Source organism: Crocodylus siamensis, chromosome 5 (genome assembly GCF_052110815.1).
Source record: "Crocodylus siamensis isolate JL-2025a chromosome 5, ASM5211081v1, whole genome shotgun sequence".
In the NCBI taxonomy this organism is placed as follows: Eukaryota; Metazoa; Chordata; order Crocodylia; family Crocodylidae; genus Crocodylus; species Crocodylus siamensis.
The window spans coordinates 158,288,241-158,360,329 of record NC_143399.1 but is presented as its reverse complement, the minus strand read 5'-3'; the positions used below and the strand labels follow the sequence as shown (position 1 = coordinate 158,360,329).

At 44.3% G+C, this 72,089-nt stretch overlaps 1 protein-coding gene across 1 annotated transcript; it reads right to left on the bottom strand.

Moving 5' to 3' along the window:
* Positions 1–37,034: 37,034 nt before the first annotated feature.
* On the bottom strand, positions 37,035–54,808 carry AGR3 (anterior gradient 3, protein disulphide isomerase family member). Its single transcript, XM_090046840.1, has 8 exons — positions 54,688–54,808; positions 52,526–52,671; positions 48,266–48,329; positions 45,836–45,888; positions 44,482–44,558; positions 44,260–44,323; positions 41,237–41,320; positions 37,035–40,078 (listed from the first exon to the last, which is right to left on the bottom strand). The coding sequence occupies exons 2-8, from the start codon at positions 52,629–52,631 to the stop codon at positions 40,029–40,031; spliced, it is 498 nt and encodes a 165-aa protein (XP_089902966.1). The 5' UTR covers positions 52,632–52,671; positions 54,688–54,808; the 3' UTR covers positions 37,035–40,028.
* Between the last annotated feature and the right edge of the window lie 17,281 nt (positions 54,809–72,089).

Below are 72,089 nucleotides of genomic sequence, written 5' to 3'. Positions count from 1 at the left end.
GGCAATTTGTTCCATCTTAGTTAAGGGTGGCATTTGCTCTCCAGCAACCACTCTGTGATCGGGGGGGGTGGGTCCCCTGTGCCTGATCCCACTGATCAGGGTGGATTGCAAAGCAGCCAATTGCTCCGGCTGATCGCTGCAGCCGCTTCTGGAAGTGGCTGCAGCTGCTTCTGGGAGTGGCTGCAGCCAATAGCTTCAGCTGCAGCTCCTTCTGGGAGTGCAACTGCACTCCACTCCCTGGCTAGGACTTTCAGGGGTGGTACCAGTGCTCCTGCCTGTCCCTGCCCTGCCCGTCAGCTAAGTGGTGAGCACAGCTAGTCTGGGGTTGCACTGGCACTCAACGGGGTGCATGTGCACCCCTCTGTGCCCCATATGCATCGCCACTGGTGAGGGGTAAGTGAGTTAGGTTAGCAGCAGGATATATTTACAGTCTTTGAAGTGGATATTTTAGTTCTTTTGTTTTCTTTAGTGAGACTTAACTCAATTGATATGTAGATGTAGTTTGTAGGTTTCTCCTACAGAAAGCCACTTCAGCTTTCTGGCTTGCTCTGACCCTTGGCACACCCATGCAATGAGTGTGCTAGGTCTCTGCCAATACTCAGAAGGAAAAAGAAATCCACAAAATGTGGGGTGCAGGCAAGAAGGGGCTTCTTGTTACACCAGGCCCTAGGCAGGTGTCTGATGCATTGCTGCTTGCATTTTGGGTAAAGCTTATTGAAATACACATTTCTGCCAAATATTTAGGTTTTTGTAATTGGCATTTTCTGATGAAACTCTATTGTGTAGGAAAATTCCTGACTGGCTCTTTTTTCCAGCAAGGTCAGAGACATTAAGGTGACTAGTGATTTTGCATGTCTAACTTGAGTCATCTGTGAGAGGGCTACCCACCCAAGGTTTGGTGCCCAATGCTGTCTAAAGATCAGACCTCTGTTAGAAGCATCCAGTTAGGTGCCCCAATCATGAACCATGTAAATAATGTGCCCCTGCTCAGTAGCTGATCCTGGAACTGGGGTAAGAATGTTTTGTATGGGGCTGCAATCCTGCTCCCAACTTTGGCTGTGCCACACATGCACAGTGAGCTCTGAGCTTTCTGCCTGCTCAGCATAGGCTCCTGCTGGAGCTCCGCATAAGCAGTGAGTTCTGAGCTCACCATCTGATTGGGGCATCTTGCTGTGCATCCTTCTTTTTCTCTCCCTTCCTGCTGAATTCAGCATCTGTGGAAAGGAGGGGATGAATGGCACAGCATGGACACTCGACCCCTGGGCTCTGGAGCTGGGTGCAAGCATGGTCTCTGGACAGACCCCTCACTAAGAGCTCATAAGTGGCAAAGCCAAACAGGGCTGCAACTGTACCCCTGTGGATCACCCCTAGCCTTGCTGTGATCTGTGAAATATTTTCAAAACAGGTTGTGTGTTAAAACCATTTTCACCAAAACTATGGGTCAGTATAAACATCTGTATACTACAAAACCTTCTACAACACAATTGATTTCTGGTGGGTGAGGGTTAGGATGGAGCCACTCTGATTCTCTGAACATGGGAAATGGGTGGGAGAAACTCATGGTATGTTTGACCTTTTCAGCTCTTCTTGCTGAGACACCTACATTCTTGGCATATTCTGAATTTTACGTTGTCAGATGAAGAAATTTTAGCTGCTACCTCAAGTTATGAACACTGTCAAAAAAGATAATGTAATATAATATAATGTAATAGAAGTTTTTTGAATTTTCAACTAAACCACCAGAAGAGATCATCCTCACTTTGAGGGCTAGAATCTGACCCTGGAATCAGATCTGTTTTGTACTCATTTCTTTTAAAGAATTGACTAAGAACAAGGAGCCGAATAATCTATACAGATTCAAAATTTTTTCTATACACAAAAAATGCTTGGCACACTGTATGACATGTATTTTACCTTATTGGAATACTGACTGGGATTTTAGTTCAGGACCTCTCACAACACGTTTGCTTGCTAGGCGTCACCATATGAATTTTATCCATCTCTGTTTTAAAGACGATAAAACAAACCCTGAGATTGTAAAGCATGTTCTATTTCTGAAAAGGGTACAATAAAAGTAAATAAAAATGGCCCATCTTGGATTTGAGCTGGGTCCATTGCCACAAAAAAGTTCCTGACCACTGGGCTATGTGATATCATTTTGCAATCATTAATTTGGCTACCAAATTACTGTGTGGTACTTCATACAGAGATTACAGCCTCCTGGAGTGATCAAGTGGACTCTAGTTCCCAGTTTTACCCCAGGGGTCAGTTTTGATGTACTAGACAGTTTAAGGCTGACCTAGTGAAAGCTATAATATTTGTAATGAGAGGATTCAACTAAGCTTATAGTCACTGCTTTCAAAGGATGGAGGCAGGTGGTATTTTTGCTTTAGAGTGTCCTAGACTTTGGCATTTACTTCTTCCCATTTTGAGGGAGCCTGGTGAACACTTACAATGTTGGGTGGACTTTATTTTGAAATCTGAATAAATCAGTCATCAAAGCAGTGAAGTCTCTGTGTAGCTAGGCACACTAAAAAAGTGTATAGGGCATACTGGCTGAATTGTCCAGGAACTACCTTTCTCTTAACTCCTGTTTATAGTTAACTTGTAAATCTGATTGGTTATGATTTCTTTCCATCTGAACTGTACTCGAGTTTGTGCTTCAGCTCTGTTTAATGATTAACCTCCCTCCAATCCATACATACATTATTATGAAGTGAATGTTTGCTGAGAATATTTATTGCTTCTACTTCATTAAGTGACAGCAAATCAATTCAGAATTCCTGTACTCACAAATCCATTTCAAAACACTTTTTGAAGTTGTTTCCAAGCACTTTTTGAAGAAATATGTTTCCCTATTTCTTGAAGAACAAGGCAACAAATGAAGTTCTAGAGCAGTGATGGTTCGACCTATCTAGGCCATGGTCTGTATGGGTAGTGTGAACCTGGTCCACAGGCTGGATTCTGCACACGCAGCCAGTCCACAGGCTGGCTTCAGCATGGGGTTCATTTGCAAATGCGATCCAGTATGCCGGCCTGGCTCCATACACCCAGTTCCAGTCACAGAGCTATCCCATGTACCAGCTGGACTGACTCAGGGCTACATCATCTGGCCCACAGGCCTCCCCATGGCTCTAGAAATTTGGCAGCAAGGGAGCAGCGATTAATACTGCTACTGTTTCCCCACCACCTAATTTCTGGACCTGTAGGAGACTCATAGGTCACATGACATGGCTCCGTGAGCCAGAGGTTAAGCATAGGCCTGTGTGAATAGGGAAGTATTCAATTTGGATTTGGCTGATTTGGAGGACAGTGATTTGATTCAGAGATTCGGATCACTGTCCCAAATTGATTCTGCTGAATCTGCTTTTGAAGGTGTAGTGCCGATTCAGATAGATTTGGTGATTCGGAGCAGCTGGGGAGAGGCAGGCACAGCTGGGTGGCTGCAGGTTCTCCCGTGGCTTCTCCAGCTGTGCCTGCCTCTCCCTAGGCAGGGGGCGCTTTGGGAGAAGCCCTCATGGCTGCTCTGCCCAGCCCCATCCCCAGCCTAGCCCCAGCCTAGTCCTGGCACTTAAAAAGACAAAACAAAAAAAAAAATCCCCACACTCACTGGCTGCAGAAGCGGTGACTGAGGCCTCTGGGTGCTTGTGGCAGAGCTTCGCTGTGCACAGTGCAGGGCAGTGGGGAATAGTGGGGATCCCCTCCCCACCACTGGCTTGGCAGCTGTGTGGTAGCTGTCACATTGCATGGGTACAGTGTGGCTTTGCAGGGTGCTGCACAGTGTCTGGAAGGTAGGGCTACTGGAGCTGCGTGGTGCTGGACTCTGGGTGACAGATGGAGCCGCCCCAGATCCCAGGCAGCACGTGGTGCCCTGCCAAGTGCCATGGCGCAGCTGCCATGTGGGTGCCAAGTGGGAGGGGTGCCATCCCTGCTGCATACCACTGCACAGGGGGGCTCTGCCACGAGCCCTCAGAGGCCCCAATTCCCACTGACAGAGTTGGTGAGTAAAGGGCTCTTTTTTTTTTTTTAAGTTCCGGGAGGCTGGGCTGGGCAGGGGATGGAGCTGGGCAGGGCAGCCATGGGGGCTTCTCTTATGGCTCCTCTGGCTGTGCCTGCCTCTGCCCTGGAGGGGGGAGTCATGGGAGCTATGCCCTGCTGTCACTTGCCCTGCTGTTGCTTGCTGTTGCAGGGGTGGGGGAGGGGTGCAATGCAGGAACGGCTTGCTCCAGGCAGCAGCAGGGCATAGCCCCTGCTCCCAGCACTGCCATGCCTGCACCAGGGCTGAGAGTGGGGGCTCTGCTGTGCCGTTGCTTGCCAGCCAGTGCAAGGGGGTGTGGAATCTGGGCAGGGCAGTACTGGGAGCAGGGGCTCTGCCCTGCTGTCGCTTGCCCTCTTCTATCTGGAGCAAGCTGCCCAGGCATCCTGCACTGCCCACCCCAGCTGGGCAAGCAGCAGCAGGGCAGAGCCCGCACTCCCAGTGCTGCCTCACCTGTATCCCATGCCCTCCTGCCTTGCTCCCCGAATAACGTGCTCCCCTGCCCCCAACTGGGCAGCTTGCCCCAGCCCCAGCCCCAATCCCTCTCTCCTCCATGCCCTGCCCCTTCCCCCTCTCCTAACCCCAGCAGACTTACCAGATGGAGGCAGCTGTGTCAGCTGCCTGTTTAGTCTATGGCCAAATCTCCAAAGCAGCCAGATCTTTTTCAAAGCTTGTCAGAATTGATGTGGATGCTTCAAATCAATTGTAGCAGGCTTACCTTTTCAGAGCTTGTGTTCAGTCCCAGAATCAAGGGTCTGTTGTTTGATTGGTAGAGCCCACCCACCAATCTGGAGGCAGCACAAGGGAAGCAAGGCCCCGCCCTTTTCCGAAGGTGTGCGGTTTGGTGCAAGGAGCCCAGGCTTTGGGAGCCACAAGCAGCAGCTCATGCCTTCAACCCCAGCAGGGCCAGTGGGCCACACGGTGCACAGGGCAAGGGTCTTGGGGGCCACAGTGAGGTGGCTCAGGCCCCATCTCTTGGCAAGCAGCCAGGTCCCATGGTGCATAGGGCAGCACCCGGACCTGAGCCTTGGGGGCCAGGGAGCAGTGGAAGCTGCTTGGGTTAGCCACCCAGCATGAGGATGGCTGGCTGGAGCCTGAAGGGTCTGGCCTGTGCTAAAAGAGACCTTGGTGCTGAAGCTAGGGTACAGGGAAATGGTAGTGCTGCAGCGTGAGGTCCAGCACCCAGAAACCAGCAGCGGTGTTGCAGCAGCTGAGAGGAGCTGAGCCCTCAGTGCCCAGAGCAGGGCACAGGGTGGGGAGAAGCCCAGCAGCATAGGAGAGGCCTGAGAGGTGCTCCAGCAGAGGAGACCCCATCGAGCTGTGCCCTGACCACTGCCACCTAAGTTATTGGGACCTTGGGTCCCACAGGGAAAAGACATTTGGGTAGGCAACCTCAGAGAAGGGGCTGGGTGAACAGCCCCCTGCCTAGTCAAGGCCCTAAGGGGAAGTGCCCCTGATGCTTCCTGGACACCCTCCCCCAAGGGACCCCATTGGAAGAAGGACTATCTTTTGCCATGGGTCAGGGACTATATTAAGGAATAGATGATATTAACATTGTTCATGTTTGCGGCTTATATTTTGTAATTGAAATGTTGTATTGTGATGTTGTATTGTGTTGATGCTGCTGAAATTGTTTTATTGTGATGGGCAAATAGTGTTATTTAGGGTTTGACCTTGGTTATTGGTTTGTTTGTTTTTTTTTTAAGTGCCGGGAGGCTGGGCTGGGCAGGGGATGGAGCTGGGCAGGGCACTGCGTAAATATATGTATATTATATGATATTTAGTTTTATGTTTATGTATAACTCAATAAATTGTATATAGTTAAGATCTTTGGGCTTGGGTTAACTCTATAGAGGAAAGTGGCATTCCTCTCACAGCACCCGCTTCTGCCTACCCATCCCATCCGATTGAGAATAGGGCGCACTCTTGGGTGTACCCGGGTTACACAATTCAAAGTTTTTAACTGGTCTCCTGTTTCGATTTGGATTTGGAGATTCGGTCCCCGAATCGGGCCATTTCTCCTCCAAATTGAATCAAAACCTGAAGCTTCACACAGCCCTAGTTAAGCACTACTGTTTTAGAGGAGGGGTGGGCAGCATACAGCCCAGAGGCTGGATCCAGCCCATGGAGCTGGAAGGCTTTGCTTCTGTCTGCATCCATGCTGGGGCTGGGTAGCATTTAGCTGCACTGGGGCCAGGCAGTTGCAAGCTGTGTTTGCATCACTGCTGCTTCTCCATTCCCGTCCTCCTTCCAGCTTCAGGGTGGGTGTGGCTTTGAGCTACTGGGGAACAGAGGAGGGGCTGGGCATCTTCCAGCTGCACCCACACTGTAGCTGGTGGGTTGGGATGTGGTGGTGCTGATGCAGAGAGTGATGTAGCAGTACAGATGTAGCTTCTAACCACCTGAGCCTGGAGCAGCTCCCCACAGGCTGGAAGATGCATTTGTGCTGTAGCTGGGAAGCAGGGTGCAGTACAGAAGCAGTAGCAGTAGGGTGCAGTTCTCAGATGCCTGGCCCTGGTCAGCTGGAAGCTGTACTCATACTCCAGATAGGAAGTGGGGTGGGAAAAGCAGTGGTGGCACCAGAAGCCACTCCCTCCCCCCCTGCTGCCACCTGGCCCACCCCGACTGGAGCTGGATTGTTCTGGCCTGTGGCTTGAAACAGTTGCTAGTTCCTGTTCTAGGCTTTTAATATTGCTATGTCCAGCTATTTCCAGAAATACTTCGAGTGGGGCAGCAGTTGCTTCTGTAAATTTAATAGAATTTATTTTTGTCTTATGCAACTAGCTATTAGTTCATCAGAACTAAAATATTTTTTTCACTCACATTTCATAAGTTATGTTCATTTTGTTTTAAATTATTTTTATTCATGTTTTCTTTCCTTTTCCCTCATATGTAAACTGTCTAGCGTATTATCGGATGCTTGTTCTCAAGCCTTTTGAGTAAGTATACCAGTTCATTCTCTTTCTTACTTTTGCTTGCACATGTGTAAGTTAAGTCCCGCCTATTTTACTGAAACTCTGATTTAATTGGCATCTATTCACATCTGCAAGCACAAAACAGGATTTTTCCTGTGTCATTTAAAACACTCAATATTGCTTACTGTTCCAACATTGGCAAGCTGGATAATTGTTTATTTGTTGTCAGCTCTATGTACATAGCTTCTCCAAGAGTGTATTGTTTTATTGTGATCAATATATATAATACATCTCACAAGTAATATTTCTCTGCTTCTAAAGAAGTATATTCTTAGCTTTGGAATAATTCAAAATGATGCTCTTTCACCTCTCTTATGAGTGACTCCTGTGTCCAGTCAAATTTCTTCAGTCTCAGTCTACCAAGTTTATTTGTTTTATATCTTTATATCTTTATATTTCAAAGTATTGTTTAGTGCTGTTGAATAGTATCAAGCTCTCTGTTCTGCAGTAGGCTCTGGCAATATAAGATGGTGCCAACAAGAATGAATTGTTCCACTTAGAGAACACATATTTTCTCCCGCAACTTGTGGCTGAGAATACAGTTACAATGCCTGGACTTGAGGCATTGTAACAATTGGAGCTCAAAATGTGATCACTCTCTTTCAGGTAGAGAAAGGGCACAGGTTAGTTTGAGACACCACAATGTTGGGGAATGTCTCAGTGCCCAGTGGGGTTGCTCCCTCAGTCTGGTCACCCACTCACCATCCAGACACAAAAAAGCACACTATTTTACAAGGTGCTATAAACCACTTGGGGAAGCTGCTGAATTTTTCCACAAATGACATCCAAGAAAGATAAAAATATAATTGTGTGAACTGTCTATTATTCTTCCCCGTCAAATGAAAATCACATAAGCTTGTGGACTGTGAAGACCTAGGTATAATATACAATAATTGTATAATGAGCAGCTCTTCTTGAATAATTGATCATTTCTATCATATTTATATTTTCATAGCATATGGCAAAAACTCAGTGAAGACTGGTGGAATGATGAAGACTGATCTCCTAATGATCCTGTGAAGTTCATTGGTTTAGGTGAGGTCTTGCTGTATTCAGCTTAGTGTTTGTGTGGCTGTGAATTCAGAGACACTACACACTCTAACATATAATATGTGGTTAAAATAAAAACAAGTTTTTGAAAATTAAATTTCAACAGCTCTGCATTGGTTTTGTTTCTGCACAGTGAATGGCTGCACAGAGTAGGGGAGGTCTGTGTCTCAGCTTTGCCTAGCTGTATTTATGTAGCTGGATGAGGAAATGCAGGAGGAAATGCTCCTATGAGCCCTGCCTTTGATTTGCCGATGTCTTCTGTTTCTCTTTTGTGAACCTATCTGGGATCAGTAGCACAATTGTTGCCCACCAGATTGAGGAGGGAATACTGCACTTACCTTGCTCAGATCAAATCTCAGGGCCCTACTGTCCTTTGCTGCCACTTCTTGCAGTGACTTCATAGGCCTGTTTCACCTCTCCCTCATATAGGAAAAACAGGACTAGCAGGTACAGAATATTTACAACTGGAATTTTCTGTAGCGTCATTAATTTTTGTGAAATGTCTGACAAGTGCCTCAGAAGCAATTAGAATGATTCTTGACATTAGTAACCTTGGGCAAGTGGAGGAGGAATCCCTAGAGTGAACTGTGCTGAGCTTCTGCCTGCTCATTCTTTGGTTGTTTTGAAGGTGAGTCCCCTGAGCAAATAACTTGGAGAAGAAAAATCCAGTGGTAGATGAAGGTGAAGTGCAGAGAGCATGCACATACAATATGGGCAAAACCACTTTTTGAAAATGAGGCCTACCTGCTATAGTGTGTCGTGAAGTGATTAGGACAAATGTTGCCTTCATTTGTAGATGCATAACCCACTTTATTTTGATTACTTTGCTTTCTGTCTTCAAAATAAAAATATAGGCACCCAAGAAATACATCCTTTTGCATTGATGTGACCGCTAGATAGCTGATTTTTGTTGTTGTTGAAAAGTTTTTGTATTCCAGGTCAAATTAGCCAAATCAGTTCTGAATCCTTTTGATTGAGCAAAACTCAGTTGTTCAAATATCATATGTGGTGCTACAATTGGCAAGTGTTCTCCACTCCAGACTTTTTAGCCTGGTGCTTCAGATACTCCCAAATCCATTGGCGGGCATCCTACATGTAGGCCCAAGCCCAGAGACTTGGGGTTCAGATGCCCCTGAGTCTCACTTGCCCTTAGCCAAGAGCCACAGGAGCAAGCAAGGGGAGAGTCCCCCATTTCCATAATGTAGAAATGTAGTAGGGCTATTTGAAGATTCAGGTGCTGATTTGATTCGGAGGAGAGTCAGCCAAATTCGGTGGCCAAATCTTTGAAACTGAATCAGATCAGGAGACCAATTAAAAGACATGAATTGTTTCAAAGCTCTCTGAATAAATTTGGAAAAGATTTGGAGATCTTCAGCAATTCAGGCAGTGCTGGTAAGCAGGATCATGGGAAGGGAGGCTGGAGGAGGGTGGAGGGGACCATGGGGGGACCCCCACCCTTCTCCCCCAGTCCCCCCTGAGTGCCTCCTGACCCCTGCCTGTGCCAGCTCCTGGTTGTTTAAAAAAAAGCCCCCACTCAACAGCTGCTGCCAGGTGGGGGGTGATCCCGACTTCCCCCCACTGTCTCATGCTGTGTGGGAAGCTCTGCCATGAGTCCCCCAATCTCTGCCCACTCTCTCACCCCCCCGACCCTGATGGCTGCCCTGCCTGACCCAGCTCCCAGCCCTTTAAAAGAAAAAAACCCCAAACCCCGAACTCACTGGCTGGGGCAGGCAGGACAGCCATGGGGAGTGGGAGGGGGTCAGGGGGCTTGTGACAGAGCCCCCTCACATGGTATGGGGCAGTGGGGATCGCCTCCCCTGCTGGGCAGCAGCTGGTGAGCGCAGGCTTTCTTTTCAGGCGCAGGGAACTGGGGCTGGGCAGGGCTGGGAGAGTGGGCAGGGGATGGGGCCTGTGCAATTCAGAGATTTGGCTGATTCAGCAGTGGCCAAATCTCCAAATGTGATTTAGCCGAATTGATTCGGGACAGTGATTCGAAACACTGAATTGAATCATTGTCCCACAAATGGGCTGAATCTGAATCCAAAGGAAATACTAGCCAGTTTGCACAGGCCTAACGTGTACCTGAGATCCTCCCACAGGAAGCTGGCCACTGGTTAGCTAATTACAAGACTCACAGGGTGTTATGTCCTCAGTGCACTGGAGAGGGGTGCACCCTCCACTATACAATGCCATTGAAATCCATCCCAGTCTGGGCAACAGACCTTGATCTTAGCCCCCAAGAGGCTGAAATACTTGATCTAAGCCAGAAGGTCAAGAAGTGATAATCAAACTGTGCTTTATAGCAAACAATTATTGGGTGGGAAAATTCTCTGGATTTAAATAAGGTTTAAATGATCAGCCACAGTTGCAAAGCAAGCTGTGCTTTAGACCTCTTTTTGTCTCTCTTGACAGTATCTCTGTGGGGATAATTATTTCTACCTTCACTTCTGTTGGGTGGAACCTTACAGCCCTATCTTTCTTAGGGCTGCAGCATCCTTATTTATGAAGTATATATGAGGGCCCTTTCCCTATGGGAATGTGACAATGGTTAATTAAAGTAATTCTAAAAGAGCTCTATCAAAACTAAGCAATATTTAGTCACCTAAAAGTATGTAGCATGTAGAGAGCAGAGCTACAGTAAAAAGGGCTATACATATGGGTCATACTTATACCATAAATTTTCTTTATAAGTTTTTGTAAATTCCCTTCATCTCACTTTCACCCTTAACCAGTCTGGCTGGGTGGCAGACTGCGTGATGCAGTTTCTTTCTCTCCTCATGAATCTCTCTGTGTCTAACCTGGGCTACTGCAGACGACTGATTTAATGCCCCAGTAGACTAGCATCTTTTAAGGATTTAGTATCCTCTCTGATCATAAGCTCAAGTGGCCTGGCAGGGATTATGCCCCAATGTGATGCCTTCCATATTAGTATCCCAAGCAACCTTGATGATCTCTGGGCTATAACTTAGTCATTGTTTCATTTTCTGTTTGTTTCCCCTATAGCAACCTTTGATTTAATACTCTGCAGTCAGGTAAACTAGGGTGCACATGATATTTATTAAAAAATAAACACAACCACTCTGACTACACAATACCCAACACTTTAAAATCAAAAGTCTGATTTAGTGTTTGCATGTGAGATATTATATATTGAGTTGCTGTAATATATTGGTGGGCATATATTACAGGTTTCTCTTGATGCACAGTCCACAAGGAATATGAGTTGTTAGACTAGAGTCTTTAATAATAAAGCCTTTAGTGCAGAGCAGCTCAAGCTTCTGACTGTAGAGGTCCGTGGTTTGTTTCCCTAGGTGAGACCAACTTTATTCCTTTGGATTTTAATTTTCAGCCAAGAATGGAAAGAGAATTGACCATATTTCTATAGTTTTGCTAATGTAATATAGGATAACAGAAAATAAATAAGGAAGCATAGAAAGCAAAGTCCAACTGGCTATAGTGCCACATGCTGCATGGCAGCATATGCAAATGTTAATGGCTGGCTCATGTGTGAGAAGGGTTAGACACTGTATTGGGCTGCAGTAAAATGATGTGTTATTCCTTAGAAATATTTCAAGAACTTATATAACCTCCACTACTATATTAAAGTACTTAGCCTCACAACATCCCTGAGAAGTAGGGAAGTTCTGTTATTCCTGTCTTACACTAATTGGCTGACACAGGAGCAGATTTAAATAATTAGTTGTGTTCTTGATCAGACGGCTGAGCTTGCCTTACTGACAAAGATGGCATTAGGTTGACAACACAACCCCAGTGGTTACAAGTCATGCAGGGCTATCCTACTACTCATCTATAATCCGGCATAACTTTATTCAAATGTAAAGATCTCCAAATATTTTACAAATAACTCTTTGTATTTCTGCCACACAACACCTCTGAGAGGAAGGTAGGGATGAATACTGGTTTGGCAGCTGAACAGAGAACTGAGTAATTTAATTCTTTTCATAAAGTGCAGCCAAAGAATTATCAGGTGGCAATAACTTTTTGTTGTCCCTTACCTTCATCTACTTTTGTTACTGAAATAAGGAATAAAAAGCTAATGATATTACCCAGTGTCCATTGTTAGACCACAATCAATTTTTCTGTTACCTCGTCCCCAGTAAGCAAGTTAAAGGTTAAGGTTTTCTTTCCTAAGGTCCTTAATTCAGACTAGTAAACCTGACAAACTGGTCAGACTACTTTTAAAAATCCCAAAAAACCCCCAGCTAGTGTCCATCCAAGCTGTGATAAAGATGAATTCCAAGATCTGAGGTTCTACCCCAGGTGCATAAATCCAGTGTATTTATAAAGGAGACTAGTTTGAAAATTTGTTGTATTAAGAACACTGTAATTGCCAGGGAGCAGTGTCTGAGCTGCAGGCTTTAGCAACTTTTCAGATATGTGGGGAGCCAGAGGAAAAGCAAGGGCCACTTTGGACCTCTGAAGAACCAGCCCGGACAAAATCCTGATGAACCAGCCCAGATATAGTGGGGATCACAGAAACGTGGTGGGACTCAGTGCATGACTGGGTGGTGAATGTCAAGGGCTATAGGCTGTACAGGAGGGACAGGATAGGAAGGAGAGGTGGGGTCGTGGCACTCTATATAAAGGAGGAATACACATCCTCGTCAATTAGCAAGGAGTCAGGGGAGGGGCACTCTGAAGTGCTTTGGGTTAGAGTACAAGGCAGTCGAGGGGAAAGAGACTTAACGGTGGGGGTCTACTACAGACCTCCCAACCAGAGAGAAGAGCTTGACCAGGAATTCTTAGGTCAGCTCACAGAGGTAGTGAAATCTAAGGATGTGGTAGTCAGGGGGACCTGAACTTCCCAGACATCTGCTGGGAAGAGCAGTCAGCCAGGTCTGACTGCTCATGTAGGTTCTTAGACAGAATGCAGGACCTCCATTTAACCCAGGAGGTGCACAGCCCCACTGGGGCGACGCCTTGTTGGACCTAGTGCTGGCCACGGGTGATGACCTGGTGAGGGGGCTGCGGGTGCTCAACCACCTGGGCGACAGTGATCATCGCCTGCTGGAATTCACCATCCAGCGCAAGGTGGCAAAGGCCTGCAGTAAGGCAGCAGCCCTAGATTTCAGGAGGGCAAACTTCAATGAGCTAAGGAGGATAGTTGGGGAAATGCTGAGGTCCCAGAGGGGAGGGGAGCCAGGTGTCCAAGAAGAGTGGTCGCTCCTTAAGGATACAATCCTCCGAGCCCAAAGGAAGGTAATCCCAACAAGGGTCAAAGGGAGCAGGAGGGCACACAAACCTCCACGGCTCACAAAAAGCATCCGGGACTATCTCCTTGCTAAAAGGGAGGAAAGAAGGGGTCATCACCAGGGATGACTATACTGCAGTCGCTCAGGGATGTAGGGGGGTAGTTAGGAAGGCCAAGGCAGAGATGGAACTGGGGCTAGCTTCCCAGATTAAGGACAATAAGAAGTCCTTCTTTAAATACATAGGGGGTAGAAAGAAGATCCCAGGTAATGTGGGGCCCCTGCAGGACACGTTGGGAAATTTGGTCGTCACACCAGACGATAAAGCTAACATGTTTAATGATTTCTTTGCCTCCATCTTCCTAAGTAGGGACCAGAACAGCCACCTCCCCTTGGACCCCACCTCGGGCCCCAGGAGAGGCACACCTGGGCCAAGGGTTAGTGAGGAACTAGTTAGGAAGCTTCTAGAGGGACTGGACGTATTCAAGTCAGCCGGTCCGGATGATCTGCACCCTAGAGTTCTAAAGGAATTGGCTGAGGTCATTGCAGGACCCCTGTCATGGCTTTATGAGCACTCGTGGTGCTCTGGTGTGGTGCCAAAGGACTGGAAGAGGGCCAACGTGGTTCCCATTCTTCAAAAAAGGGAAGAAGGAGGACCAGGGAAACTATAGGCCAGTTAGTCTTACCTCGATCCTAGGCAAGCTGTTTGAGAAAATTATTCTGGCACACATCCATGATGGGCCAGCAGGGACTGCATGCTTAGGGGCAACCAACACAGGTTCATCAGTGGCAGGTCCTGTCAGACCAACCTGGTGGCCTTTTACGATCAGATCACCAGATCATTAGATGCGGGGGTAGCAGTGGACATAGTCCTCCTGGACTTCTGGAAGGCTTTCAACACTGTCTCTCACCCCGTTCTCATTAAGAAACTGGGGGACTGTGGTGTCGACACCCACACAGTCAAATGAGTCGCCAACTGGCTGGAGGGCTGCACCCAGAGAGTGGTGGTGGATGGGTCCTTCTCAACCTGGAAGGACGTGGGCAGTGGGGTTCCAGAGGGCTCGGTCCTTGGGCCTGCACTGTTCAACATCTTCATCAGTGACTTGGACGAGGGGGTAAAAAGCACCCTGTTCAAATTTGCTGATGACACTAAGATGTGGGGGGATGTTGGCACACTAGAAGGAAGCAACAGGCTTCAATCGGACCTAGACAGATTACAAGGGTGGGCGGATGAGAATAGGATGGGATTCAACACAGACAAGTGCAAAGTGATTGTCACGGAGTGGGTGCAGGGGCGGCTGTGATCCTGCTAGCGCCCCCTGCCGTGTCAGCTTAGGTGATCCAGCACCCTCTTATCCTTGCCTGCCACGTCTTTGATGGTAATTGGTTCAATTAGGGAGGCTGCCTTTATCTCCTAATACCCGGTGTAAGTTAAACTACCCCTGCTCCGTATGGGGTGCCTCGGTGCACCCCCACCTTAAGGGCTCATGTGTGCCTCCAAACCTCCCCTTTAGCATGCCCCAAGCCTCACAGCTGTACTGGACGTTCTCATGTAATACACTCGCCCCTCCTGGGCTTCTATTCCCCTCTCGCCCTCTCCTGGGCCTACTCGCCTCACTGGGCTTCTGTACGGCTCTGTTGAGCTCTTATCAATCTGGCCCCTATCTGGACGTCAGCCCCTCTCCGGGCTTATGCCGCGCGCCTGCCCCTCTCCGGGACGTATACCATACGCCCGCCCTTCTCTGGGGCTTCTTGCTGGTCGGGGATTAATTGCTCACTCCGGAGCCTCTTGTTCTGCTTGGCCCTCACTGGAGCCTGTGTTGGACTGCTCACACTTCCCTGCCCTCTCTAGGGCTCCCGCCCTCTCTGGGGCCTGTGCCACACTGCTCGCACTTCCCTCGCCCTCTCTGGGGCTCCCGCCCTCTCTGGGGCCTATGGTGCACTTCCTGCACTTCTCGCCCTTACTTGGGCTTCCCAAAGTTAGGCTCACCTTCTCGGGCCTAGCTCGCGCGCCTCTTGCGCTCGTTGCGCCCTCTGGGGCCTGTGCCGTGCCTCTCATGCCCGTTGCCCCCTCTGGGGCCTGTGCCGCGCCTCTCGCGCCTTGGGGCTCAGGTGGCGCATAGCCGTGCCTGGCCCCCTGACCCTCCTTTGGGGTCTTACGCCGTAGTCAGGCTTTACTCCTGATACTGCCCCACTGGGCTGGGGTTGGGATACCCCACTAGCTCCAGGGCTCTTCGCTGCCCCCTTTTAGCTCCTGGGCTGGGCCAACACGCCCCCAAACAAAGCTGAGCCCTCTCCGGCACCAATCACTGCGCCCTCCCAGGGCACACTCTAAAATACAGCGCCCTCTGCGCCGCCGGGAACCCCCAGATTATTGGGGAGCTCCCGTGAGGACTCCTCAGACCCCTACAGCCTCACCCAGTCCTCCGGTTTAACCATAACTCAACCATGAGCCAAACAGCTGCAACACAAACATTGCAGCTGGTCAGAGTGGTCAGGCTTCCAGAAGGGAACTGCTTCCCAGGCTCTGGCCTGGGGTGTTTATAAAGGCCCAGCCCTGCCCCCTCCTGGCCACATGACCTGCCTGGTTGCCTGGTTGCCCCAGCAACTGGCACCTGGGCTGCCCTGGAAATTGGCAGCTAAGCCTGCATCGCCCTCATTAGTAGCGAGCACCCTAGTGAGGCACCTGGGGAGGAACAACCGGCACCATACCTACAGGTTAGGGAACTCCCCTCTTGTCAGCATGGAGGCGGAAAGGGATCTTGGAGTCATCATTGACTCCAAGATGAACATGGGCCAGCAGTGTGGGGAGGCAGTCAGGAAGGCCAACCGCACCTTGTCATGCATCCACAGATGCATCTTGAGCAGGTCCAGAGAGGTGATCCTCCCCCTCTATGCGACACTGGTCAGGCCGTAGTTGGAGTACTGCATCCAGTTCTGGGCGCCACACTTCAAGAGGGATGTGGACAGCATGGAGAGGGTCCAGAGGAGGGCCACTCGCATGATCAGGGGACAGCAGGGCAGGCCCTATGAGGAGAGGCTACGGGACCTGATCCTGTTCAGCCTCCAAAAGAGAAGGCTGAGGGGGGATCTAGTGGCCGTTTACAAACTAGTCAGGGGGGATCAGCAGGCATTGGGGGAGTCACTGTTCCCCCGAGCACTGCCAGGAGTGACCAGGAATAATGGTCACAAGATGGCTGAGGGTAGGTTTAGGCTGGATATCAGGAGGCACTATGTCACGGTCAGGGCGGCTAGGGTCTGAACCAACTTCCAAGAGAAGTGGTGCAGGCTCCTACCCTGGGGGGTTTTAAGAGGAGGTTAGATGATCTTTGAAAACTCCTGGCGCTCTGGTGTAGTGCCCGAAGACTGGAAGAAGGCCAATGTGGTGCCGATCTTCAAGAAGGGGAGGAGAGTGGATCCGGCTAACTACAGGCCCATTAGCCTGACTTCTATCCTGGAGAAGATCTTAGAAAAGTTTATTAAGGAGGCCATCCTTGAGGGACTGGCCCAGGCTAACATTCTAAGGGACAGCCAGCACGGGTTTGTTGCGGGTAGGTCTTGTTTGACCAATCTCATTTCCTTCTATGACCAGGTGACCTATCACCTGGACAAGGGAGAAGAGATTGATGTCATATATCTTGACTTCAAAAAAGCTTTTGATCTCGTATCCCATGATCACCTCTTGGCCAAACTGAGCAGTTGTGGCCTTGGCTCCACCACGATCCGCTGGCTGGGAAATTGGCTTCGTGGTCGGACCCAGAGGGTTGTGATTGATGGCAGTCACTCATCGTGGTGCCCTGTAACCAGTGGGGTCCCTCAAGGCTCTGTCCTAGGACCCATACTGTTCAACATCTTCATTAACGATGTGCTTCTTAGAAGCATTTGGAACTTTTGTCTAATATAAAGCTTGTATTTTTGTAACCCACAAATGTAACTTGTGACTGTTTGTAGAACTGACTAGGCCTCAAAGATAAAGCTATAGCTGTGAAATTAGCTGACCTAATAGTTTTTCTTGCTCAGAATTTAGCTTTGATGATGATAAAAACTGGATTCAACTGCCTTGCTTATCCAGCACTTTCCAGGAAAAGACATCAGAAAAAAAGGATAGTCAGAGAGTTCTGAAAGGGCTGGATTTAGGTAGGGTAACGTTAATTTCAAACCTGAAGATGCTGTGTTGCAATCTGCTTATTGGATAAACCCAAGTCTGGGTAGTAACCTTTTATAATAATTTTAACACCTTTTAATCCCATGGGGTAGTAGTTATAAAACAAGATTGTGAATGGCCCTAAAGCCAGCAGATTAGCATAAGGCTAGGTATAAAAAGTGTGTGTGTCATGTGACCAACAGGGAAGAAAAGAGGGAACGGGATGGAAATTGCTGTTCCAAGCCCAGACTCTGGACTCCTCGTGTGAGTGAGGATTGGATCCTGATCAAGGGACATTCCCCAGTAATCCTTCGGACAGCGTTGGTCAGGGACACCTGACTTCGCTGGAATCACTTGGCATGCACCTGGCATTGAGGGACTGCCAGTAAGTTGCCAACCCATGTCTGTCTATTTGTTGTTTTAAACAGTACAGGGGCTGATATTCTCGCAGTGCCTAGCTGGCCTGCAACAGATTGATCTATTTATCTTTGTTATTATCTGTTATTATTTACTATTAGCCCTGGTTATTGCATGTATTTCTCTGTTAACTGTTGTGTGTGTGTAAGCTATAATAAATTTGCCATTGTTTTACTCCCAACTCTGCCTCCTCAATCCTGAACCAAACAGCCAAGTGGCTAAATTGATATACTCACAGTGCCCAGCTGGCCTGTGACAGGCTGGGCAGCCACTGCGGTGGCTAGGGATGATCTAGGGTAGCGATGCCACTATGGGTGTTTCCCATGCTTCTGGGCTTTGCTTGATTGCTCCTGCCTCTCCCATCTTTGTGGCACATGTGTCAGGGTATTTTTAAAGTCTCCCTCAAAGGCAGTCCAGACCTGCCATTGGGTATATATAATAGTTGCTTGTGTTGTGCTTAGTGCGTATCTGTAGGAAGACATGCAGGACTTACGTGTGGAGTTCTTCAGGAACTGGACCCTTGACTCTAAACAGAATCAAGTATCAATAATTCCTCTGAAGATATCTTTAAAGACTCAGGAGATTGATAACATAAAGAGTAAATTAAGGACCAGCATTCTGATATGACCATTATTCTCCAGTACATTTGTGAACAGAAATTGGCCCTTTAAAAAAGTATACTTTTTATTTCCCTTATGATCCTTTTCTCAAATTCCACTCAAGATTTTGTTTTTAGTTGCTACACCCTTTACTCCTGTGTCTGCCTTCACAGCTTCCACCTAATTGTGCTCTGATTTACATCAGAGGCCTGAATTCACATGTCAGGGTAGAATTTAGTCACTCAAACTTCTGATAAGCTTTTTTCCTGTCCAGGGGATGATGATTATAACTAGGTACTACACAAAGTTAACAAACAGAGGTGTAACTTCCCTCTTTCTATAGAGTTGTAGTGGGGTCTGTTCCTGAAGAGTGCATAATATTTAGGAAGGCCTAATATAGGATTCTAGATGAGGTATAGTTCTAGCTGGAACAGAAAAATGGGCACTTGACATTGGGCCTAAATCCCAGCTCTTGAGTCGACTTCTGCCAATAAAATTTTTTTTTTGCTGGTGATGCATAAATCAGAAAGAGAACAAAAAAACTTTTTTACTTCCAAATTCGAGCTTGATTTTCTCCTTCGCACCCTCCCTCCCTCCCTCTGCTGGGCTTTTGCTTTCAAATTACAGGTTTGGGTATGCACTTAGGTTATATGCATGCATCTGTGGTGATTATACTTCAGGGTGCATTCACACATGCAATTAATTTGAAGCAATAAATTCTGGTGCATATTAGGCAGGAGTTTATTGCTCCTGGGTGCGCTATTTGAACATGCACACTGGGTTAAAGCAGTTGTGCCTGGCAGGGGTCCCAGGGGGTCAACTATTAGTTAGCTCACCCTCCAGCCATGGGAAAGGTGGGCAGACTCCACTGGAAAAAAGGACTGGGCCCGTCACTGGTTCTGCCTTCAGCAGACACCTGAGCAGTGAGGTGGCTGTACTTCAAGAAAGGATTTGGGGGTTACAGTAGACAACAAACTGAATGTGAACCAACAGTTCAATAAAGGTTGAACTAAGGTATTCTAACTGCATATTAGAATATAGTAGCAGGATTGATGATCAGTCATAGGCAGCAACCTAATTTTTCAGATGCCGGGCAGAAAGAAAAGATTTTATATATAAGGGAAAAGGACAAGAGGGGGACCCTGCTAAGAGAGGTAATAAGTGGATATCTTAGATCAATTAAGAGGAACAAGGCATCTAACACCTGGAGGGACACCAGAGTAATAGCTAGTCCAGGTAATGGGATAACCATCCATCTATGGATCCCATCATCGTTCAGTCCTTCTTTCCCAAAACATCAACCCAGTGTCAAAGGACCCAAAGTCTCTCATGGTGGAAGCAGATATTGTCTTTTGTCACATTTGTGCCTCCACAAAAGTTTTTATGATGGCATAAAGACCAAGTAAACAGATAACATGCCCCTTGTCATGTCACAAATGCCAAAACTTTGTGGTCATACCAAAGGAGTTGTTAATTTGTGCAACTGTTCAGTGGTGGATGTCTATTCACTTTATAGTGGGAGAGCCCAGGCAGCCCCAAGCTGCCCACACTGTTTGGCTGCCCTGGGCAGGTGCTTGGAGGCTTGAGGGGGCCCTATCCTGTACACCCTGGGAATTTCTGTGCAAGGTTAAACCCTTCAGCCCTGGGATCTGCCTGGCTTTCCACTATTAGAAACACACCCGGGAGAATCTCTCACTGCCAGCAGGAAACCTCTGGTTTCCCTGCATACAGAGGCAAGATTCCCTGGGTCATGTATCTGTAAAAGGAGAAATCTGGACAGGTTCTCCTGAGCTTTGAGAGGCCTGATCTGCAGAAATCATAGAATCATAGAAAATTAGGGTTGGAAGGGACCTCAGGAGATCATTTAGTCCAATCCGCTGCTCAAATCAGGAGTATCCCCAGCTGTATCATTCCAGCCAGGGCTTTTTCTAACCTGGTCTTAACAGCCTCCAAGGATGGAAATTCCACAGCTTGTCTGGGTAACCTGTTCCTGTGCTTCACTACCTTTCTTGTGAGAATTTTACATAATATCTAACCTAAACTTCCCTTGCTGCAACTTGAGACCATTGCCTCTTGTTCTATTATCTGCTAGTGCTAAGAAGTGTTTAACTCCATCCTTTTTGTAACCCCCCTTCAGGTAGCTGAAGGCTGTTATTAAATCCCCACTCAGTCTTTTCTTCTGACTAAATAAGCCCAGTTCCCTCAGCCTCTCCTCAGAAATCATGTGCCCCAGCCTCCTAACCATTTCTATTGCACTCTGTTGGACTTTCTCCAATTTGTCCACATCCTTTCTGTAGTGGGGTTCCCAAAACTACATGCAGTACTCCAGGTGTGGCCTCACCAGTGCTGAATAGAGGGGAATAATCACTTACCTCAATATGCTGGTAATGTTCTTATTCATACAGCCCAGTAAGCTTGTAGCCTTCTTGCCAACAAGGGCACACTATTGGCTCATTCTGTTTATTGTCTACTTATTATAACCTCTAGATCCTTTTCTGTAGAGCTGTTGCCTAGCCAGTCAGTCCTGAGTCTGTACTGGTGCATGGGATCATTCTGTTCTAAGGGCAGGACTTCACACTTGTCCTTATTGAACCTCATAAACTTTCTTTTTCTTCAATCCTCCAATATGTTGAGGTCTCTCTGAATCATAACCCTACCCCCCAGTGTATCTACTACTTTCTCCAGCTTAGTGTCATCTGCAAACTTGCTGAGGGGGCACACCTTCCTATCTTCCAGGTCACTGATGAAGATATTGAACGAAACTGGCTTCAGGACTGACTCCTGCAGCACTTCACTTGATACTGGCTGCCAGCTAAACTTTGACCCATTGATTACTATCCTCTGAGCCCAACAATCCAGTCAGTTTTCTCTCCTTCTTACAGTCCATTTATCCAGCCCATACTTCCTTAGCTTGCTTGCAAGAATGTTGTGGGCGACTATCAAAAACCTTGTTAAAATCAAGGTATATCCACTGCTTTCCTTTCATCCACAGAGCCACTCATCTCATCATAGAAGGCAATCCAGTTGGCCAGGCATGATTTGTCCTTGATGAATCCATGCTTACAGTCTCTAATTGCCTTTTCCTCCAAGTGCATAGAAATTGATTCCTTGAGGACCTGCTCCATTTTTGCAGGGGATGAGGCGAAGTTGACTGGTCTGTAGTTCCCTGGATCTGCCTTCTTCCCTTTCTTAAAGATGGGCACTATTTGAACTCCTGGGGCATGCAGGACCTGGGAGAACACATCTCCCATTGTTGTGCAAAATCAATGGTCAGGGCAATGGGTATTATTTCACCCAACAGAGTGGATCAGCTGTGCCAGGACACATTCCAGCACAGCTAATCCATTTCATTTGGTGACGTCTATTTCTAGCCTTATTGATACCACCTTTATTGCCATGGTAGCTTACCCCACAGTACAGCCTACTGGTATAGATAAGCCTTTCCCTTTAACAGGGAAGATTGATGAAAATAGCACTTGTGACCCAAACTACCTTATCCCCCTACTTAGGACTTGTGTAGACTCCTCTGACCTGTGTAAGGTCAAATGTGATAGTAATATTCGTGTCTGCATGAAGGAGTAATTAGGGGAAATAGTTGAGAGCCTAATGAGTATTAGCAATGTTTCTGTCATATTTTGCATCAGGATTTCAGGAATGTACCATACCTTTTGGGATTTATTTATTTATTGTGGTCATCTTTTACTAGAGACCGCACACCAACAAATATGTTTTCCTGGTCACAGTGTTTTGGGAGTTTTTAGATTCAGTGAGTGATGATCTCCCTATACCAGGGCTGTCTCTTTATATATTCACTGTTGTCGAGCCACTTGACCAAAAGCAAACCAGTATATGTTATTTCCTCCTTCAGGGATGAGACGTCCATAGACTTGCCACCTGTGATTTGCATTATTACCATGCCCCCTTTCTTAATAAGTGAAAAGTTTTGAATATTATTTAATTTTTTTAATAAAATAATAATTGCTTCATTCTTCTGATCTAATTTGCATAAATTTAATTATGTGGAGCAAAGAATTTAATTGTTTTTTCACTGTTGCTACTTATTACCTTTTGAATTAGGGTTATCAGCCTGATAACTGATAGAATAAATACAGTCTTCCTTGGTAATATGTCTGTTGCACAGTCCAAAAATTTGCTGTGTTTATTATAAGCCTGCCATGTGCTGAATCCAAGTGACTGAAATATATGTGGATTGCCAATAAATACTCTTTTCCTGCCAGCCATGGAAACCACAGACTTTTATCGGTCTGTTTTTCCTCTGAAAATGATACAACTTTTAGCATTGTAGGAAGGACTGTTGTAAGCTAGTGTATTAACTGTTTACCACAAATATTTTTGGAATCTGCTGCTGCTTAATTATATTGTTAATGTCCTTGGGTTTTTCATGGTTCAGTAGAGCATATTATGAGATTAAAAAACAGAGGGGGAATATTCTACTGTTCTCCTGGTGAGTCATCTCTTCTCTGTTGGAGAAACACATATCCATTGAGATTTTACAGTGCAAGAAGTGAACTTACGTCTCAATACATCTGCCTCAGCCCTCCTGCCCTAAGTGCCTCCACTTCATTGGTATGTTTTCATATTGATTTTCTTTTTTTACTTCAAACATTCAAAGCAGCCCTGCACATTTTATGTATGTCCAGAAATAAGAATCTCTGGCAATTTTCAGGCATTTGGCTATGTGTACATAGTATAATAGTGATTTAAGTGTCATAGACTATTGTTACCGTGTGTACACATCAGGCATGGGTCAATGGTGAGGGTGTTGACTTAGGAAACCCAGATTTATTTCCATGCTTTGTCTCAAACTTCCTGTGTGAGTATGGGCAAGTCACCTAATATGTATTAGTCTCTTTCTTTGAAGCATAAGATACCATATTTGGTTTTCATAGAGGCATTTGCCAAATGCAGTTGATAAACTGCAAATCCCTACAATTCTGTACCTCATGGTAACTTGTCTATGTCCCCATGCCTAGAGATTAACATATGTGACTTCTAGGCCTCTAGTGAACTAATTTTTGAAGTCTAATGTCAATGCTGGAAAAGTACAAAGTAAAAAAAAGGAAAGGATATTTAAATCAGTTAAAGATGCAAAGGAATTACTTTAAAAGCTAGAATGATATTCCTTTTAAATGAGTCACTTCTTGACTCAATGAGTGTGTTTGTAAGAGAATATTTGCTAAAGGTGAGAGTTGTCTGTATGGAATTATCTTTTGCACAAGGTGGTACAGGTCTCAGAGCTGGGTACCTTTTGCCAGCTGCCCTAACAATACTTACAAAGAAAATAATAGCATATAGTTCAGCTCATGACTTTTCCCTGTCCTCTTTCTCACTACATCTCAGTCTATGTTCTAGATTAGGGCCGTCCAACTTTTGAGCAGTTGGAGCCATACATCCCTGTGACTTCTCAAGGGTGGGCACCCCTCTGCAGTACTGCCTCCCCCCTGCCCCTGTAGGCATTTCTGCTGTGCCATGTCATACCACACTGCACAAACTCCCCCATGCAGGACCTCAGACCTCCAGAGCCAGGAAGTGGAACCTGGAGATGGGAGGGGAGTCCAGTAGTAGGAAAGTGGGGTAAGTAGTATCTGGACCAGGAGCTCAGGGCCACAAGTTAACCTTTGTGGTCACATGTAGCCCATAGCCTGCCAGTTCTAGGTTCTTCTCAAGTCTGTCATGCTTATCTCTCCTATAACTAGGTGAGATGGCATGTGAGCTAGTTCTCTGAAAAAGTCAACAGAGCCGGCTCCACTCTCTCTCAGTAAGATGAAAGCATATTAGCAGGGTGCATTTCGCAAGTCCCACTACTGGAGTATGGTGGAGTCAGCAGCACTAGATCCTTTAATATAACATCAGTCTTGACTTGAGGTGGATCTGTAAAAGAGGATCTAAGGGTGCAGACAGAAGTGCAGCTCCCCACTGTAACTCAGAGCGCTTTGCAGGAAGTGTTCTAAGTTGCAACAACCCCCTGGACCAAACTGAACTTCACTGTTGGTTCCAGGAGAGAGGGGAATCCAGCTGCTGGTTGCAAGCCTGCATCTGGTTTCCTATAGCAACAGCCCCTCCTCCCTGCCAGCCCACGCTGTTTTTGGAATGGGAGGGGGGAAAACGGAGTAGAGGAAGTATTTTTTTATGGGTTCTCCAGCCAGTGCTGGAGGGTGGGGTGGGTGAATCGGAACCCCCCACTTCCCTCCATTGGGGAGGAGTTCCAATATATTTACCCCTCCCTCTAGGAGGAGCTGAAAAAATCCCAGATCAAACTCCCTCTGCTTCCTTTCCCAAAGCAGCGACAGACTGAAAGGCAGTGCAGATGCAAGTTACAGAAGATACTCTTTTGGAACTCCTTCATCTGAACCCTCAATGGAATTTCACCCCATCAGCCATTTTTTGAAGCAGTCTGTAGCTATGCACTTATTTGATCATGGCTATAAACCACTCTTTGTGGCCAAATTGGGAGAAAATTGTCACTTCTGTCTGTTCCCTTAAATATCTTTTCTCTTTCCATTTCTTTAAATCTTTGTAGAAACTTTCCTGAAGCAGTATTAATACTAGAAAAACAGGTCGTCATTATCTTGTGTGGAATGCCTCCAGAAAGCTTGTGTATTATGCCTCCCTTTCAACACGTGCAGTGGGATTTCTGCTAAACCTGTGCTTAGTCCTTTTGTGGAACTTGGGAAGAGTTAGATGGAAATGTAGAGGTAGCATGTGATATGGTTTTGCATACAAGGAGCAGTTGCATTTAACCTGAGTCACTTCTGATCCTGCTTGGAAATGGGATGCTTTCTGCCAATTCATAGAAAATGTACTCTGCTGTAGTGAAAAGTATCCACTGCTAGGAATAATATAGTAACCGCTTAACAATGCCTATCAACAGTTTGAGACAGGAAGTGAAGAACAGCATATTCACTTGAAACTGCAGTGAAAATGTAGCTTGTCAGTTTGAGAAATTAGGGACTGAAGATTTCTACATGCCGGGCAAACACTCTAACTCTTCTGAATAGTCCCTGTAGACCTCTATTTTTCACCACATACTAAAAAGTTGCATGCAGCTTTGCTCCTATGGAAGGAAGGGAAACAAACAGTGCCTTAACTTAACTGGTCAGGGTGTTGAGACACCTCAGCATTAGGAAATTTCTCTTTATTAGGCTTTGCCAAGAACATGTGTAGAACATAAAACAATTAAAAGTAAATCAGGATCAGAGCTCATTTATCCGGTTCATATTGCTTTTCTGCTTGAATGCTGAGGTGTCCCAAAGTCTCTGGTTTCCACAGCAAATAAAATGACTGTGTTTTCTTTTGTCCTGGCTCAGTACAAATATTTGCATATTGGGACATTTTCAGCTCTACAAGCCTATGCATCAACCATCTGCTTACAGAGGCCAACACCCTTTTGCTAGGAGACGGATACAGGGGAGGTTCCTGTTCCGTCAGTTTTCTAATTCCTACACTTCACTTCGCTGACGTTAAAGCCTAGGTTTGTTTGACCTCCCCTGTTCAGATTATAGCTGATAAATCAAGAAAGAAAATAGGTGTGGGTGTATGTGAAGTGGCAGTAAAAGCAGCTTTTACAATGTATCACATTTTATAGCAGAGCTGGAGTAGAGAAAGGCCACTGATACAGAATATGACCTCTTAGACATGGTTGTAATATATATGTACAGGAAACCCTTGCTATTTGTGGGTTCGGCATTTGCATATTTTTTCTTCATTCTGCCTGTCCAAAACAAGATGTGTATTATATTCTGAGGCACGTTGTATGTGAGAAAATACTGCAGGTGTGTGAATATAATTGAATTGTAGGTTGTATGCATGTATAAGCCTACATAATATAACAGATTACTTCTATTATGCTGAAATAAGATTGATTCAGTGTAAAGCAGTCTTTATTGCATGTATACACTGACACATACACACCCACTTCCTTTCAGGGCTTAGTTTTTCATGTGAAGAGAGAAGGTCAAATAATTTTTAACTTTTTATTGTCCACAAACTGAGGTCTCAGAACTAGGAAACTGAAGGAAAGGGATTATCTCCTATTTTAAGACCAGGAAATGATGATTCAGAAATGCTCTTTATCTACAACCATACAAATGCAATCCGTAATTAGGAGACAGGTGTTTGTAGGGCAATAACCAGGAGAGGGGAAGGGACAAGAAACTCTTTTTTCCATCATTGCATCCTATTCATTTTAGGGTGGCATCAGGTGGGGAGGAAAAAGGGGAAGATTTTGCAAGTTATGTTTATCCTGGAAGAGGCTACCAGACTAAGATTAAAATGTACATTCCCTAGCAACAAAATATAAATCTGAGACTTCATCTTATATTATAGCAGGAAATCTTTTACTTGGAAAGGTAATCTAAAGAGAAATAAGGTATCAGAAGAGGAATAGCAACTGTTAATTTAAAGAAGGTATTAAGGTTACAAGGAGAGAAAATGTGCAGTGTTTCGAGCATGTAGTATTTTGTTTTTGGTTTGTTTGTTTTTTTAAAACATAGCTCCACCAAATGGACTGGATCTGAATCCTCATTATCATAAAGATCCTGAACTATTTTCTATTATGCCAGCAATTCCAGTTTGTAAATCTCTCTCTTTCCTTTTTCTAGTACAACTTGTAGATGTGCTTACAGTTTTCTAAACCATGTTAATTGATTCACATCACACTGTTTGAGTGAAATTTCAATTCAAATGAAGGGCTAATAGATGATCATATAGACTCAAGAGCCCCTTAACAGACCCAATTTACAGACTTTGTGTGTGGGATTTATGCACTTAGCATTTGCGGTTGGACGTAATTAGGAGGTGTTGATAAGCCTGTTTAAGCACTGACATGGTTGCAGACTTACTAATAGTTACCTAAATTGCTGTTCCAGAACCTGTAATGGATGTGTCCCAGGACAAGGGGGAGATTTGAACCCCGAAGGGTCAAAGAGGGACCCTGGGGGACAGCACACCCCAGAGAGAGGGAGGAGAAAGGAAGAACGAGCAAAAACAACTCACCGGCAGCACAAGGCGCAGCGGGACTGGAAGTGGCGGCGGGAACCGTGGCGGAGCAGAAAGAGGCGGCAGAGCCCGTGCGACTCATTAGCCGCGGTTCACTTAAAGGGGAAACAGCTGGGAGAGAGGGGGAGGAGAACCGACCCAGGAGTATAAGAAGGGGAAATAGGCGGACCGAAGGGGAGGAGAGGTGGCAAGAGGGTGGCGAGAGAAGAACCCTTGGGGCCACTAAGGCAGTAGAGGGAACAGGGGACGCTGTTCTGGGCTTACAAAAGGTATCCGAACTGTGCCCAGGGGGAGACGCTGCCGGCGGACCCGAGAAGACGCAGGTGTCCCGTCTGTATATAACCCTCAGGCCACGAGGGGAGCCGATGGGAGCGACCTTGTCAACTGGGACTTGAGGCCAGCAGAAGTACGAAGCAAGAGGTATCCATATAAGAAGGCCAACTGAGACCTTCACACTTGCAACAGAGGACACAGACTGGAACCCTGTCGAGGGAGGGCTCCTTCATCGAGGAATGTAGAGGGCATACTTACGGGAGAAAATCCCCACCTGAGCTTGCATAGTAGCCCTTAAGGGGAAGAGAAGTTGGGGTTTAAGGGGATGGCACTGCGCTAGGCATGCCTGGGCAGAGATATAAGGACGGTTGTGAAGGGGTGTTGTAGTAAGGTCACTGTAGCCTCTTGGTGGACCTATTATTGTTATTATTATTATCATTGGTATCACCTCCATTATTGCTTTTAGTGTCGTTACTGGTGAGCGTCACAGCCAGAGGGAGCTAGGGCCCCTAAGCTCGCACGAGTCAGAAAAAGGTCTGGGTTTATTGGGCCCTCTTCCTAGGCCTGACTAAAATCAGGAGGGACCCTACATCAAGTAAGGGTCGGTCGTTGGCAACCACAATAGCACACCGCTGAAGCTGGGATAGGGCGAGGTACAGGGGAGGTTGGAGCCTCGCGAAGAACATCACGCCTTGGCCGCGAGGAGGCAGCCAGGATCAGACAGTCGTACCCCTCCACCACTGAAATATTATTGAAGTTGTGGCAGGCGGGATAAGGAGGGGGAAGACTGCCTGAACCAGGAGATCGGTGACACCTCCCCTAAAGGATGGAGCGAAAGGTTACCACCAAGTCCTTGGGCTGGGCCGCATGGGATCGTATGATCGAGGCTCGGTGGGTGCAGGATGCAATTGACCTGAGTGTCAATGATGACCATCTCAGCCAATGTATTGGAGGTGGGAAGAGGGTATGAGGGATTGCCCCTTTTTTTCACAGACCAGTAGCCTGTGGGTGGCAGGGCTGCTTGGACAGGGGTGAGGGCTTAGTTAGGAAACTTATTTTTAGTCATGGCGAGGTATTGTTGGTACATTTGACTTTGTAAACATGTTACTTTGTGCCTGATTGCCTCTGTGTTGCAAAAACCCAACTGAGTTTCGCTAATGGGGACTGATATTTGCAAAGCTTATCTGCCGAGTTCTTAAGGACTATTTTTCCTAAAAGCAAAGCTGTATGTACATGTTAATTAACACAGTTCAAACTGTCGAGTTCAGACTGCTTTAGTCTGCATTAATTTTAATGCAGTGAGGATTAGTTAATTCAGACTGGAGCCAATTTTAATTCTGACTACAGATGTCCAAATGTATATAGTGATGGCTATAGTCTGGATTAAACCTAGAAAAGTGTAAAGTCTCTATAAACGCCTCTACAGTCTAAGTTCCATGTACTGTAATATACTTATAGCAGAGATTCTCCCCCACCATGGGTTGCTATGCTAGTGATGCATCTGGGTTTTGGAAAAGGTTTGAATTTAAAAATATTTTTTAGGGCAAAGATTATGCATTGATAAGTTTTCTGTCACCTATCACACCAAAATCCTCCTTCCCTTGTAAACAGCCCCATTATATATAGTCACTGGTTTTTAATAGGAATTTAGTCACTACTTATAAATAGATGAGAGAAAGATAAATTTAAATTCTGTCCCTGACTGAAATTAATGAGGCTTCAAGATTAATAGTGAAGATGGAATGTGGCCTAATGCTGATAAAGCCATGGGAAAGGAAGGAGAAAAGGAGGTAAAATCACAAATTTAATCAGATGTAGAACAAAAAATCCAGTGGGTTACAACATTTTCCAAGCACCCTTTTTGTTGTTGTTGTTGGAAATGTCAATTATTTTAGGCATTTCTGGGTTTCAGCATAAAAATAATCAGGCTTTTGAAAAACAATACTGTTGGATTGAATGGAAATGCAGCCTCCTTTTTTTTGTTTAGTAAATCATTCAGAAACTATCCACAACAATATATTTGTTACTGTATGTATTTGCCATACTGATTTGGAGAAATTCCTTGCAGCTTGGGGGTGTTTGTTAATTGTTTGCTTTGACTATTTGTAGCATGCACTTCGGCACCAATTCACCTAATATATTTCTTGTTCCCTACCTAGGTATCAATTATTTAATGTAAGAGCCTGATAAATAGCAAATGAGGAATAAGGCATTTCTAATACATTTTTCACTCCTAAATACTGTATTTGGAGTCTGTAGTCTTTCAGAATAGTTCTTTTCAAATAGTGGGCTTCTGGTCCATGACTTGGGCTTCATGACTTCAGACTATTTGTAGAATGGGATAGTCTTGAAATATGAATGCGAGTATCAAAACCTGACTGTTTATTATCCGTGTTAAAATGTATTAAATTTTCTGGATTTCTACATATATTCATGAATTCTTGATTGTTATCCCATTACTTGTGGATACTAAATAGCTAGAACAAATCAAAATGAATGAAACTTGGTGTTTGTTCATACATGTAATTGTATATTGACTTTCTAATTATTATGTCAGCCAGCTTTCCAGACCAGGTAATATATTCAAAGAGCAAGAAATTGTATTTCAGGGAGGACAGAGAAACATAAGACAAAACTCAGAGAGACTTCCTTGGACATAGAATCCTGTCTCCTGATATCACAGGTAACCAGTCATAAAACTTAGAAAGCTTTATCATGGGCTATTTGCCTATGCTCTTCCTACTGGGAAACTAACATCCTCAGTCCTCTGATTGTTAAGTACTTCCTTCTTCATATCGGGTTAACTTTATTTAGGCCAATTCATACCCACTTTTTTTCTCTACCAGCATTATCCTTTAACCTAAAATAGCTCTTTTTTTGCCCTCATTTTTCCACCCCTGATGGATTTATATGGAGCAGTCATTCCCTCTGTGCCATACTTTGGTAGGTTAAGCTAGCCAAGCTCTTTTAGTCTTGTTACATTAGAAGGCACTTTGTACATCTTTCTGAACAGGAGTGACCACAGCTGTAAACAATATTTCAGATGAGGTTTTAAGAGTACTACAATGGCATTCATACTTCCTTACTGTTGCTGGAAATCATCTGGTACATCGTAAGAATACCCTTGTCATTTTCATGTTGTTCATAGTCATCCTGCGATTGACTAATAGATTTATATATTTTTTTCTCTTTCATCGTTATTTCCAGCTGCTGAGCCCCCAAATTCTTGTTATTGGTCCTCAAGTGTACGACCCTGCACTTGCTACTATTGTTAACCCACTTCTAGTGTGCAAAATAACTGAATTAACAATTAATTTCAAATCTTAATAGCTGCATTTTACTACTTACGTATCCAACCTTAGTGGTGACTGAATTCCTTGTTATAAATATTGGATTTGGATATCAAACCCCCAAAATATCAGGCTGGTCTACCTGCCAAAGAAAGTTTACAATATCCACAGCTAATGAATATTTTAAAGGTGAAATTGCCTGTCTTTACCCATTCCATATATGTCTCAAAGGGAAATACCTACCCTGCTACTGTGTGTACTATATGCAGGCTATTGATTTCAGTGGAAGTTTATGGCTGACTGGAGAACAGTAGTTAAATATCAAAGGGTTAACGTTTCAATGAAATAATTTTGGGCTATATGCAGATCAAGGGCATTCTGATTTGTAATGCCAGCTATAGTCACTTTGAACATCAAGAATGGAGTTGACAATAGAATTCCACTTGCATTTGAAATTACTGCAGGTAGGATGAACATCTTTAAGTGCTTGTCCTATTATAAGCATAGTTGTAAGAAATCTATAAAAAGCTGAAAAAGGATACATCTTAATGGTTTTGATGTAGCATGCTAGGGGTTTTCTTCACTGCTAAAAAACTCTGGGGGGGTTTGAGGGGGGCGGGATTTGCTACAGGGTAGTCAGTGCACATCAGTTATCCCAAAACAAAAGCACAGTGAAGACTAAATGCTTTTCTGTCTCTGTGAGGTACACTCAGGTGGTCAATCTCAAGGAGGAGGAAAGCTGATCTCAAACTGACACTAACTTTTCTCATCTTCACTGTGCTTTTACATTAAGACAGCTGATGTACATCAACTATGCCAGTGTGTGGCGGAGCACCTTGGGGGTGCTCACCACTTGAGGGCTCTCACAGGCTCCAAGGGGTGCCTGCTTTGGAGGAACAGCAGGGGAAACCTCCCCCAGGAACTATTTTAAGGGGGAAGGTGTGTGACAGGATACTGTTGGTTGGTGCCTGCCACTTTAAGAGCGGAGCCAAGCAGCCAGCAGGTGCTTGATTGTGGCGGCCATTTTAGAGCTCTGGCTGTCCATATAAACAAGGCAGTTCATTGCTGGCAAGCCAGGTAGTAACATTGGCTGGCTGCAGGGCTCCAATAACATCCTGGAGGTAAGGGCAAGATCTGTAGGGGATGGTTTGGAGGCTCCTGGTCCTGGGCATGACCTAAAACTGCACTCTGCCAGAAGTGGGTGGCCTGGTGGGGCTCTCAGTGGTGTGGGAGCCCCCAGGAAATGCCAGGCCAGCTATCACCCCAGTGAAAGGTGGGTACAGGCGCCTTGACCCTGTGGCAGAAAGCCACCTTGTTTCTCCCCAAAATCTCTGCCCTGTGACTCTGTGATTAGATGGCCTAGCATGGAGGATTCACACCTCAGCCTGTCTCTTTAGGTAACCTGAGCTGGCTGCATTCCTGAGGGAGGGGGGAAACCTGTTCCCGCTGCCTACGTGACTTGCATCAACTACCTGGGTGGGGGGTTTCTACCTGGGGAGCTGGAATCTGCCTGGTAACAGGTGATGTATTTCAAATTGGTTGGCTGACAGCCAACTGGGGCTGACTTCCACTGGACCAGGTGAATGAGGTCACAGGGGCTATATAGGTTGGTGGGGGGAGGAGGCTCTCTCTCTTCGGCCATGATGTGAAGCAGCAGCAAAGCAGGGGAGACAGAGAAGCCTTACCATCTGGACCTAGATCTCTCTCACCCCAAGACTCCAGAGGGGAAACTGGAGAACTCTAGAAGATGCTTGTGAGTAAGCTGCTCAATTGGATTAGATATTTAGCTGGCAGTTACACAGATGCGTAATCAAAAGCCTACCTCAGCCACACTGTTTGCTCTCTAGGATTTCTAAGATATTGCTCAACCCTGTACACTAGTTTACCCTACCCCCTGTAATCAATAAAGTTCTCCTTTTTGACTGGTGTGGGAGACTTATTGAGGGGTGGGTCTAAATTATTCCTAAGAGACCCCTTAGGTCTGTGGACTAGGGGAGACTTTACTTTTTGCCCCCTTGACTTGGGGAAGTGCCCCAAGTGCCTGTACTGGGTTGAGTACAGTATGAGGCCTGTGTATCCCCAAGGACACAGGGCCGAGACAGTCCCTTCTCGGGGTGGTGGCGGCTACGTTTCCCCCAGACTAGCGAGTGTGCTCCGGGAGAGGGGTCAGCCAAGCATAAGGCGCCCCTAGGGAGGCATTTGGAGTCTGGAAGGTGGTCGGGCGCAGGGAGGTGGGCGGCTCAACGCAGGAGTGCCCCCTACTGGCCCACCACAGACCCTAGCCCTCACCTTTGGGTGGGTCTTATAACATCAGAGGTAGTTGGGCCAGGCATGGCAATAGCCACCTGAGCCCTGTGGGGTGCACGACCCTGAAAAGGAAGAGTTGGGGCCGGGCATGGCTGCAGCCACCTGAGCCCATTGGGAAGGGAAGCCACATGGCCCCAAGTGAGGGGGTGTTGTGGGGCCCCAGTGAGGGGAGTAGGCCTAGGTATGTCTCCAGACACCTGAGGCTGTAGTTTGGGCCAGAAGCCAAGTAAGGAGTCTCAGTCCAAGAGGTAGGGGGGAGTCCTGACCCCGGTAAGTCCTCCACCACTGGGGGTCGAAAGCAAGACCTATAGTGGAGCACAATGACATGCTGCTCCAGGAGGGGAGTGAAAGTCCCCATGAGAGCCTGGAGTACCAGTCATAGTGTGGGATAAGAATGCCTCAGTGAAGGGTAGTCCCAGAAGGGGGGTGGAGATGAGGAGCCCCAGTGGGGGGAAGGAGAACCACAGGGCTGAGTGCCCAGTATGTTTATGTATAGAGTTGCCCCTGGAAGGGTCCAGAGCAAGCTTGGACACGGTTGGGTAATTGGCTACCCAGTGAGGGTCGCAGGAGAGGCCGAAAAGATGGTACATCTGCCATGCAAGGTATGAACTAGCTAAGCCTATGGCCCAAGGGGCCTACTCCAAGAAGGAGCAAGGTAGCATAAGTTGTCGATGCATGAAACAGACCCAGTGAGAGGGGGTGGAGTGTGAGAGGCCCTCGTGAGAAGAGGGTGGTATGAATATGAGTGTCTGAGGCCTGACAATAAGCTTGGTCCGGCAGCAAGCCAGGAGCACTGTATCATCTGGATGCCATCTGTGAGGCTTGGGCTGTGGTGTGTGGGAGGAATGGACCCACAGATAGCACCCCCTGGCATTGGGGCAAGAATGGGAAGCCTCCCACCTTAATATTGTAATCAATAAACAACAAGGCATGGCAGGAGAGACAGGTGGGTGGCATGCCCAAAAGCAAATGGGAAAACTAGCACTGTGGCTAGTCAGGGAGCCCCACTTCACCTCACAGTATAAGAGATGTGTCTTTTTTAGGAATTAAAATGAGCACTTGGTTTTCATAATATTAATTAGCTTTTAATAGTACAAGTTGATGAAATCCCTTTTCTGAGAATTATGCCTGCTTTTGGAATATTGGCCATGATTTTTCCATTCACTTAACATGATTTGTATTTCTAAACTGGTGGCTAAGTGCCTTAGACAAAGGAAGATGCCATTAAAGACTTGTTTATAAAATCAAAATAAATAATGTGTGATCTTCAATGGAGTTTCTTCTAAGTCACGTGTGTATGATATCAACATCAGGTTTTGTGTTTTTTTTCCTTTTTATAATGATGTAATACTACTCTGGATAGGCATTATGCTGGAACATTATGCTAGTTGTGAAATCTTCCTTTGGAGATTTTTTACTAAGAGGCAGGATGGGTGCCCTTCTCAATGGGCAATGAATCTTTATCTGGTTGGCTTTGTAGCCTATGGAGGTAGCTTCTAGGTAGTGGTCTACGGTCTTATAACTAACTGTGCATAGCAATCCAAGTAGTTATGATTTTTGACTGCAACTGTTACAACCTGAGAAAAAGTTTGAGCAACTGGTGAAAGTACACATGAGTGGGTCATTGTTGGAATATGAGACTGACCAAAGCTTTTGGAAAAAGCCTGACCTCAAAATGCTGGTACCAATGGCACAGCTAGTGAAGCAACCCAATTACATAAAGCATAGGCACTGATTCCGTGGGTGCTCAGGATCCATGAGTCATTTTAGTTTTATGCGATGCATGTTTGATCTATTATGTTAAAAATTTTGCCCTAAAACTAAGCTTTTACAAGCTTGTACCAGTAAGCAGCAGAAGCACATGACATTGGCTGCACAGGAAGGTGAAATTAAACCAGTGCACCGTGATTCATGGTGAGGTAGTGGATGTGAGTAGGGCAGAAGTAGGGCCAAAGCACCCACCAGAAAAACCAAAGTTGGCACCTATGACATCAAGGGTACCCAAGGTGGTTGACTGTTGTGCGCTAATCATTGAGAAGAGGTTATTGCAGGGCTTTATTGCCTCATTCAGACTGCATTGCCTTAGGATCCTTCAACAGCCATGGACTGCCCTTTTGATTCTGCTGGATCTCTTATTTTAGTCAACTACCAGATTAATGTGATAAAATGTAGCAGGGGCAGTACCTGCACAAAAACTATTTCACATGCAGTGAATGCTGCAACTTCTAGCATTGGTGAGAAGTCCAATAGCAATTGGTGAGCAACAGTGACGGGCATAGTGTTGTTGTTGGTGGTCATAGCTGACCACAGATGCTTATTATGTCTAGGCTTGTGCTATCATCTACTTGACTTGACAATCCCAACTGAGGCAACATTATCCTCAACTACAAGGGACTCACAACTGTGACAATAAAGGAACTCACAACATTTTAATAAGGAAGGTATCTGTATACCTTGTTAAATCCATGAGGTTACAGTCTTATGATCAATGCTGTCATATTCACAAATGATGTCGTATCAGCTTTTGTATTAGGAAAGGAAATAATGTTCCTTTGTGCAAAAACTCTTAAAATAGCTATTAGAGCAGACTGGAAGATGATTATTCCATTTATGGCAACTTTTGAGTTTCTGAAAACTCTTTCACAAATTCAGAATTGTGCTGAGATGTCCTATTGTAAGTTCTGTGGTGTTTCCATGTGCTAAATAGGATACTGGCTAGGGGTGTGGGAGATCCAGGTTCAACTCCCTGGTCCCTTTAATTGCGTGGTTCTAATTTGCAAATCACTCCGAGATGGGTAGAATAGGGACATAGACCTGTTTTCCCCCATCCAAGGCTAGTGTCAGTGTGTATTTGAAAAATATTTTTCACCACATATGCTCTTACTGTCTTTAATGGTTCCATCAAGTTTAGAATATTAGGTTCAAGAAAGCTTTGTTCTCTGTAATTAATTTAATTAATAAGTATTAAAGTATTGCTTTTCCAGTCACTGCTATAGTCAAAGTCATTGTGATTTGACAGACGTCTGCCTGGGACAGTTTAGTCAGGGATGATTCTGTCTTAAGCAGGGGGCTGTACTAGATGACCTCATGAGGTGCCTACCAGCCTTACTTTCCCATGATCCTATAATTATGGGGCCTTCTTTTTTGTTGTTTTATTAAAATTCAGAGTTTTCCACTGAAACTGCTATGGAAATAAAATTTATTTTTAAATGTTGCTGAATTTTCAGCAGGCGAAAAATGCCTATTGTAACCAATTGTGACACTTGAAATTGACAGCAAAGTTGCATCATTTCAGACTCTCGGCTGCCTATGTGCTTGGAGGTTGTGGGGGTGGCATTTTAGTTTGAGTGGTTCCTGGACAGCCACTCTAATTAAAATGGCTTCCCTTCACTTGTAATAAACCCCTCCACCTCCTCCACATTTCAAAATGGCTTGGGGTGGGAGCGTGGGGGTGCTTTAACAAAAGATTATTTATTCAATGAAGTTTAGTTAAAGTACCCCGTGGCCATTTTGAAATGTGTGGGGTAATAATACATGTGACTGTGAGGTGACAGTGGAGCATTCTAATTAGAGTATGGAGCAGACTCAGTTAATCTGCTGGAGTCTGTTCTGACGCATTCTAACTAGAACATGAAACAGCATGTCTACAGACATCCTAATATTTTGACAGCACTCTGGGTTCCTACATACATAAAATAAAAACAACTAAATAGTGTGCAGAGTATCAAGCTTTTTTAATTTGGTTTCAGCATATTCCTACATGTAAAAATATCATTTAGGTGATTATGAAGATAATGCACTATTAATGGCTTATGGAAGAAATCAAATTCTTTTTTTAAGCATATTGCTAACTTTTCTCCAAGTCTCTCTTTCTAACACTGTTATAATGCTAATATATGTCTTATACAAATTTTACTTCCCTATAAAGTTATAACAAAGAATAACACAACTACTTCATGATAAATAAATGTATGTAAATACATGCTGTAAAATAACATGCTCTAGGAGAGTGCCTTCATTTGTTCTCATATGTACATATTTAGGCACCATCATAGAAAATAGCAAGGTAAGTCTATTGCCACAGGGACCCTTGCCTTGTTACTGGAAAGTAGTGTGGTCTGTTTAAGGAGAGGACCTTTGTAGCAACCACCAAAGTAGAGTTTAATGAAGGACCCTATGGGCAAGTCAGCTGACAAGGAAGCCACCTGACCTGCAGGGTCAACAGGCAATAGAAGAGTCCAGAGCTGGAGAGGGTGCTATCAGAAAGACTGGTTGGGTGCTGTTCACCTTGAAGGCTATAAGCTACCAGGGATGGAGCCTGGTACATAAAGGAGCAGAGTGGAGCGATTGCCTGCAACAAAAATATGCAGCCTGAAGAGTACGACTTGTGTTAGCCAATTGGCTAACCCGTGATTTATTTATTTATTTATTTCCAAAGTTTAATTAGTGCCTAAGGGGCACGTGACTACCTCGAGCTCTGCCAAGGGCAGCTAGGGGTCTGGGAGCAAGGCCAGAGCCCATAGAGGGGCAGAACTTGGGGCCAGAAGAACCAGAGCAAGGTGGAGACAGGGCCAGGGGACAGACAGAGAGAGTTTGGGGTGGTTCAGTGCCAGAGGATGGTGGAGACCCCAAAGAGCCTGGATTGGTATGGCTGGGACCAACGAGCTTGGCCTGGTGTGGTGGGCCAAGGCAGCAAGGGACCAGCTACAGCATAGAAGTGAAGCCAGGAAAACTGCAGACTCAACAGGGGAGTAAAAGCCTGAAGTGGCCTGGTGGCTTTGTGAACAAGTGTCCCACTGGATGTGATAAGTGAGACATGGGCCTGACTGTGGGGGCAGCTGGTGCACATGACTTAAACCCGTAAGGCAAGCCAGGCCAGGAGAGTTCTTCATGGGAGAAGAGAGAAAGCACCACAGGCATCACCCATGACAGCTCATCAAGACTCCCTATGTGGCCCTTGGGCCCAAATAATTGCTTATCCCTGGCCTAGCAGGGATGAGGCAGTCTGTAGGGGGCATCACAATGGTCCTCAGGTGCGTACCTGTTACATCTATAATGGACACTGTGTTTTGTACCAGATCATACATATAGTTTGCTGTGTTCTTAGTGTTGTCATAGGATAAATCATTTATTAGCTTGCTTTGGTGAATGATATACAAGCGTAGCAGAAATACTGCCAGTGTAAATTGGCTTTCCTCACTCACCTTGATACACTTGCACCATCTAGATATCTGCTCTTATGTATCTTTATGCCACAATGGTCCCCTGAGAATTTTAAGGGAGACTGTTCATCCTATCTACCCTGCTGCATCTGCAATTGTATTCCAGACAACCTGAGGAGACTGTCACGAGCAATTGTGGCATTGCCAGTGAATTTGGTCTATCATTCAAATCCTGCTAAAGGGGTCAGCACTGAGGCATGCCTACTTTGTCCCAATGCAAAGAAGTAGTTGGCTCCCAGGACTGAAGCTGAGGATTTCTTCTTCTTTTCACCCCATTCTCTCATTGTATCTTTTTCAAGGCTAAGCTCCTTTACCTAGGTTTTGCTGAGTTTTTCATGAATGCACTTTCAACTCATGGTCCTATCTTAAAACCCAAGCTTTTCTCAAACTTGCAATAAACATATTTTTCCCTTTCCTCTCCCGCCTCCTCTCATCTGATCCTGTCAGCAGTCTCTCTTCTATAGCAAGAAAAGAGGGAGTAAACCTGAGTTCTCCTAAGGACCTGTGTGGTGTATGAAATGGGGCCTACCAAATACATGATTGCTAATTACATGATTTCCATGAAATCTCCCTTGAAATAGCTGGTTCCCTGTGCTTTTTCATGGAGAACCAGCTATGTTCAAAAAGCCAACAAAGAGCTAGCAAAAATGTTGTCTCCTAGAACGGCAGGGGGAAGCGGATGGGAGCAAAGAGGGAAGGAAAAAAAAGGCAGGCTGCCCATCTTCTGAAATGGGGCCGGGATGACAGCCGGAGCTGGGTATGGAACTGTTTACTTGCTACACTTAAACTGTTTGTGTACTCAGTAATTATTGTCCTCTGCCCCTTGAAGAGGGTGATAATTACTGAATTAACAAGCGAGGCAGCTCCAGCTAGGGCTTTCCATCAATGCCTGGGAGTGGCGGGTCTTGCAGCTCCCCTCAGCCAGTCAGAAGCATGGGGGACACCAGTTTGCTCCGCCTTCAAAATGGGTGCCCCAGATGTGATACGGCCCTGAAACCGATGGCCCTGGCTGTGTTACAGCCATGTAATTGGGTTCCAAGGCCCGTGAATTTGAGAGGTCCCTATGTATGAAATAAAAATGGGATCTTAGCTGAGACTATTCACTTATATGGACTATCAAACAGACATGAGGTGGAATTGGTTATGGTTTTGTCCAGAAATTATAGCTGATTTAATGGGGCAGGATCTGAACCATTTGCAAGTCTTAGTACCTTACTGCCATACCCTTCAATTCTCTCCAAGCAGCTAATTGAAAATGTAGGTAGGTAGGTAGTACTCATTTGTCCTAAATTTGTAATATAATATACTTTCACAAGAGTCATGCAGTCTTTGAAAATAGATCCTTTTTTATATGAAATTCTATATGCTGTTACTGCTTGGTAATGTATTGGAAACCTTCGCACAGACAAAGCTGCTAATGAATACATTTCAAAATCCTCGTTGTGTTTTATCTCGTAGAGGCTATGATGTTTTTCAACTGCTGTTAATTATAGTTCAGTTTGAATAAGACGGAGTGCTTTCTTCATGTTCTCTATCACTGGAAGAAGAAAAATATCTATTGTAAAATATTTTAAGTACACTTCTAACCTAAAATAAGATCCAAGTAAACCTCAATTTATTACTAATCTGGTTTGTAGGACTATTACTTAATGCAATGTTATTAATTATATGCGAGTCCCATTCATTGTGAGATTTCTGGTGTCATTTACTGAAACAGATTATGTAAATTTTTCTTGGATTGTCATTGGTAATTTAAAAGAACTTTGAAAAGCACCACTTCACCTGCTTTTGGCCCTTCCTCTTTTAAAACTGTTTCTCAACAACTTGTAATCAAGAACCAAGTTAAAAGTCAGTGCTTTTCAATTCATCAAACATCACATTTGGAGTGGGAAAAATCTCCACTGTCAAAGGTTATAACATAATAGAGACGTAAGGTCAACCTGAAAAGTCACATTTCTGGGCATGGAGAGACTATTGCTTTCTTACTGCTTTGAAGGGGAAGATGGGACTTGCCACTAGTAAAAAGATCTTAGCTGATCTGCTTTAATTGTTTTGCCAATCCTGCAGTGAGTAAATCTAATCTCTGGATAAAGCAGTGGTAAATTATTGTGACTTAGCTTTCACTTAATGCAGGATAAAGCAGACAGAAAAAACAGTTAATGAATATTCATCAGAACCATGGTAAATCCCTCCTGCCCTCCCCTGGCCTTTTAAAGAGGCATAGTTGTTGTATCTGTCCATGTATAAACACGTGAATCTTAATATCTCAGTAACTCTGAATGAAAAATTGGAAGACAAAAAATAGTTCTTTCTCTCTCTTCTCCCACCCCCACTCCCTAGGGTAGTTAGCTCTGTGTATGGGAAGCCCATTGTTTAGTAGTTTTTACTTTCCCTCTGTATAATCATCTAAAGCCTAATCCTGTGGTTTCTTATGTGCATGCTTAACTGGTCCCAAATGAATGGGGTGAATTATGTGCTTACATGCTTTGTTATATCAGAACAGTGTTTGACATTTTGCTAGGGCAAGTGCCTAAACTGTAGTTTCTTGTAGCCCTTTATAAACACTTTAAATGGTTTTGGGGTAGGAATATGAAGGGCAATGAAGCCCTATCTGATCCTAGAGCATAAACTACTGGGATGGATTAAAATGAATGACAATGTGAAATGTAAAGTCACACAAAATGAGGACACATACAGAATGGTATGTCTTGAGGTTCATACGTGTAGAGTCGATTAGAGTATCTTCCAGTGATATCAGCTCTTACTGTGAGAGATGGGTCTGAAAAAATAACCACATTAAACTAATTATTCTAATTCATTCTTGGAAACAGCATCTTCAGTATGTATTGCTTGTGACCTAGGAGACCAAATCAACTTAACATTTTTGAGGTATTCTATTTTAGAGAATGACATAATTACTCCCCCCCCGCCCCGTTCTTATTCTTACATTAAAACATACCAAACAATGAATGGTCAATACTTATTATTTTCATTAAACACTTGCTATTAAAAATAGTATATTTTATATTCACTTGCCTGCATATACTAGGCCTTGTTTAAAGGAAAATATCCAGAGATATACGGACTGAGACTATCTCAAGAGTGAGGCCATTCTGGCTAAATATACAGTGCTACAATTATGAAGACATTTAGTAAGATATTGTATAATGTACCTGAAGCTTCTAGAGAGAAAACTCATTTACTACTTTGATTCCCCAACCTTTTCATTGATTCCTCTCCTTCCCTTTCCAATGTTTTTTATTTATGTAATTTGGGTACTTGTATGATGTCCATTACTGTAGCATCTGCAAGATTCAAATAGTAACCTTGGGGTTATGCCAGATGAGAGAGCCAATATTTTTAACAGTTTCTTTGCCTCTGTTTTCTTGAACAGCGACCGGGACATTCCTCCTACCAGAGGTAGGGACAATCTTGGGGATAGCTCTGTCAGGGCTTGGGTCAGCGCAGATGTAGTTATGGATCTTCTGGAAGGGCTGGACATTTTTAAATCTGCAGATCCTGATGCCCTTCACCCAAAGGTGTTGAGGGAGCTGGCAGGGGTCATCGTGGAGCCCTTGGCCAGGCTGTATGAGCACTCGTGGTCATCTGGCCAGGTGCCGAAGGATTGGAAACTAGCTAATGTGGTCCCCATTTTTAAGAAAGGGAGGAGGGAGGACCCAAGTAACTCTAGGCCCGTAAGCCTCACCTCGGTCTTTGGGAAGATCTTGGAGAGAATCATCTGCAGGGGGCCAGCGGGGGAGATCATGCTCGGGGCAATCAGCATGGGTTCATCAAAGGCAGGTCCTGCCTGACCAACCTGATTGCCTTTTATCGCCAGGTAACTAAATCCTTGGATGATGGTGTCACTGTGGACATTAGTATTTTTAGACTTTAAGAAGGCCTTTGGCACTGTCTCTTACTCCATTCTCATTAATAAATTAAGCGACTGTGGCATTGATGCCTACACAGTTGGATAGGGAAAAAACTGGCTGATGGGGCACACTCAGTAGTGGTGGATGGGTTGTACTCAACCTGGTGAGATGTGAGAAGTGGGATCCCCCAGGGTTCGGTCCTCGGGCCCGCACTGTTTAACATCTTCATCAGCGACTTGGAAGAGGGGGTTGAAAGCACATTGTCTAAGTTTGCTGATGACATTTAAGATGTGGGGCGAGGTGGGCTCACTTGAAGAGAGAGAGAGAGAGAGGCTGCAACTAGATTTAGACAGACTACAAAAGTGGGCAGACAAGAATAGGATGGGGTTCAATGTAAATCAATGCAGGGTGCTGCACCTTGGGAGAAGGAATCCACAGCATACATACAGGCTGGGGAGTTCCCCTCTTGAAGGCACAAGAGGCGGAATGGGATCTTGGAGTCATTATTGACTCCAAGATGAACATGAACTGCCAATGCCACAGTCAGCAAAGCCAGCCATACCTTGTCATGTATCCAAAGATGCATCTCAAGCTGGTACAGAGAGATGATATTCCCTCTGTATGCGACATTGGTCAGGCCGCAATTGGAGTACTGTGTCCAGTACTGGGTCTTGTGAACCCAGCATTCATTCCTGCCTGTGGCAGGAAGTCAGGCTACATGATCTGTTCAGTCCCTCCTGAATTTAGCTATTATGATACTATAATCTAAGTACCTGTCAGTCTTGAATATGTTTAATCTCAAACCCTGCAGGGGTTAGATATAAAGATGGAAGCACAGATGTTGAGGTGTGTAACTTCCAGTAGATCCATAGGAACTAGACACCTCAATACCTTTGAGAACCCAGGCCTAATATCAAGATCCAGAAAGGCAACTTAGGAGCCTAAAATGGGGGTTAGGTAGTATTTTGGTGTCTAAGTCTCAAAGTGATCCATAAATCCCCTTTTCTTGCAGCATCAGAAACCATTAAGTGCTGACACCTTTGGTCCTGACACTTCCTTAGGTCTCTAAATTTGGACTTCCACGAGTGTGTGGAAGCACCCTGGTTTTAGCAGAGGCATCCTACTCCCATCTACCTGGAGGCTAAGGTGGCTAGCTCCATTAAAAGCTAGATAGAAGATCACAGTTCTGCTCTAGTCTGCAGAGCTGTTAACCTGATATGTATATTCTGAACCTGATCAATGCATGTCTTGAACATTAAGTCCAACACAAAGCACAGCAACCACAGTTGCTTTCACACAGTAGGAGAAAGTGGGGCTGCTAATCCATTTTTTATGAAATAAATGAGTGGTTAGGTCACTCCAGGATGTGGCAGAGTGGGTGTGCTTCATATCCATGGCCTCCCTCTTAGGAGGGTGATATAATCACTAAGCTACAGTGGTATGTGTGGGGGTACCATCTATCTGAAATTAGGCCACTGTGGGCATGTCTACACAGGCACACTTACTGTGCAGTAATTTAGGTTACTGTGCAGTAACCAAAAATTACTGTGTAGTACAGGCACATGTCTACACATGCATGCCCATACTGCACAACAACTATGGTAATTTACACTGACTTGGCCATGAATTTGATACCTGCATGATGCAGGTATCAAATTTACGGCTGATTAGTTACTGCACAATAACACATGTGTAGATGCCTTACCGTGCAGTAACTCTGTGTTAGTGCACTTTTAACAGCTGCATACATAGATGCCAGTGTAAGCTGATACCCGTGGGAGGAATTTCCTTTTATAACACAATAATGAGGTTTCATTTTCAAGAAGCAAATATTTATTGCACGTACCCACAAACATGATTCGAGGTACATATTGTCCATCAGGTGACAAGTTCTTATCTGTGGTTTCATGCTGGCAGGAAAATTAAAAGTAAGTTATTAAAATATTCCAGGGCACTATGTACAGGTAGCATCTATGAGTAAAAAATTATGTCAGCATATGAAACCAAAGTAGGCAACAAATGTAAGAAAGCTGCTTGAAATGTGCAAAGCATAAAAGATCATTCATACCATGAGGTTCAGCATAATGAAGTTATTTTGAGCCATTTCTTGTATCTCATCACTTTCAGCAAAAGCTGCCTTGAGTCCTGGAAGAAAATGTGATAATTAACAGTGTTGAAGTGATGCTGTAGGGTATGATGGTTGAGGCAATGTGCAAAAAGCAAAAGTTTTTTGTGTGGGTGATATCTTTAATGGACCAGCTGCATGTTGGGATATATTTAGACAAGCTTTTGGGTGCCTGAGGAGACTGGAGGAAGTTTACCATGATACCTTACAAACCTTGTCTAAATCTATCCCAATCATGCAGTTGGTCAAATAAAAAACATCGCCTACAAACTCTTGTGTACTTTAACAGCTGTTTTCAGTCACTGTTCTTCCTTCCTTATGGAAACATTATTGTACATGAGACTGATAATATTGTTCATGATTTGCTGTCTCTTCCTGAGGAGATGGTGCATAGATCTGTTGCTACTTTTTGTTTTTGTTCAATGTAGGCACAGTCTTCCAGCTACAAAAATGGAAGCTTGCTTCTGTTATTTATGAAGTCTTTCATTTCAGTGAGTATCATGTCACAGTCTGACAAAAGTTCATTATTCATGGTAAATTCTTCTTCTAAATCAGTTTCAGCAGTCATGCCCTAGTTTCCTTCTCTGGTTACCCGTTTAGGAGGCCTGAACAATATTAAATCTGTTCAATGAGTCAGTAGTAAATTTATGCATCTCTCTATAGGTTGTCTAGTGCTTCATCAGCCTCAGCATAACTGCTGAAAAATATTTGTCTTGTTTGTTGCAAAAGCTCACTGTAGAGTTTGTAAAAAAAAAAAAAAAAAAAAAAAAATAATAATAGTAATTAGTTCTTAAAGCAGCCTATTTTTATTACTTACTTACTTAATATATTACCCGAAGAACACATCTGAGAGAGCAATTCATTATCACAGCTAACTACAGTGGAATAGCTATGTTAGGCTATAGATATTGGCAGATATGTTTAAACATGTTCAGATATGCCAATATCTATAGTGCATACAAATGTAATTAAGGTTAGGTCAATCTAAATGCTCAGTCGTGCAGGCATTTTCAAGGCTTAAATCACCCAAAACTAAGGGCTGCAGTATTCCTACCCCTGACCCTGGACTGGGCTATTTTTTACCCTCCCCCAGACCAGCCAGCCCCACCAATTCCTCCAGCCCTTCCTACCACCCCAAGTTACTTACCTTGGGCTGCTCATGCTGCTCTAAGCAATGGTGAATGGCTGCACACTGATCCCAGCTTAAAGTAAGCCAACTAAATCTAAACTGGATGTGGTAAATGCTTGTACATACCCCATCTTGACATTAATTTAACAGTCTGAGAATTGAAATTACCTTGACAGTATTGACAGTCCTCCAAATGATGAATGACCATGAGCGGCTTGTTACTTTGATGACAATAATAATAAAAAAGCTTTAATTAGATCATCTCATGAGTATTCAAGTGCCTCAAATTTTGTTAAAAAATCAGAGTATACAAATACTGCATCTTGCATTACATCATACTAGTAACTGGACTGAGGTATTAGGAAGAACTGAAGATACTTCTAAGCATCGTATGACTCCCTCAAAAAAAACTTGAAGGAAAAAGGAGGGGGAAGATGCATTTAAAATAAGCATTTTTAAATATAGAGATAGCAGAGAATTATAATTTTAGTCCCATTTAGTATGAGGTTATGGAGAAAACAAAGATGGCCCTCCACTTCCTCAGTAGAATTCAGTTTATAGGCTTTGGCCTGCATACACTTATTAAGGAGCACTAGTCAAACTTCCATGATGTTTTCCCCACTTTTTCTACCATGTTCCTTAATTTTTAAAATGGAAACTTAATGTGTTATTGAAAAACTTGGTTTCTTTTGATCAGTTATTGAACTGGTTGGAATTTTCCAGACATGAAGAGTGTTAATGAAATGCCAAAATATCAACACACAGAAATTGATTTTTTTTTTTAAATTTTTTTTTTAATGGACCTTTCAGTTGCCTGTACTATTACATGTGTTGGCCACTGTGGCCATTAGTTGCACATTAGAAACTCCAGCTTGTTTTCAGGATATAAATCATATTAGCTGTCCTTTCTTTTAAAATAAAGTTGTTAAGTCAGAAAGGAATGTGCCAACTTGTTATAGACAGAAGTGAGTGCAGTGAAGGGATGTGGATGCAAGTGTGGTTGCAAGCTATACAGGAATCCTTAATTATGTTTCCAGCTGAATCAGAGTGATCATTTAAAGAACACTTTAATTAAGAACAATGAGAGAGTGTGCATATATTTAATGCCATAAGCCAAATGTAGGTGTTGAGAAGCCATTAAGATAAAATTCAGAGTGATAGAATGTTGTCAGAAATACAGCTATCCTGAAAAATATTTGATTGTTTTCTAATAATGGACATTTATCACTTATATATTTATTATTTCACTAGTTACAGCTGCTGTGTTGTAACAAACAAATATTATATGAATGCCAACATCTTGTCTAAGAGGAGTTGATGCTGTAGAGCCATTATACTATGTCTGAAAATCACAGAATCATAGAAAATTATGGTTGGAAGAGACCTTAGGAGGTCATCTAGTCAAAGCAGCCAGCAATTTGAAATACATATCCTTAAATAATATATATACACATTGGACTAACTTTCAAAAATAGAAACCATTCTTGTGGGCAAAGAATGATGCTCACAATGAATTGTGCCCACAGCTCTCTACCTGCAGCATCTTCAGGATTTTTTCTAGTATTTCAGTACAGCTACACCATTATGTACACACATTTCTAATGGCAGAATCTGAAAACAGCATGGCATGGCTCTCAGAAGAACTTGATACAAACTGCTCTTTCATATAAGAATGTGCATTTCCCTTTAAATTACTGGACTGAGTTTCCAAACACAGTACAGGTTTCCCTCACTTTATGCTGTACATGCGCTCCTGGAAAATGGCACATCACTCTAATTCACACAAAGGGAACCCACTTTACAATGTAACAAATGGGGATACATTCCAAGATCTCAACTGTACAGACCCCCAGACCCATTTCTACCACTTCTACAAGATAATTTTGGTATTCACCAACAGCAGACAGTACATACAAGCACAGGGCACTATCATAATGGGGATGGCAACTACAGAAACACGTCATGAACAATGAGCAAGAAGCATGCACCGATCCACATAGGAGACTATATTTTGGTGCACATCACTTCTACAACGCACCATACAAAGCAGCTGACTGTGGGCTTCCACCACACCAACTGCACACAAGTGAATTGACCTTGCTTAGAATGAACTTTTGGTATAAAAAGAATCATTGCATAATGCACCCCCCACTAGATTATTCCGCCAAGGCTTTGTCTAGCTGGGTCTTAACCTCCAAGGATGGAGATTCCACCACCCCTCTGGGCAGCCTGTTCCAGTGTTTTACTACCCCAATTATGAGAACTGTTTTTCCTTATATCGAACCTAAATCTCCCTTGCTGCAGCTTGAGACCATTGCTCCTTGTTCTCATTTGCCACCACTGAACAGTCCAACTCCATCCTCTTTGGAACCACCCTTCAGGTAGTTGAAGGCTGCTATTAAATATCCCCTCAGAAGAATCTTTGGTAGCAAATGTGATTTTTATTTCTAGAATCAACATACAGTTTGTTAACTGACTGGCTTGTCAGCTAGCTATAGTGAGATGTTTCTTGGTCTGTTTCTTTATAGTACATTGTACTGATGTTCTACCAAATCAATCTTATTTTTTCCAGACTGTTTTTCTCAAAGACTTCTTTACCTTTTTTTGGAGTGATAAAGCCCTTCTTCGTAAGTTTGCACCCAAGTGATATCATCTCCCCAGCCTAGGAATTTAACAGAGAAATTAACCAGGAGTCAGAGTTTTCCCTCATAAAAGTTTTGTTTTTGGATTTTAGAAGTTCTTTGCACCAAAACAGGACTTTTTTGTTTTTAATCCAAAGATTTCAAAACACTATGGCATTATTAAATTGCTCACATTTTAAATATTGCACTCATTTTACAGATAGGTAAGCTTAATACACCAGGGCGTGTATAGATGAAATGGGGGTCCTGAATTGATGCAGTAGGTTTTTAAAAACACTGCTTCAATTTAAGGCAAAATAAATGCCTGTGTCTTGTACACCCATGTCTTACCTGCCCCTCTGGCAGTGGGGAGGGGAGGGCAAGTTGCTAGCAGGCGGAGTGGTCCCTGGGTTGGGGGGGTGGGGGCTGGTGCTTCCCTCCATGGTAGCGGCGGCCCTCCCCATAGGCACCCAGCTCAGGCAGTCCTGGGGGGAACTGCTGCAAAGGGAACAACTGGGTCCCTGCACAGCTCGTGGAGGCAGGCAGGCTCCAGGGGTGGGGGAGAGGGGGTAATCATGTTCACCATTTTTTGTTTTTTCTTTTCTTTGGTGGAGTCTGCCTTCCCAGGCTGCTGCCAGACTGCCTGCACGGACTGCCTGCACAGCCCCTGAGCCACACGGAACCCAGTGCTTTGCTCTGCGGCTGAAGGGCAGCAGACTAAAACTCCTCAGAAGTGTTTTATTTTGCTGTGCCCCAAAGTCATTTCAGGCGCATTACGCTGCTGAATGTGCTACAGCGGCTGGAATTAATGTGCAATATGCTGCTGATGCATGCACCAACACCATTAAAACAGTGCAAAAGCATTTAACCCTCTTTACAGTGTTGTACACACATGCCCCTCGTTTTGTCTACACATGACCCCGGTGGCCAGGGGCCACATTTACAAGGATACTTGGGTGTTTGGGAAAAGTTCTTGAGCATGCTAGGTATCTAACTCAGTGACTTTGGCAAATACATCTGTAGAGGGGCCTAGGTGTGCCTAGCAGTTTTAAAATCTAGGGCAAGTCTGTGAGACTAACCTAAGTTCCTTTACGAAATGGAAATCAGCCAGGGGAGAGAAGTAGCTTAGAAAAATAGATTCTGGTCCTCATGATTGTAAAGACGACTTTGAAAGCACAAGCCATAAATGTTCAAATTCCAGAAAAGTACAGTATTTTGAAAATATTCTGAATTTTAAGCCAAAATTTTTGTATATTTTTGGTGTTCATGAGTCATGGCTGTTCTACTTCTGTATAAAAACAGTCTTTTAAGAATTACCATAAAACAAAAATAAATAGATAACCAACTTCCGACTTAGTTGCATCTGGTCATTTTCCACTTTTGGTGAAAGTATTGTGCAATTGATTCATATATCTTATCAAATCTTAAAGTGTAAGCTCTTCAATGCTTTTTCCATTCACTAAGTCTTTGTGAATATCATTGTTTCAAGGGCTCAGTGAAAAATTGAATGGTTTGGAACCAGCTGAAAATCGTTTTTCCCTACAGTTATCTTGATCAACCTCAACAACTTAAGACAGCTGCTTGGGCTAGCTAGTGTTTTTTTTCATCCAGTCTTAACTAAGTTTGGGTCTTCTGGTTGAAATCCAAGTTATATTCTGATATTTATTTAAAGGAGAAGAAATCCAAACCCTGTTAAATATGGTGTCTCTCTTGGCTTATCCTTCACTCATGTAGAATTCTCTCTCAGGCAGACAGTTTTATTTTGGTCTGTTGACCAAGAAGCATTTGAGTTTGATTTGATGACCTATGTAGGAAGGTGTCTTATGGTTCCAAGGGACTAGTATGGGCTACTTTTTTTTTTTCTAGCAATCTATATCACTCTAATAGCTCAACCTGCTGTAGTTTGTGTGGGCTGCAAGATGTATGATTACAATTTCACAGTATTTTCAAAGCTTGACATTTGGTGAACTGTGACTAGCTGTATGTTACTATATTTTACAAATTACTGTACTAAGAAAAAGTGGCTTCTCTTTTATATGAGATGCTTACTTATAGGTTTGTTAAGAAGGACAACTACACATTTAGAAAAATAGTCTATCTATCAGATGGCCCTTTTCTTTGTATAAATCTTCCTTTGTTTCCACCCCCTTTCCCCATACAAGTGTATATAAGAAGTGCTGTACATTATTTCTGCAAGACTTTATGATTCTACCTTATATTTTCAGTTTCTGGTGTTTTGAGAAGTCCTTGGTATCTTTTTATGTAGTTACCTTTTCTGTATGCTATTCCACTGTCGGGCTTCTAGGCTAGGCGGTCAAAATGCCTGAGGCTGAATCAATTCAATCTTTGTGGGTTAGTCTAAGCTGTGTAGTTTGCCCCAATAAGCTCGTGAACAGACATTCACTTTTGATTCTGGAAAAGCAGCCACATGCCGGCGGTGGCCTAGGCCAGAAGCTGGAGAAGCACTAGAGCACACCTCCCTGTTCAGCTGGAGCAGACAGCTTGGGCCAAAGCTATCCTGCCAACCCTGCAAGAAGGGGTTTGTGGGGGGAGTGCAGAGCATCCTGGGGTGCCGGGGGACTGTGAGTTAACTTGAATCTGGAGAGGATCTGGGACAGAAGTTCAATAATGGGTATGATACCTCCACCCAGGTTTGTCTTAAACTGGTTTCAGTCATTTTGAAAGCAGTTTGTGCACTGAACTTCTGTTGTGTTACAGATTTGAACCAGTTTCTGATCACTTTTATACCAGTTTTATGTATAATTCCTGTCCCTAGTCTTATACAATTGCTATAGATTTTAATCAGACCTCTAGCTTCAGATACTTCCTTTCTCACTGCATAGATGTGATCCCACATGGGTAAAGTGAAGACTGTTACAGCTGTCTTGGCAGTAATGATACTGTGTATTTGAAGAAACTCTGTGACTGCCCTGGTACACCCTGCCAGTCTGAGGGAAGTACACTGAATCATAGCAGATGTAGTTCAGCCAGGGATTTTAACCTGTCAAAAGAATGTGTACATCTGCCCTGAATTCCCATGGGGCAGTGCAGTACAATAAGGCAATGTACTTAGTATTTCCTGGGACTTAGGTTATTCTTAAACTGTTGCAAGCTTACTTGGTAATGTTCCTGTGCATACTTGTGGTTTTATTTTTTCCCTTCCCCCCCCCCTTCTCCCTTTCCTTCCAACATTTATGCTTTGAAATTTAGTGAAAATTACTGTGGCAAAATTGAAGTCTTACTTATGGATAATTGGACCTACATGGAACTTATGTAGCATGTATGCCTTGTGCTAATGCTTTGCAAGAATAATTTTGCAGGAATAATTTCATAAAAGAGAGCTAAGGGAAGCTGAAGACGGCAGGGTTCCCAAGCCATCGGAAGAGGAAGGCAGGGGAACTAGAGATTCTTCACAGCATATATTCTTATCTACATCCCATAAAGGAGAGAGAGAGAAATCATGGTGAACCTGCTAAGCTACTACACTGCTTCTGTATTCATATTTGTAAGGAATTCACTAAAATACTATCAATCTAAAGACAAAAATTCTAATAATCATTAAAGCTGAAAATTATGCCTGATGAAGAGATTCTTGTAAGTGTAAAAATGGTTGGGGTCTGCAAATAGATATGTGAGTATCCTCGGATGAGTCTAAGTGTGGTTATGTTCTGAAAAATATTCTATAAAACCTCCGATTGTAAGGTTCCATATTTGTGTAGCAATGGTTTTTACAGCAAATATGTGTACTGTTAATGGATTCTGGTTTACCCATTAACAGCCCGTTGTCTTTTTTTCTCCCAGGTTCTCTACAAGCTCAACTTGGGCTGCAAGACATTGGAATACTTGCTTCCATATCTCAATTAGTCATGCATTTTCTGCAGCCCACATTAGGCCATTAGTGATTATACATCACCCCATTCACTGGGTTTACACATCAGATTAGAACTTTTCAAATTATTTTGTTATATAAGAAGAAATGGAAAGAGAATCCTGTTTTTAGATCTGCTTCTTTTATAGAGCTAAAAGTAGTAAATATCAATAAAAAGAACATACATTTTTGTCTCAAATCATACAGATCTGTAAATTTAAGCACACAGATCAGTTGACTTGAAACATGAAGTTTTAAAATAGTTTTAAATTTGATAACACTTGAATGTATAAAATGTGAACATTTAAAACATTTCTGGCTCTTTTTACTAGCTTAAGCAGCTAATTAAATAAAGTGAAGCTACAGGACCTCTTGACAGCGTCTGTGGAGCTCTTTTTTCCTTTTTGATTGCCATTGCGAAGTTGGAAGAGACTGCAATTAACAGGAGTGATAAAGCCAGTGCTGAGTGCAGCATTATTTTTCTTAAGAAGGCCCCCTTCAGTGCAGCTGTCAAACTGGAAAACAAAATAATTTGTTTAGTTGGGATGTTTTCTTACAGGTTGCTATAAGAATTTAAAATGTTAATAGCAGTTTAACGGTCTAAGCTAGAGAGACAGTTTGGTTTTGAAAACATCTGTTTTGCTTTGTGACAACAGGCAAAAATGCAGATGATCTACCCAAAGTAGACTAACATATACTACATAGTTAAAAATACACCTGGCATTTTGGATACAATCGTTATTGTAATCTGAACAGTGAAAACTACAGTAATTTCACTTTCATTTCCAGTCAGTTTTGAATTTGATCTTTATGTACTAATTCGATATTGTGATGTATGTGTGGCAAATGTGGTGGACCAAAGTTTGTGTGTTAACTTCAAAACAAAGTTGTGTTGAAATTAAAAAGCAGGTGGACGTTTAATTGATAGGCATATTTCTGATCAAATTTATACTGGCCGTCCCTTGATAAAATAACACAGCTTACGTTCTGGTAGAATCTATTATTTATAAGACATTATTGGAGAAACTTCAGGAGGAAATTCTTCCCAGAAAACAAGAATTGCTAATGTTAATGGCAGTATTTTATGCTCTATACAGGGGCAGGCAATTATTTCAGGTGGAGGGCTTCTTACTGAGTTTTAGCAAGCCATCAAGGACTATATGACAGGTAGCCAGGGGCAGATGAATATTCAACTTCTAAACTTTTTAGGGGCCCAGCAGGCCAGATAGAATGGCTTCGTGGGCCACATCTGGCCCATGGGCCACATTTTGCCCACCCCTGCCTTTTATAACAAGATGTGTTGAGAAAGCATTATAGTAATGCTGCTTTTTTAAAAAAAATTATAGTAGTGGAAAAGCCCCCAAGTAGGATCATAGTGGTTACAGTTGTCTTGGAATTTTGTCACAGCAGGCTATGACTGAGCACCAGTAGAAGAGTAACCTATCACCCTTCTAGATCATCAATAATGAGTACTTTTAGGGCTTTTACAACAGCTGTCCATAAATTGTCTCTAGCACCATAAATATTACTGCAACCAACTCCAGTTCTGCCAGATAATTTTCATCAAAGGTTATTATATATACCTGACAATATCAATACAGGAAACAGATATTATTCCAAGTGAAGATAAGAATGATGGCTCCTTAAAACTAAGAAGTATTCCTTGAAAGTTATTCTCTCTCCTAGAGATACCATATTTCTAAAGACACTTCCCCGGCATCTAAAATTATCAGTTAAGCCACATAGTATTTTCCTCCTTCCCTCCACACCTGGTCCTTTATTTTTTTTGAAGGGGCTTGGGTATCCCCTTTGTTTAACATACCCCTTCCTCAGAGTTGGATGCAAAAGATATTTTTGCCTCAATCTACGTCTGGACAAGAACCCATTTTGATACTCATTACTGGTGCTCCTTAATTTACCAAAATGCACTGATGTTGTGTGTGGAGTAATGTGGGGCCTTCCCATTTCAATGAGAAATCCACCTCAATTTCTCTATAAGGCTCTGCAATTAAACCTACCACTTACATTTTGTTTTACCTTTTATGAACACCTATAGAAACATTAATGTCTATGGCTTTGGGAAACATTTTTAAATTTGACTTCAGAAATACACACATTTCCAATTTCCTTCAAGATAAATGAGGAACTTTTCAAAAAATCAGTAAGATTCTTTCCAGTTTCAGAATTGTTTTATTTCAAAGACTATAGAAATATTCCCCTTGCACTTAACCTTTATTGTCATAAAGAAAACCCATGAAGATTTTTTTTTGTGCAGGAGAGATCACTGGCAGTGTTATTACTGGATACAGTTTGGGTAATTTGGTATATTATGCGAACCAGTGCCAATAAGCTAGGTTAAACAGTGCATGATAGCAAATACCATTGAAATCAACTACCTCTCCACATGACACTCCCTTAGAGACATTTTTTTAGTTATTCTCCAAACTCTTTTTTTTCCTCTCTCCTTCCCCATCACTACACTCAAAGTACTTTGCTAGCAAACTTTTTAAACACTAAAAACTTTTGCTCACCTTTTAGCTGATCAGTTCTCCTGATGAAAGTTCCTCCTTCTGGAAGTGTCTAGTTAAAAATGGGTGTGATTTATACAAGAATACCTGACCTGCCCAGTTGTGTGTGTATTATTAACAAGAGCACATTCACCTGCACAAATGACAGGAACCAGTTAGTCGGAAACCAAGCCTGTGGTTTTTATTTTCCCCCCCCTTCTTTCCTCCCTCCAACATTATACTCTTGTGGGTTCTTAGGCTTGTACACTGAATACTCAGATTTCTCTCCATCTTGGCTTGTATCAGGTGTCTTTGTATTAGGACTCAAAGTAAACAGTGGTTTGTGTGTGTCTGTTACTTTTCCCCCCAAATAGTTTGAGTTTGGCTTATGTCCCAGTGAAAAAAGAAACCACCAATGAAAGCTGGAACTGTACGTGCTATTGTTCCTGATGAATGTCTGAGTTCACTGGTGCTTGGAGATTAGGTATAAAGCTAACAGAAAGATACAAGAGTTACTTTGTGTACAGGAATGCAATTAATGAATGAAAGCAAACTTTTTTTTTAATTTAGGAAAATAAAACACTGTTTTAAAGAACATTGTGTAAAATACCTGCTGACTGTTTTTTTAAGTTGAAATATCTGAAAAGTTTCTGTATCTTTACATGCTCATAATTCTGATCCAGCTTGGCAACACATGAAAAGCACTTCACTGTCCTTGAACACAAAACACATTGCTTTGGTCATTCTTGTCCTTTGTTACAGCTTTTGCATAGACGACAAGATACATCAGAAGCAGTCCTTACCACTGGCTTCTTTCTCTGTAAGGATTTATTTTATTCTATTGAGATCTTTAATGCGTTAATTTAAACTGATTTTTTTTCCTTCTCTTTTCCATCATTTGAAGTTTTGCATCCAGCTCTTAACTTTGCTGTTTGGTTCATTGCTGTTTGTAGCCTATAGATACCGAAACTCATTAAAAGATTACAGCTATCACATGATGGTTTCCTCATGTAATCAAGCTCAACTGAAAAATAAAATCTGATAACAATAAAACCTTTGCTTGGTTAGTTGGCATCGTCAAGTACTCATTCTCTGTATTTACTGTTTCAGTGCAATGACTACTTTTCACTGAAACATTGTGAAAATGTTCGTCATATTTTCAGTGCAAAAGGCAGCCTTAATATTTATAATGAAATGAGTAAACCTGTGCATTTCAAATCTGCTTGAATTTAAAAGTAAAATATTTTGACTCCCTTGGTAGATGGACCACAAATAAAAGATGTGTTGGTTAGAAAATTGAAATCGGCCATTTACTTTTTTAATGCTTATTTACCTGTTAGTGTAAATAACCACTACCACAAAAGCAGCCATCAATGTTCAGCCAGTTATCCTTGATGCAGGAATTGTAAACACAAAATCATACAAAGACTTAGTTTTTCTTACCTCCCATGTTTTCACACATAATGTGTTGGGGCAAATGCCTGAAACAGGATACCCACCTTGCTGGTTCTTTTCATTGTATTGGAAATCAAGATGTAGTAGTATAGGCAAGTAGGTTGTTAAAATTGAAGATGGATTAAATGCAAGGCCTCTTATCTAACTGGATGGGTGCCCAGTGCGTTATCTTCTGTGCCTCTTCCTGAAAGCTTACAAAGTGGGTGTGTCTATATGTGCATTTACTGCGCAATAACTTTGCAGTAGTGCAGTAAGTGGCTTTTAGACCAGCATCTGCATATATTATGTAGTAATGCTGTATGTGCTCTGACCTGGGAGTAAAGTTTACCCCAAGTCAGACCACACACAGTGTTACTGTGTAGTAAGGAGTCTACACAGGCCTTACTGTGCAGTAATTAAGTGTGCATAAATTTGCTACAGGTAGCAAATTTATACCCAGCTTGGCATAAGTCACCACAGTTACTGTGCAGTATACAAGTGTGCACGTGTAGACATGTGCCCATACTTCGCAGTAACTTTCAGTTACTGTGCAGTACCCACAGTAACTGTGCACATGTAGACGTGTCCAGTCGTACCTATTTCTTGTGTACTCCTGCTAAGTAGAAACTATTTTGATATATCCTACAGAAGGATGCATTAGTCGGGAGTATGGAAATACTAGCCAAGCTTCTTCACCTTTGGCTTTTCCTTATCTTAGTCCCAAGGATTTGGTCCAGTTTCATGTTGCAGGCACAACTGAAATTGGGAACACTGTTCATTTATAATAATATTTTCATTTCAAAAGCACTTTATGATCTATAGTCTTGAAGCATTATTTAAAAATTAATGAATTCAGAATCTCAGTACCTCTGAAGCAAGTACAGCTATCTTCTTTTTTAAGATTAAGAAACAGGTGCCTAAGGAGGGTACACAACTTGCCCAAAGGCACAAACATTCTTGGTAGACCTGGAAATGGAACTTGCACTTGTACAAATCCTTTCTTTTTATTTAAGCCTCAAGCTATAACACATCATGAAAACTCTGTGCTCTTAGAAGATCCTGAAGGGACTTGTCAGAGCCATGCAAAGAAAAGAACAAGATGCAAGGTATATGAATTAATTAGGCCACAACTTTTATTAACTCATCTGGGATCATGATGCAACAATAAATTGTACAGTGTAGACCATGAATTTTCCTTTGATTATTCCTATTTATGTGAAGAGTTGCTGTTCTTCCTCCTTCCCATTTGTTGCTGCCCAGTGCTGGTTTCCCATCTCCTCTTATGAGCATGAATTAGATATCATTTTCTCCTATAAAGATTGTGGGATACAGATGAAAGAGGGTTGTCTCTCCACTGTACTCTCCCAGGTTTCTCAGCAGATACATGAATGGGATCATTTAGCTGGAGGATGTTTTGGTGTTCAGTGTTTTCAAAATAGGAGAGGTATTCCTTCCATTATGGTTTGCTGGGCAGTGCGGAGGACAATTCTTACTTCGTACTTGTTTTCTATCATTGTTCTTCTCAGAGAGAAATGTCAACTCACTTTTCTTAGCTTCTGTGGGAGTCTTCTTTTAAACCCATTACCAGTACTAACTTATTAGAAAGCGAGACTGAAAATAGCTGAAACTGATGTAAGATAAACCTGATTGAATGTAGTATCATACTTAACTGCTTTGGGTCAAACTGGTTTATGAAACTTCTGTCCCAGACCCCTTTTTGGTTCAAGTTAAATCAGTCCCACAGCATCCCGGCATACTTTCCAGCCCTGTGCTGGGCTATGCTGCCTGCTTCAGCATTTTGGGGGGCAGGGGAAAGGGTAGGGAAGCAGGGACTACCCCTTCCTCAAGCAAACCTGGGCTGGGTCTGGGCCCAGGGAGGAAGGGTACAGAACTGCCCTGCTGATAAGTGTACTGAAACTTACTGTCAGTTGTGACTGTGGACAACAAATCCCAGAGGTACCTGGAAACAAGAAGAGGAAGTGTTTGGCAACCCTTGTCTATAATTATAGAAATGCTGTAGATACATTGCTCTGAAAACAAAAGGCATAGGAATAAATTAATTACAGGGGGCAAGTAGTACAGGTGCTCTGATGCATCAGTCCAATATCAGATTGGCACCAATATAAAGAAAATTGACTATATCAGAAATCAGCCTGATGAGGCTGATAATTTGACTGATAAATGCTCATGGGTATGTACAGCTACAGCACAGCATGCAGGGAGCGAGGAGCACAGCCTGGCAGTGTGAAGAGCTGCATACAGGTGGTGGGGCATGGGGGGCCAGATCAACACCTTCCCATGGTGAGGGAGGGAGTGGGGCTGGGGTAGGCACTGCCCAGCTGGGGCAGGGCAGGTGCAGGACAGAGCCCCCTTCCCAGTGCCACCACTGCCAAGCCCAAGCACAGAGCTGCAGCCTACCCAGCCCGCACAGTGCAGATCTGGGGGCACAAGCTCCCCTGCCTCCCTGTGCCCTTCTGGACTAGCAGTGGGAGCAGGAGCAGGAGCCACCCCCCCTTCCCACACCCCCCAGATGAGTCGCAACTCCATCCTGTGCCCACCCTGGCTGGGCAGTGCTTACCCTAGCCCCACTCCCTCTCTCACTGAAGGGGCCATTGATCTGGCCCCCCATGACCCTTCCCTCCCCCTCCGCTTTCACCACAAGAGACTTACAAACTGCACACAGCTGTATCTGAAATCAGATCGGTATTGGCTGATATGTCTTTTTTAAAAATTGGCTATCAGTATTGGCCCCAAAAATCTCTATCAGTGCACCCCTAGTAAGTAGGACAAGGTTGCAAAAAGTCAGAATATGAAGCATGCATAGGGTAGACCATTAGAAAGATGAGACAGGTGGAACTTGGAATAGAAGTACTGTTGTTCACCATGCAAGTTTCATAGTAGCTAGGGTCAGGAGGGACTTGATCAGATCATCTAGCCTGACACCCTGCCACAGGCAGGAGTGAATGCTGGGTTCGCAAGACCCCAGACAGGTGATCATCTAACCTCTTTTTGAATTTGCCCAAGGTAGGGGCGAGGACCACTTCCCTAGGAAGTTGGTTCCAGATTCTGGCCACCCTAACTGGAAAATATTCACAAGTAACGCTCATGTGAAAGTTTAGATGTGTATCACTTGCTAAGTCTGAAACTTCTTTAAAATTTAAAAAAAATGTTTTGTACAGAGAGAAAATAAAGTAAGTTAATATGTATATGGAGGGTCACCCATTCAAAACCCTGATGGGACATTACCTGAATTAAGATTCAGAGAACCTCTGGCACAGGACTTGGTAGGTGCTTGTATCCCTATTGTATTGACTGGGACAGTGAGGTAGAGAATGGAAGGGACTTGCTCAGGCCCACAAAGTGAGTCAGTGACAATACTAGAACGGGAGCCCAGAATATCTTGACTCCCAATCTGGGCTATGACTATGTTCTCTTCCAGGACCCCTCTACACATTAGAAGTATCACACAATTGACTGGTTATTTGTGCAATTATCTTGAGATCAGCTACACATGCAAAGTAGCTATCACACCATAAAAGCCAGCTATAAAGTTAGATTTCAAAATGTGTATTAACTTTATAGCTGAGTGCCATCAAACTTTAATTACATTTTTAGCAGGGCCTCCTCTGCAAGGCTCCTAGCCATAGAGGTACACCATTCCCAGCTGGGGCTGGGAGTCCCCAAGCTGAGGGGACGTAGCCTCAGCAGCTGCCAACTCTGAGTCCCAGCAGTGTGCCTTCTGGTGCCATGACACAGCTGGGTGAGCCTATGGTCTCCCAGCCCTGGGGGTGTGTAAAACCCTAAGGCTGGGAGATCACAGTAGCTGTGTCCCCCAGATATACGGGTACATTGAGCACCCCCACAGCTGAGCCCCTCAACTGAGTCGCCCCAGCCACAGGAGCTTGCTTTTCGCTGGTGCAGGGCTCCCCTTGCACTGGCAATGAGGTGTTATGGGATCTAATGTTAGAGCCCACAATCACGCCTCCTGCCATGCATGTGTGGCCTGGCAGAAGCCATGGAAGTGTGGATTGCACATTAGATCCCATTGTCCCTTTACTTGCATATGTAGAGGGGCTCCACATTCAGGGATTTTAAGGTTACAAAGGCCCACCAGATCATATAGTCTGATCTTTTGCATAACACAGGCTCTCTCTCAACAATTCCTGCATTAACTTCATGTATAAAAGCACCTTGCAAGGGACTGTCAGCTTATATAACTTTTTTCTTCTTGCACCATCTCAGTTATTTCACTTGTACGAAGACATAGTTCCCCAAAATTGCTGAGTAAAAGATCCCTTATGATATACCAAATGTTGTTTTATCTTAGGTTTGCCTTTATAATACCAGATATCTTCCACTGACCATGTGACAGAAGTATTATATATGTGAACTTCTTCTAGAAGGAAAAGAAACCACATTGGATTAAAATGAAAAGAAAAATCTTGGTTTCTGCTTTTGGATATTGAAACCTCCCCTCATTCAATAATTTTTATTCACAGTAGAAAAGCTTGTATTTGATCCATCCATTTAGTATTAATTTTTACCACAGGAAAATACTTTATATAAATATTTAGTTAGGTATATTTATGTATTATATACATGAAAATAGCATGTAGCTATAGTTGCACTACACTGGTATAAAGGACACTATGAAATACTCTATCTAAAACTTTTAAATATTTCCATGACTTCAAATACCTTTTATATTTGAACATATCTTTCACAAGGGTTACGTGTCTTTTATCTTGTTAAACTGATTTTCTTCTTCTGTTTCTTAGTAGCTTCTGTTCAGACGCTAGTTGATTGCTCATGTCATCTTACACTTTTGGAAGATTTGAGCTTAAAAAGAGAAATGTACAGGAGAATATTGAGTGAAATTGCTCTAAATAAATTGATTTCATTAAGTAGATAGCGCCATCTGCTGATGCGGCAAAGATATGCATATCAATGAAAATCAGAAATTTTCAGTGGAGTGTGAGTAAAAAGAGGCTTCATTTTTAACAGCTGAAAAATAACAGCTTAAACCATTGTTTTCTAACTACATCAGAATGAGCATCTTTCTTCAGTGTAATAGGCAAAAATCTCCAGTTTTCAGAAGAGAAAATGAACTGCAGTTATTGATAGAAAAAAAAAAGGAATTGACAGATTCATATTTCCACAGGTAAGAAACTCTCGTGTAAAGCTTTTTCTTCTGTTTCTCAATTGTGAGTTGTTCAACAAAGGTAACTTAATCCAGACTAATTCTTAAATTTGATATGGCAATTTCTTATTTTAGCATGGCTCATATTGAATTGAAAGCTGTGGCTGAAATCCTAGCCCTTGAAATCAATGGGATTTTTGCCACTGGTATCAGTAGGCCAGGGTTTCACTCTGGATTTTTGAAAACCCTTTACAGTGATACACAACCCAACTTTGGCTATGAGTGGTATTTGAGCGCCTAGTTTGTTCTGTCTACTTTTAATTGCAGTATGGAGATGTATAATTGACCTACAGTATATTAACCATCTTTTGACTGACTGAAGAGCCTATGAGAATAGAATCATAGAATAAATGAGCTGGAAGAGACCTGGACAGATCATCTAGTCTGACCCCCTGCCATGGGCAGGAAGGAGCGCTGGGGTGGGAGGGGTCATAAGACCCCAGCCAGGGGCCTATCCAGTCTCCTCTTGAAGATTTCCAGGGAAGGTGAGAGCACCACCTCTCTGGGAAGCCTATTCCAGGCTCTGGCCACCCTTACCGTGAAGTAGTTCTCCGTAATATCCAACCTAAACCTATCCTCCCTCAGCTTGTGGCCATTGTTCCTGGTGACTCCAAGGGGCGCCCTGGTGAATAGACTTTCCCCGAGTCCCTGCTGGTGGCCCCTGATAAAGTTGTAGGCAGCCACAAGATCCCCCCTCAGTCTCCTCTTGCAGAAACTGAAGAGATTCAGGTCCCTCAGCCTTTTCTCATAGAGCTGGTCACGGAGTTATCAACCATACGAGTGGCCCTCCTCTGGACCCTCTCCAGGTTCTCCACGTCCTTCTTGAAGTGCGGCGCCCAGAACTGGACACACTACTTCAGCTGCGGCCTGACCAGCGCTGCATAGAGGGGGAGCAAGACCTCTCTGGACCTGTTAGTGATGCTCCTGTTGATACATGACAGGGTGCGGTTGGCTCTGCCTGTTGCATTGGAGACTCATTCATCCTGGAGTCAATCCTGACTCCAAGATCCCTCTGCCTCTGTGCTGCCAACAGGGTCAGCCCCTAGCCTATAACCATAATGCTGGTTCCCTCTCCCCAGAGCACCCTGCACTTGTCCTTGTTGAACTGCATCCTGTTCAGATCCACCCACTTCTCTAACCTACCCAGGTCTGCCTGGATGCGGTCCCTGCCTGCTGGTGCATTCACTTTACCCCACAGCTTGGTGTCATCTGCAAACTTGAACAGGGTGCTCTCCACACCCTCGTCCAGGTTGCTAATGAAGATGTTGAACAGCACTGGCCCAAGGACTGAGCCCTGCACACACGCTCCCAGGTCGACATCAACCTGTCCACCACCCCGCTTTGGGTGCGCCCCTGGAGCCAGTTTGCCACCCATGTGACTGAGCATTCGTCAGTGCCGCAGTCCCTCAGCTTGCCCAGCAGAATTGGGTGGGACACTGTGTCAAAGGCCTTCTGGAAGTCGAAGAAGATGACATCGACTTCCTCCTTCACATCTAAGCTCTTTGTTACCTGGTCATAGAAAGAGACCAGGTTAGTTAGGCAGGATCGGCCTTGCACAAACCCATGTTATGGGAGAGGGAAGAAGAGCATTAGGGAGAGAAATTGCATACTGTGCAAATTAATCCATCTGCTTGTATTGTTTATGCCCTTCTCACACCACAGTGTAGTCCATTAAGGTCCAAGCAGAAACTGATCCCAGTTAGTTGCTGTTAAATAAGCCTTCTACTTCAGTAGCTCATTTACCCAATTGAAATTCAACTGCTGAACTACATGTCTGAACTTATTCTTTCTGAGAAAAAGTGCAATGATAGAAAATACCTGTAATGTCTTGAAAAACCTTAACATCAAAACATCCTCCAGATAAATTATCCCACTCACTGATCTGTTGAGAGACCTGGGCAAACAGTTATAGAGCTTAATTTACTGAGCACAGGCTGTAGAGTGAATTTGTAATGCACACCCATAATACTGTTCTAAAAATATTACTGTGTCATGTCTTGTGAATTAGATTTGTACAGGTAGTTGTATAAGTAGTTTTAGGATGTGTTAAATTACAGATGGCAACATTATGTTTCACTACTTGCATTCTGTTCTTTCTCCCCGAAAACTGGGAATCTCAACCTCAGAATTATTAGTGATCCTTTAGCAGAGGGGGTTTGACTCGAAGTTACAAAGCTTGTGGTATAATGCCTGTGTGATGTTAATTAGTGCACAATGTTAAATGGATTTTTGGTTCCTGATTCTGGTTTGAATGTTTAGTCTTAAATTCAAATAATGCCAGAGATATTCTTAATCTAGTGGAGTAAGTGGGAATTTTCAGAAGTATGATTTTTCAAAAACCTTCCAAAAAGGTCCTTAGATATGATCTTCAAGTATCAATGAGAAATACCTGAAATAATTTTGTTCTTATGACTTGTTTACGCTACATTGGACTAAACCAGAATTTCTCTTGCTGCTTGTTACCTTTCTTTAGCAAGAATCATAGAAAATAACTTTGTAAAAAAACCTTAATGGGGGAGTGGGGGGGTTGTGCTCTATGTTAGGGAACAGTGTACCAGTTCTACCTTCCAAATGGGACCAGAGGAAGGCTTAACTGAGACCCTGTGGGCCAAACTTCAAGGAGGGTGGGGGGAGAGGGATCTGGTGGTAGGGGTTTACTACAGACCACCACATCAAGAGGAAGAGCTGGAATTTTCCAGGCAGCTTGGGGAGGCCATGTGTGAAAAGGATGTTGTGGTCATGGGTGATATGAATTACCCTGACATCAACTGGGAGGAGCAGTTGGCCAAGTCTAGCCACTCACGAGGGGTCCTGACGTGTGTACAGGACCTACACCTTGTGCAGGAGGTACTCGTCCCTACTAGGGAAAACGCCATACTGGATCTGGTGATAGCCTCTGGGGCAACCTGGTGGGAGATGTGCTAGTACAAGGGAGGCTAGGGGACAGTAATCATGAAATGATCCAGTTTGCTATTTAGAGAAAGGTGGGGAGGGTAACTAGCACAGCGCAAATGCTTGACTTTAGGAAAGCCAACTTCGATGTGCTTAAGGCAGTAGTCAGGGAGGCATTCGGAGCCCAGGGTGTAGCTAGTATGGGGGTCCAGGAAAGGTGGTCCTTCCTTAAGGAAACTATCCTTGGGGTGCAGCAGGATGCAATTCCACTGAGCAGGAAGGTAGGAAAAGGGTCCAAGAAACCTTAATGGCTGAGCACGGATATCCAGGCTGGCCTGAGGGCAAAGAAAAAAATGTACTGGTGGTGGAAGCAGGAGGTAGTACACAGAGGAGTACACTTCCCTGACCCAAGTTTGTAGGGATTTGGTTAGGGAAGCTAAAGCAGCACTGGAGCTTAGATTAGCTTCTGGGATTAAGGATAACAAAAAGTCCTTCTTCAAGTATATAGGTAGCAAGAAGAAGTCTTGGGGTAATATTGGACCCCTACGGGGTGGAGCAGGGCAGGGCAGGGCAGGGCAGTTGGTGACAAACATGCGAGAGAAGGCAGAACTCTTCAACAAGTTCTTTGCTTCCATGTTCCTGTCTGCTGACAATGTGGTGCTCTCGGGTGATAGCATAGAGAGGCCCAGGAAGGATGCGAGTCCTCCGACTGTTAGTTCAGACTTAGTTAAGGATTACCTAGAGGGCTTAGATGTATCCAAGTCAGCGGGCCCAGATGACCTTCATCCATGAGTGCCGAGGGAATTGGCTGGTATCATTATGGAGCCATTAGCATGGCTGTTTGAGGACTCCTGGTGCAAGGGCCAAGTCCCTAGGACTGGAAAAGGGGCCAATGTGGTCCCTATTTTCAAGAAGGGGAGGAAGGAAGAGCCTGGCAACTACAGGCCAGTCAGCCTCACTTCTATCCTGGGGAAGGTCTTTGAAAAAGTTATCAAGGGCCACATTTGTGAGAGCCCTGCAGGGGAAGTGATGTTGAGGGGTAACCAACATGGGTTCATGCCAGGTTTCTTTCTATGACCAGGTAACAAAGAGCTATGAAGTCTATGTCATTTTCTTTGACTTCCAAAAGGCCTTCAACACAGTATCCCATCCAATTCTGGTGGGCAAGCTGAAGGACTGCAGCATTGACAGATGCTCAGTCACATGGGTGGCAAACTGGCTCCAGGGGTGCACCCAGAAGGTGGTGGTGGATGGGTTGATGTCGATGTCAACCTGGGAGGGTGTGTGCAGTGGAGTCCTCCAGGGCTCGGTCCTTGGGCCAGTGCTGTTCAATATCTTCATTAGCAACCTGGACGAGGGTGTGGAGAGCACCCTGTTCAAGTTCACTGATGACACCAAGCTGTGGGGTAAAGTGAATACACCGGCAGGCAGGGACCACATCCAGGCAGACCTGGATAGGTTGGAGAAGTGGGCGGATCTGAACAGGATGCGGTTCAACAAGGACAAGTGCAGGGTGCTTCACCTGGGGAGAGGGAACCAGCATTATGGTTGTAAGTTAGGGGCTGACCCTGTTGGCAGCACAGAGGCAGAGAGGAATCTTGGAGTCATGATTGACTCCAGGATGAATATGAGTCACCAATGCGACGAAGCAATAGGCAGAGCCAACCGCACCCTGTCATGCATCAACAGGGGCATCACTAACAGGTCCAGAGAGGTCTTGCTCCCCCTCTATGCAGCGCGGGTCAGGCCGCAGCTGAAGTAGTGTGTCCAGTTCTGGGCGCCGCACTTCAAGAAGGATGTGGAAAACCTGGAGAGGGTCCAGAGGAGGGCCACTCGTATGGTTGATACCTCTGTGACCAGCCCTATGAGAAAAGGCTGAGGGACCTGAATCTCTTCAGTTTCCGCAAGAGGAGACTGAGGGGGGATCTTGTGGCTGCCTACAACTTTATCAGGGGCCACCAGCAGGGACTTGGGGAAAGTCTATTCACCAAGGCGCCCCTTGGAGTCACCAGGAACAATGGCCACAAGCTGAGGGAGAATAGGTTTAGGTTGGATACTAGGAAGAACTACTTCAAGGTAAGGGTGGCCAGAGCCTGGAATAGGCTTCTGTGGCAGGACTGGACCTAGGGGTGCCGTGAACCCCCCTAGCGCCCTCTACCATGTCAAGTCAGTGTCAATGCACCCTTGTTCTCGCCTGCCACGTCTTTGGTGATAAAGGTATTAAGGGAGGCTGCCTTTTATCCTCCTTGACATGGTACCCCTGACGTACTCCAGTCTGTGCCCCATCTATGGTGACTCTGTGCACTCCCGCCTCAAGGGCTACACGTGGCTCCTACCACCCCTAATACCATGCCCCAAGCCTCTCAGATGTCCCGGACATTGTCTAGTCAATTACTGTTGCCCGCGCCTTCGCGGACGCTCTCTGGCGTCTCTTTCCTTACAGTCACCCACGCTCCCTGTGGATGCTCCTAGGCCTCTCTAGGCCAAACCCACACTGGGGCCTTGCCTCACGACTCCACAATCGAGGCTCAGGTGGCTGTAGCCGTGCCTGGCCCCCAGACCCCCTTCTTGGGTCTTGCGCCCCACTGGGGCTTCTCACCTGCACCTGCACTGGAGCTTCTATTCCTGTGTGCACCCTCCCTGGGGCTTAACACAAGCACCCTCTGGGCTTCTTGCCAGTGCCCACTCTGGTGCTCCTCACAGTTGGGGCTTAGGTGGCCATAGCCGTGGCTAGCCCCCAGACCCCTTTCTCAGGTCCTGTGCTCCACTGGGCTCCTCACTGAGACTCAGGTGGCCGTAGCCATGCCTGGCCCCAAATCCCTTCCCTGGGCCTTAACCTAAGCACCCTCTGGGGTTTACAATTCCTATGCAGCTCAGGCGGCCTCAGCCTTACCTGGCCCACAATGCACTGTGCCCCTTCCCAGGGCTAGGGTCAGTGCACCCCTAGATACAGTGCCCTCTATGGCACCAGGAACCCCATGCTACCGAGGAGCTCCCATGAGGCCTCCTCCAACCCCTAATAGCCTAACCCGGTCCTCCCATGTAACAACAAAGCAAAACCATAAGCCAATCTGCCCCAACTCAAAACCAAGCCTCCTGGGCTAAAACATAAACTCTAAACCATCAGGCCCTTTATCCTCCCAAATCCCTACCAGGGCTTCCTCCACCTGGTCTCCTTCCACAGAAGCTGTTCAGGCCATCAGGCTTCTCTATTCTACCCACATCAACAGAGCTCCTACTTCCTCAGCAGCCAGAGCAGAACTGCCTCAGCCTGGGCTGTTTATATAGGCCAGGCCCTGCCCCCTTCTGGTCAGCTGACCACCTGCTGTTGCCCCGGCAACCAGCACCTGTCCTTCTTTCTAGGAGCAGGGCATTTCAATGCCCTGCGACAGTTTCCCAGAGAGGTGATGCTCTCACCTTCCCTGGAAATCTTCAAGAGGAGACTGGATAGGCACCTGGCTGGGGTCTTATGACCCCTCCCACCTCCAGTGCTCCTTCCTGCCCATGGCAGGGGGTCGAACTAGATGATCTGTTTAGGTCCTTTCTGACTCATTGATTCTCTGATTAATCACTACTAAATAACATTTACCTTCCTGGTAAATATCATCATGTAGTTTGCTGATCTTCCATGAAGAAGAGTCTTTTTTCTGACTGCAATAGAGATGTAAACATTGGGCCCTCTCTACATGTTATAGGTAGCACACAATTACCTTGAGACTAGCTACACAAGCAAAGAAACTATCGTGCTATAAAAAGGTGCAACCAGCTATAGAGTTAGACTCCAGAAATGTGTACTAACTTTTAAAGCTTGTTGCTACTGAGCTTTAATTTGCATGTGTAGCAGGTCTCTCCAGTCCAGTCAGCTGACTGGTTTCCCAGTTTGTGAGTCTTGCAGCTGAGCAGCTTCGGACTGTGGGTCCACTCAGGGGTCTGCTTGCTCAGCTCAGGGAATGCAGCTGTGATCTCCCAACTTCAGGGGGTGTGTGAAACCCATGGGGCTGGGAGGGTATGGCAGCTGCATCTCCCAGCCTTGGGGATACATGGTTTGTCCCTGTGGCTGGGGGGACTCCCTGACACATGAGCTTACTTCTTACTGGAGCCCAGGATCAGGCTTCCCCTGCACCAGGAATAAGGCGCAATGGGATCTAATGTGGGTTTCCATAATTGCACTTCTTGCCAAGTGTGTGCCATGCATGTGTGACATGGCAGGAGGTGTGATTGTGGATTGTGGTTTAGATCTCATTGTGCCTTTACCTGCATGTGTAGAGGGGGTCTAACAAAGACTTTTTATATTCCCACTAGACATCCTGAGTCCAGTTGCTCCATGTTCTTTTATAATTATTCTACTCATTGGCAGAGGCCCATCTTAATACTAGAAACTAGATTTACCTATATGCAGCAGCTCCTTTGTCTCACTCTGTTGATATATAGCAGCCATACATTTGGCTAAGTGATTGATTACACATGGCTTACAAAGGTTTTCCCCACTGAAGTCTTGCAAAAGAGTAAGCAAGGTCATGAATCTGGTTCTGGGTTTCTAGCAATAGAATGGAACTGAAGTATAGCTTTATTAACAAACAATACTGAGGACTGGATATAGGTGAAGGAGGTTTAGGAAATGGGGAATAAGATTACATGTTTCCCTGCACATACTACTATTCAACAGACATGAATGCTGTTGTGTTACTTTTTCCAAAGGCCAATCCACTGAGTTGTAAAATGGCAGAAATAGTCCACAAAAGGACTTGGATGCCATAGACTTCTAGGTTTTCATCAGTAAAGTTCCCTAATGATATGTCTGCAGTCAGTCCTTGGCATGCTGGAGACAGACATTTCATAGATGGGTGTGTGGATCACCTCTAGAGGGCTTCATGATGCATTGTTCTCTAGACACCAGGGATGCAGTGGAGGCATATAGTTTCATAGTTTCACAGTAGCCAGGGTCAGGAGGGACCTGATCAGATCATCTAGCCTGACCCCCTGCCACAGGCAGGAGTGAATGTTGGGTTCACAAGATCCTAGACAGGTGATCATCTAACCTCTTTTTGAATTTGCCCAAGGTAGGGGTGAAGACCACTTCCCTAGGAAGTTGGTTCCAGATTCTGGCCACCCTAACTGTAAATTTTTGCCTTCTGATCTCTCACTTAAACCTATTCTCCATCAGCTTATTACCATTGTTCCTTGTCACCCCAGGTGGTGCTAGGGAGAAAAGGGCTCTACCTATTTGCTGTTGATCTCCCCTGATGAGTTTGTAGGCAGCCCCTCAGCCTCCTCTTGCTGAGGCTGAAAAGGTTCAGGCCCCTCAGTCTCTCCTCATAGGGCCTGTCCTGCTGCCCTCTCACCAAGCAAGTGGCCATTCTCTGAACCCTCTCCAGGCTGGCCGCATCCCTTTTGAAGTGCAGTGCCCAATACTGGATGCAGTACTCCAACTGCGGCCTGACCAGTGTCAGACAGAGGGGGAGTATCATCTCTCTGGACCGGCCTGAGATACATCTTTGGATACATGACAAAGTATGGCTGGCTTTGCTGGCTGTGGTCTGGCATTGGCAGCTCATGTTCATCTTGGAGTCAATAATGACTCCAAGATCCCTTTCTGCCTCTGTGCTTTCAAGAGGGGAACTCCCCAGCCTGTATGTATGCTGTGGATTCCTTCTCCCAAGGTGCAGCACCCTGCATTTGTCTACATTGAAGCTCATCCTATTCTCATCTGCCTACTTTTGTACTCTGTCTAAATCTAGTTGCACCTTCAAGTGTGCCCACCTCGTCCTACATCTTAGTGTCATCAGCAAACTTGGACAACATGCTTTCAACCCCCTCATCCAAGTCACTGATGAAGATGTTAAACAGTGCAGGCCCAAGGACCGAGCCCTGGGGGACCCCACTGCTCACATCTTGCCATCCACCACTACTCTCTGAGTACAAACCATCCACCACTACTTTCTGAGTGCGCTCCATCAGCCAGTTTTTTACCCATCCAACTGTGTAGGCATCAATGCCACAGTTGCCTAATTTATTGATGAGAATGGGGTGAAAGACAGTGTCGGAGGCCTTCTTAAAGTCTAGAAAGACTACGTCTATGGCAACACCATCATCCAAGGATTTAGTCACCTGGTCATAAAAGGCAATCAGGTTGGTCAGGCAGGACCTGCCTTTGATGAACCCATGCCGATTGCCCCAGAGCATGATCTCCCCTGCTGGCCTCCCACAGATGTGTTCCTTGATGATTCTCTCCAAGATCTTCCCAAGGACCGAGGTGAGACTTATGGGCCTATAGTTACTTGGGTCCTCCTTCCTCCCTTTCTTAAATATGGGGACCACATCAGCATTTTCAATCCTTCAGCACCTGGCCAGATTACCACAAACGCTCATACAGCCTGGCCAAGGGCTCCGCGATGACCCCTGCCAGCTTCCTGAACACCCTTGGGTGGAGGGCATCTGGACCTGCAGATTTAAAAATGTCTGGTCCTTCCAGAAGATCCCTAATTACAGCTGTGCTGACTGAAGGCCAGTCAGAGCTATCCCCAGGATTGTCCCTACCTCTGGTAGGAGGGATGTCCTGGTCCCTGTTCAAGAAAACAGAGGCAAAGAAACTGTTAAAAATATCAGCTTTCTCCTCTGGCATAGCCACAAGATTACCATTTGAGTCTTGCAGGGGCCCTACATTGTCTGGCGCCCTCTTCTTGCTCCCAATGTACTTGAAAAAGGAATTTTTGTTTTCCTTAATCCTGGATGCTAGCCTGAGTTCCATCTCCGCCTTGGCCTTCCTCAAGAACTGCTAAGTACCTGCTTCTAGACATGGCTGGAAATGCTGTTATCTTGGTAGGACTGGAGAGTTTGGTATCTATCCCATGCCTAAGCTTAAAATCAGGTTCCTCAAACTATGCACTTGACATATTATTCATTTGACACTAGTTTGACACAAACTATTCATTTCACATATGCACCTTTCCTTCAGCACAGACATATACTTCCAGCCCCTTGATTTAGGAGACACCTTAATATTTCCTCTTGGCTACCTCAGGCCAATATTGTTTATTGTGATGGCTGTTGTGAATCCCATCCTGAGGCACGTAACTCTCTGCATATATTATATAGGGAGTCCTATCAGGACTATGACTGCAGTGTGGGAGTTAATAATTTACAAAGTCAGCTGAGGTTGTGATAATTAATTTCCCTTGTGGATTTAGCCTTAAATTGCCAGCCATATCATATTAGCTTTTATAAACCAGTAGTCATGGGCAAGCATTCATATTTACCCAGAGAGAGACACAATTATTTTAGTTATATGTAAATAATAATGAGGAGTTAGCACACATTTCAATTCTATCTTTGAATTCATAGAATAGAATAGATCTTTGAACCCTTGTACATTTCTTGTACTTTATCTCATGGAAGCACTATAACTATACTTTCTGATATACCTTTCATCCCAAAGGCCTGACAAATTTCAATTGGGAAGCAATACACAAGAATTGCTCTTCTCAGCAATCAAGCAATTGTTCTTCTCAGCAATTAAATGATGCTGTCTTTTCAGGTAAAATTAGATTATAAGTGAGAACAGCAAAAAAGTACAGCTGCTATAGCAGTAGTAATTCAGAAGTGCTCCCTTAAAATCTATATATTTTTGGATATGTATTTCAGATGCTTCTTAACATACACCTGCTTATGACGCTTCTTAGCATACACCTTTTCAAAGGTATTTGAAGCATATTATTTAGGTGCAGAGCACAGTGTCCAGACAAGTATTACACTAAGCAGGACGAGACTTTGGAACACATTTAGGGCCTCTTTTTTTCACTCTCACTTCCCACTGATGTCATAGTGAAACAGGAGGCTGCAGCATCTCTGGAACTAAGGTCACTGTCATACCTAGTAATCCAAAGAAAAAGTTTTAAAAGAT

Excerpts from the sequence above, each read along its gene's own strand:
- AGR3 (XM_090046840.1), bottom strand. The coding sequence starts at position 52,631 with ATGCTGCACTCAGCACTGGCTTTATCACTCCTGTTAATTGCAGTCTCT. Across the intron at positions 45,889-48,265 it reads CTTTATCACTCCAAAAAAAG|TAACAAGCCGCTCATGGTCA; the intron begins GTAAAGAAGTCT and ends TTGTCATCAAAG. Across the intron at positions 41,321-44,259 it reads ACCTCGAATCATGTTTGTGG|ACCCATCTCTCACAGTAAGA; the intron begins GTACGTGCAATA and ends TTATTTTTTCAG.